The sequence below is a fragment of the Oryctolagus cuniculus genome, chromosome 8, assembly GCF_051225735.1.
Source record: "Oryctolagus cuniculus isolate XC-2025 breed Fujian yellow rabbit chromosome 8, ASM5122573v1, whole genome shotgun sequence".
Classification (NCBI taxonomy): domain Eukaryota; kingdom Metazoa; phylum Chordata; class Mammalia; order Lagomorpha; family Leporidae; genus Oryctolagus; species Oryctolagus cuniculus.
In genome coordinates, this window is record NC_142874.1 from 119,181,814 (window position 1) to 119,253,290 (window position 71,477).

General features: G+C 48.4%; 1 protein-coding gene across 1 annotated transcript; it reads right to left on the reverse strand.

The window, feature by feature from the left end:
* Positions 1–6,068: 6,068 nt before the first annotated feature.
* Positions 6,069–36,135, reverse strand: FAM47E (family with sequence similarity 47 member E). Its single transcript, XM_051819672.3, has 10 exons — positions 36,085–36,135; positions 35,842–35,846; positions 35,078–35,266; positions 32,049–32,334; positions 31,374–31,513; positions 21,528–21,675; positions 18,170–18,370; positions 13,698–13,853; positions 8,680–8,757; positions 6,069–6,460 (listed from the first exon to the last, which is right to left on the reverse strand). The coding sequence occupies exons 1-10, from the start codon at positions 36,133–36,135 to the stop codon at positions 6,386–6,388; spliced, it is 1,329 nt and encodes a 442-aa protein (XP_051675632.3). The 3' UTR covers positions 6,069–6,385.
* Between the last annotated feature and the right edge of the window lie 35,342 nt (positions 36,136–71,477).

Here is a 71,477-nt window from a genome sequence, read left to right on the forward strand (position 1 = left end):
GTTAAGCCTCCACCTGCCATGCTGATTTGTGTCCCAGCTGCTCCTCTTTCAATCCAGCTCTCCGCTAATGGCCTGGGAATGCAGTGAAAGATGGCCCAAGTGCTTGGGACCCTGCACCCATGTGGGAGATGCAAAAGAAGCCCCTGGCTCCTGGCTTTGGATCGGGCCAGCTTCAGCCCTTGTGGCCATTTGGGGAGTGAACCAACATATGGAAGACCTCTCTCTGTCTCCTCCTCTGTCTGTACCTTTGCCTCTCAAATAAATAAATAAATCTTTTTAAAAAAATTACAGAGTGGAATCATTTAAAAAATGTTATTTGTACCTCCATGTTTATTTCAGCTTAATTCACAATAGTTAAGATATGGAATCAACCCAGATGTCCGTCAACTGATGACTAGATAAAGAAATTATGGTCTATGTACACAATGGAATACAACTCAGCCATAAGAAGAATGAAGAATGAAATTCTGTCTTTTGCACAAAATGGATGTAACTGGAAATCATTATGCTTAGTGAAATAAACCAGTCCCAAAAAGACAAATATTGTATGTTTTCTCTATGTGGTAGAATACAAAAAAAAAAAGTATAGGAATGAAACAGACATTTTGTGATTGGATTATTTTTAGCCCTTGTTTATACTCCTATGGAACTGTGATCTTCTGTCTTTGTTACTTGTTGAATATCGTTGTTAGCTGCATTAAGCCTGTGATTATAAATTGGATGGAAATTATGTATTTGTAAAAATTAAAGAAAAAAGGAAAGGAGGGGGACTGAGTGAGGGAGATGAGGAGGGAGGGAATTATGGTTATCTTCCTAGAATTGTACCTATAGGGGCTGGCACTGTGGTTTAGCTGGTAAAGCCATTGCCTACAGTGCTAGCATCACATATGGGTGCCAGTTCAAGTTCCAGTTGCTTTGTTTCCGATCCAGCTCCCTGCTAAGGCACCTGGGAAAGCAGAGGAAGAAGGTCAAAGTCTTTGGCCCCTCCATCCACCTTGGAGGCCCAGAGGAAGATCCTGACTCCCAGCTTTGGATTGGCCCAGCTATGGCCATTGTTGCCACTGGGGAAGTGAACCAGTAGATGGAGGACCTCTCTCTCTCTCTTTGCCTCTCTGTAATCCTGCCTTTCAAATAAATAAATCTTTTTAAAAAAAATTGTACCTATGAATTACATGAAATCTGTTCTCTTTATATTACTAAAAATTAAAACATTAAAAAACACTGTATTGCTTTCTGGGCTGTCAGGTTATTTGCATCTCTTATCTGTAGGTGGTGGAAACAGTGTACAATGGTGTGCCACTTGCACTTCTGGTTGGCTTTTAGGGGACAGATTTACAGTTGATCTTAGCCAACAGACTGAGAAGTGATAAAGAGGCCAGATTTAGACATGCTGTTTCAGCTCATTTCTTTAGCAACCCGAGAGGCTGCCAGGCCAGTGTGCAGCATGAAGCAAGAGAAGGATTTCTGGATGGTCCAGGAAGCTCCACCTGTTGATCCAGTGGATCCAATGTGCCTGGAGCACCTGCGGCAGACAGGGCTGCTGAGTGGCATGTCCAGACAGGAGAATCCTAGCAGCGGCCCCAAGGATTTCGCAGCTGAGCTGTGAATGCCATGGACAGATCTTGGCTTATTGCTGGGCACCAGTAAATACAGCAGCTTGATCATGAGACATTAGGTAACCATGTGACCAGTGCCCAAGTGCCCATATCTGGGAGTTATCTGATCCACCAAGCCACAAAGTCAGCTAACATTTAGCATGTGTGCACAGTGTGCCAGGCTCCGAGCTAAATGCTTTCCTTGTAACATTTAATCCTCACAACATTTCTGATGTTGTACTATTGTTATTTGAATCATCCCCATGCGAGATGAGAAAACTGAAGCAGACACAGGAGAAGTAACTTACCCATGATCACAGCTAATAAGTGGCAGAACTTGGTTAGAACTGGTTCCACAGAACACTTTTACTTACCGAATTATGTATCTTCCTATGTTCAAGTGGCAGTTGTCTGTTAGAACTCGGCTTGAGCAGATACTCAAATTGCACGGTTTTCCCATTCCTACCACACTACCTTCTTCCTCTGCCTACACCTCTGACCTCATGGGATGTTCTCCAAGTCCAAGAGATTGAACAATCAGCACAAGATGATGATGCCAGGGCCAGTGCCGTGGCCTACAGGGCCGGCATCCCATGCAAGTGCCAGTTTGTATCCTGGCTGCTCCACTTCCAATCCAGCTCCCTGCTAATGTGCCTGGGAGAGCAGCAGAAGATGGTGTAAGCCTTGGGCCCAGGTGCCCATGTGCAAGCTCCTGGCTCCCGGCTTCAGCCTGGCCCAGCCCTGGCAGTTGTGGCCATTTGGAGAATGAACCAGCAGATGGAAGATCTCTGTCTCTCTCTTTCTCACTTTCTCTCTCTCTCTCTCTCCCTCTCTCCCTCTCTCCCTCTCTACCTCTCTCTCTACCTCCCTCCCACCCTCCCTCCATCCCTCTGTAACTCTGCTTTTCAAATAAATAAATAAATAAATCTTTAAAGATATATATGATGGTACCAGGCACAAGTGTGCTTATGTTCCAGAAGACAGAAGTTTAAGGATTTCATCCTATTGACCACTTTGTGTGAAAGAAGAAATGGCCTGAGGTGCAGATAGCACCAACTGATGGTGAGCAGCTGATGGTTCAGCTCAGCAGGTAGAGACATAGGAGGATTAAGAAGGCAGGGCTGGTTGGAGCCAGTGCTGTGGTGTAGAAGGTTGCGCCTCTGCCTGCAGTGCCTGCATCCCATATGGGCACCGGTTCGAGTCCCGGTTGCTCCACTACTGATCCAGCTCTGTGCTAATGCAACTGGGAAAGCAGCAGAAGATGGCTCAAGTCCTTGGGCCCCTGCACCCATGCGGGAGACCTGGATGAAGCTCCTGGCTTCAGCCTGGTCCAGTACTGGCCTTGCAGCCTTTTGGGGGAGTAAGTCAGCAAATAGAAGATCTCTCTCTCTCTCTTTTTCTCTTCCTTCCCCCCACCCCACCCTTAACTCTGCCTTTCAAATAAATAAGTAATTCTTTTAAAAAAATGCACAAAACAAATTCAAGTCCCTGGTATTAGTTAGACCTGAGTGTAACAGCTGGGAACAATGTGGCCTGGGAAAGTAAGGGATTCTCTGCATGCCATCACTGCCACCATCACCTCAAAGCCAGAGTCCTGGCCCTGCTGGCCTGAGAACTGGACGCCTCCCACACTGGCAGGCAGAGAGGGTCAGCTCCCCCTCTGGTCTTCCCCTGGGCTCCACACTTGTGGAGCACTTTAATGACTTGAAACATGAAGGTGGTCTGAGCAGCGTGGCCTTGAGCTTTCCAGCCCCCACGGTAGGCAAGCAAAGCTAGACGGGAGTGGTTATGGTTGTTGAGGGAGTTATTTATAGACTGCTATGGATCTCTTCCACCATCACGAACTAGTAATTTATCTTTACTAGAATAGCAACTTCTTCTGGATTTGCTGACCTTGCTTAACAAACCTCTTCCCACACCAACATTCATAGAGTTACTGAAGGCTTATTCACCACCAACCAGGGTATTACACCCAACATTGGTTCTCACCAAGAAGCTACTTTTACAGCCCAAGTGGTAACACAACAAGCTGACACCATGGGGTACTCTAGCCTTACAGAGGAAGCAGAAAAGATTCATCTACAGCACCGCTTGGGAGATGCTGTAGTTTGAACATGATCGGATCCCCCTAGTTCTAAGTTAAGGGTACGGGGAGGCTAGATACTTGATCCAAGTATGGAGTTGAAGATTTGGGCTTCATGGAAGGTCTTTGGGTCACCAAGGGTGTGATCTGGGAAGGCGGTGTTTGTGAGAGGGCCTGAGATGGGCCCATTTGCTCTTTCTCCTTCCTGGTTCGCCATGCAATCCTTCCTCTATACTGGTGTCACTGTCTGCCACCCTCAGTAGACAACCAAGCAATGTCATTGTAAGGTCTTGGGCTGTGAATCTTCAAAACTGTGAACCAAAATAAAACTTCTTCCTTCCTAAGTGGTTTGTCTCAGGGATTTAGTCATGGTCGTGGAGAGCTGACTGACACAGGGGACGAGACCTGTCAAGATGCATTATTTACTCTCAGCCAGCAACCAGGGCACATCGTTTCCCCCACAGCCAGAACACTCGGGTCTAGGAACCAAGAGGTATCCCTGGAAGGGGCGTGACCTTAAGAGCTACTTGCAAAAGAGTTACTTCTTTGCTCCATGACTGGGCTCTGATGATTTAAAGCTTAGGAGAAGTCTCCTACCAGTACAAAACAATACTGGTCCACTTAATTGGAAGCCAAGACCGTCACGTGGTCACTTGTCATAGCGCCTGAGGAACCAGAAAATGAGAGAGCTATATGGTGTGGGCAGTGATGAATCATGGCTAACAATGGAAGATGGTTTATAATAGAGTCACGGAAACTGAGGGGTCCCTTGGAGTCCCCCTGCTGTTGCTATATCCACTGACAAAAAAATGTCCTGGCTGGTCAGGACCACCACGGCTCAGACACTTCACAATGAAAGATTTAAGTCACTCTATTGAGTAAGTAATTCTTGACAGTTAAGGGACTGGCTGAGAGCAAAAAGCACGTGGGATGGGAAGTGTATGAAGGAAATGTCACCCAGCAGCCGTGGCCTGTGGCCTGCTGACCAGCTGTACAGAACACTGTTGCGTCCACCTGTGCGGTCCTTCCTGCCAAGCTGTGTATCTGCTATCATTTTTGAAAAGTGTCCTCTTCTTTCCTGGTCAGTTTCCCCACTAAATGTGTTACCACGCAGCCAAGTCAGTGCAGGAAGATTGAGATGGGATCAAGAGGAACCCAAAAGGAACACCATCACCTAGAGATTTGGTATTATTTTTTTAAGAATTTATTTATTTTATTTGAAAGAGTTACACAGAGAGAGGAGAGACAGAGAGAGACAGGTCTTCCATCCAATAGTTCACTCCCCAGATGGCCGCAACAGCCAGAGCTGCACCGATCCGAAGCCAGGACTAGGAGCTTCCTCCAGGTCTCCCATGCGGGTGCAGGGGCCCAAGGACTCAGGCCATCCTCCACTGCTTTCCCAGGCCACAGCAGAGATCTGGATCAGAAGAGGAGCAGCTGGGACCAGAACCAGTGCCCATATGGGATGCCAGCACTTTAGGCCAGGGCGTTAACCCGCTGAGCCACAGCGCTGGGCCAGAGATTTGGTATTTGAAGGTAGATGTAAGAATGGACTCCATTACTTTGAACTGAGTCCTTTTGAAATCCATGTGGATAGCAAGGGCCCAGGAACTTGGGTCATCTGCCCCGCTTTCCCAGACACATCAGCAGGGAGGCGGATTGGAAGTGGAGTATCCAGGACTCAAACCAGTGCCCAAATGGGATGCTGGCATTGCAGACAGCAATTTAACCTGTTGTGGCACAATGCCAGACCCAATCATTAATATTTTTAATTTAAAAAATCTTTTAACAGTAACTAGTATATGTGTGTATGTGTGAGAGAGAGAGAGATCTTGAGATTTCACTAAACTTTCTGACTGATAACTCTATGCTATAGATACACATTTATTATAAAGACTAACATGCCGGCCGGCGCCGCGGCTCACTAGGCTAATCCTCCACCTAGCAGCGCCGGCACACCGGGTTCTAGTCCCGGTCGGGGCGCCGGATTCTGTCCTGGTTGCCCCTCTTCCAGGCCAGCTCTCTGCTGTGGCCCGGGAGTGCAGTGGAGGATGGCCCAGGTGCTTGGGCCCTGCACCCCACGGGAGACCAGGAGAAGCACCTGGCTCCTGGCTCCTGCCATCGGATCAGCGCGGTGCGCCGGCCGCAGCGCGCCGGCCGCGGCGGCCATTGGAGGGTGAACCAACAGCAAAGGAAGACCTTTCTCTCTGTCTCTCTCTCTCACTGTCTACTCTGCCTGTCAAAAAAAAAAAAAAAAAAAAAAAGACTAACATGTCCCCCCTAAAAGAGAAAACATTTCAGTAAACTTAATTTAAAATGAAAGAAAATGATATTGTAAAGAAAGAGGAAAGGCAGTATACTCATTCAAAATCAATGAAAATAATAGCTTGGGAAAATGTAATAGAGTTAATCATGCTTTCATTTAAGTTTTATTTATTTTTACAAATAGTTGATACAAAATGCAAGGTTACAAGTGAATATTGATTTCATATTTGCTAAAAATATAAAATATTGGTTGACTGAGACAGAGGCCATGGAGGATTATTTTAAGTAGTAGCTACTACATTTACAGATGTTGCCAAGTCAACATTGTATATCCACAGTGGGATGCTCATTATAAATTCTTTTCAATATTTAATATGAGAGAGAGAGAGAAATAGTCCAGTAAGTAGTCAATAAATTTGCCTAATCATCTCACCAGATGCTTCTAGCCTTGCGTGGGTTTTGTAGGAGTCCTACATGCACATTTACCCTTCTTCCCAGCATATATATTCTCAAGGAACTGAAAAAATAAAAATAAAGAAAGAACCTTCATTAGATCAGCAAGGGAAAATTGTATAGTCCTTCTCACGTCCATTACCATACCCACATTCAAAATCTCACACTCTGATGTACGTCCTTTCACGACACAAAAGTCACCCTGATAACTAGACCATGCTAGATGTTGTCCTCGAGACTGAAATCACACTTGTTTGGTGCCCACGCCCTGTCCAGCACAGCCCTGCCCAGCCCTGCCCAGCCCAGCCCGGCCCATCACTGCTGCAGTCAAAGGCTGGGATCCACCCGTGGAGCAGGGGAAGGAAGCTGCAGGTCAGGCCTCATGGACATAACCCAGCGGAGGGGCTGGAATGAGTGTGACGTCCATACACATGTAGACACAGGCACACACACGTTGTAGGGGTAATGAATGAATGAAGGTTCACATGTACAGCTAAGTACTGAACGTGCATGGGTGTGCGTGTGTACTCTATGGGTGTATGTGTAATGTTCACATGTACATGAAGTACTGAACTGTATGGATGTGTGTACTCTGTGGGTGTACATGTAACATTCACATGTACATCTATCACATGTATATCTAAGTACTGAATGTGCATGGGTGTGCGTGTGTACTCTGTGGGTGTACCTGCAATGTTCACATGTACATGAAGTACTGAACGTGTGTGTATGTGTGTACTCTGTGGTGTACATGTAATGTTCACATGTACATCTAAGTACTGAATGTGTATGTGTGTGTCTGTATTCTCTGGGTCTACATATAATATTCACATGTACATAGTACTGAACATGTGTGTGTGTACTCTGCAGGTGTACGTGTAATGTTCACATGTAAATGTAAGTACTGAACGTACATGTGTGTGTACTCTGAGTGTATGTGTAATATTCACAGGTACATTTAAGTACTGGACTGCATGGGGGTGGGGGTGTACTCTGTGGGTGTACATGTAACGTTCACATGTCATCTAAGTACACGTGTGTGTGTATGCATCTCATTTATACAGCAGGGTCCCTCCCTTCTTTGAGTGGAAATCATTGATAAGATGGAGAATAAAGGACAAAATTCTGCCAGGTCTGGAGCGTCAGCTGTTCTCAGAGGGCTCGGCTGTAGCCACGAGCACTCTCTCCATAGTTAATGCAGCTGAAAACAGGCTAGCCAGTGTGTCAGGCTTGTTTCCCTTGCCTAAAACTCCATGAAATGTTCATGGGCGGATGGATTCAACCAACAGGGAACGATTCCACATGAAAACCAAAAATGTATTGCCACTCAAAACGTTAAGGTACAAATATGGGTCACAATAACTTCAAGTGCAAATAAACCTGTTATCTATGTGTGGAAAAATAGAATTAAAATATAAATTTAATTTGATGCAAAAAAATTTTGAAATCCATGCATCGTGTTGTCATAACATGCATTTCTATCAGCTTTTTGAAGCATTCTAACCTTGAAAGCAGTCTGGCTCTGAGCTCAGTCGATACATTCACTTACTAGTAAGCAGAAGCTATTGTGAATTCTCTCTCTCAAGAGAGGAACCCAGTGTCTCGTTTCTAGGAACTTCTGACGGTCTTGGCTGTCCTGCCCCCTCAGGGCCCCATGGGGATGGGCACACAGAGGACAGTGAGCAAATGCCTCACATCACTGCATACAGCTTTTGCTCCTGACGCCTACCTGGTTCCCTGACGCGCACAACAGGGCTGGTCTGGGCTCACAGCTCCAGGCTGCAGGCCCTCCTACCAAGTGGTCCACTCTGTTGACCTCCCACCCACTGCTTTGTAAATTACAGGACAGGAAGTCACAAAGTGGAAAAGGACAGAAGTCCCTGGCCACCTGAAGTGAACATCGACCCTGGTCTGTTTCCACTTCAGGCAGAACTTACAGTACTGGTGAGAAAATTACAAGTCACTACTGGATTCCTGACCCAAGCCATGGGTCTCTGTGCTTAGACGTGGAGGTAAAGGAGAAGGAGTTCCTAGAGTTCCGAGTGCACATGCCTTTCGCTTCAGAGCCAGGGAAGCCAAGCCCGGGGATGGGAGCGTGAGCAGGCAGGTGAGAGGGCAAAGCCACATCCTCCCCCTGGTACCTGTCTGGGGCAGAGCGGGCCCTTCCTTCCCAGGGCCTGTGCCTGCAGGAGGATTTAGATTTGTCAGGGAACTGGCCCCTCCCCACCCACAACCGGGCTACGGCGGCCCTCAGCGGGGCATCCAAAGCGACCCTTCACTCACACTCGGCATCCTGTGGCCCCGGCTGAGGATGAAGTCCCTGAAGGCAGCTGTGGCGTGGAAGTCTGCCAGCCGCTCCTCCTAGAAGGGCGTCCACAGTTAGAGAACCAGGCAGCCATCGAGAGCCTGGTTTCACACTCACCAACCAACTTAGCTCTCTACACAGCACCCATTTTAAATCATCTCCATCTCATTTTCTAAGATGTTCATAAATACTCTTATGAAGGGGCTGACGCTGTGGCATAGCAGGTTAAGTCACCGCCTGCAGCACCAGCATCCCATTTGGGCATTGATTTGAGTCCCCGCCGCTCCACTTCCAATCCAGCTCCCTGCTAATGCAGGAAAGCAGTGGAAGATGGCCCAAGTGCTGGGGCCCCTGCACGCGTGTGGGGGACACAGAAGAAGCTCGTGGCTCCTGGCTTCGGATCAGCTCAGCTCCAGTCATTGCAGCCATTTGGGGAGTGAACCAGTAGATGGAAGATCTCTCTTTCTCCCTCTCTTTAACTTTGCATTTCAAATAAACCTTAAAAAATAATGCTTATGGAAAAAAATAATGCTAATGAGTTGACGAAGAGGAAGGCTTCCAAAGATGTCCTGCTCTCTCCTCTGTGGTGGAATGAGAAGGCCATGCCAAGATGGCCGCTGGCAAGCAAGCCTCAGTTACTCAGGAATGGCTTTGAAATCCACCTGGCATTGGAGCCTGCCTGGCAACAGGCTGTGATTGGATGGCTTTGGAAACCACATGGCAAATGGAGCCTGCCTGGCAACAGGCTGTGATTGGTTAGGGCATAAACCACCCCTTGACCGGATTGGCTGCCTTGGCTATTTAAGCAGCTGTACCAACTGAAATAAAGGAGTCTGTGGGCTGCTCGCCTCTGGCCTGCTTTCACCCGACTCCTGGGGACTGTGTGGTGATTACACACCTCTTGCCCCCACCACGCTCCTCCTCTCAGAACAAATCCACAGCAACACTCCCCCTTACCCTTTTTTTCACCCTCCTCTTAAGGACAAGCAACACATTTTAGCAATGAGACAGTTGTTGACTTGGACATCTGCAATGTAAGCCATCTGAGGTTAAAACTATATATCCACAACTTACAGATCTTGACTCCAAAGGCATGACCATCAAGAAAGACTTGATCCATTTCTAATATCCTTCTCCTTTTGCATGCATCCTTTTGGTTTTTCTTTACATTTATTTGAATTTTAAAATTGAATGCATAAGATTCAATCATTGAAATTCAATGCTCTAAGACTATTCACTTGGGCCCAGTGTTGTGGCATAGCAGGTACAACAGCGGTGATGCTGGCATCTGATCTGGGCACCAGTTCAAGTGCCAGCTGCTCCACTTCCCATCAGCTCCCTGCTAATGCTCCTGGGAAAAGCAGAAGATGGTCCAAGTCCTAGGACCCCTGCCCCCATGTGGAAGACCCAAGGAAGCTCCTGGCTCCTAGCTTTGGCCTGTGAGCCCCAGACACTGTGGCTATTTGGGGATTGAACCAGCAGATAGAAGATTTCTTTCTCTGTATCTTCCTCTCTCTGTGTAACTCTGACTTTCAAATAAATAAATAAATATTTTTTTAAAAAGACTATTTACCTTCTAAATTAAAATCAGTCAAGAGTCAAAATTCAGGAGATCCAAGCAAGAGAGCTGTGTTGTTGTAGTGACTCTTACTGCCCTGGTGTCTTGCTCATTGATTGGGGTGCCAGAGCCTAGTGGTACCACCTGATGTGCATAGGACAAGTCATTCCCCAAGTGTTACAGCTGCGTGAACATAAAAATCATCGTAGAGTAAACCCACTGTTTCAAATCCTTCCTGTGTCCAAAATTACCTGATAAGTAAACTTTTACTTTAACAGTTATAGCAACCATATTTTTTTCAAGATTTATTTATTTGAAAGGTACAGTTATACACACACACACACACACACACAGAGAGAGAGAGAGAGAGAGAGAGAGAGAGATCTTCCATCTTCTGGTTCACTCCCCAAATAGCTGCAATGGCCAGGGCTGGACCAGACCGAAGCCAGAAGCTAGGAGCTTCATCCCATGAGGGTGGCAGGGGCCCATGTACTTGGGCCATCATCTACTGTGTTCCCAGGCACATTAGCAGGGGGCTGAACAGAAAGTGAAGCAGCCAAGCCTCAAAACAGCAATCATATGGGATGCTGATGCTGCAGGCAGCTGCTTTACCTGCTACGTCACACACTGGCCCCAGCACCATATTTTCAAAATTTAAATGATGCTACTATTTCATTAGCTGACTGTAACCATTTTGGAGAAAAAACTTTACTAGCTTTTGCCATCAAAATGAAATATATGTTCCAAAATTCTTTAAGTCTTTAAGAATATTTTAAAATTTCACTTTATTTTTATTTATTTGAAAGACAAGACAGAGACAGAGATCTCTCATCCATCTGATTCATTCCCCAAATGCTTACAACTGCTGGAGCTGAGCCAGGCGAAAGCCAGGAAACTTGAATCCAGTCTGGGTCTCCCATAGGGGTGACAGGGACCCAAGCACTTGAGACATCACCTGCTGCCTCCCAGGGTACACATCAGCAGGAAGACAGAATGGGAAGCTGAGCTGGGATTAGACCCCAGGTACTCCAGTAGGAAGTGAGCATCCCGAGATTGTATTTTTAAAGCAATAACTTCTAGTAGTGGGCGTTCAGCTTGGTAGGTAAGACCTGGACACCTGTGTCCCATCTTGGAGTACCTGGCTTTGACCCCTGGCTCTGGCTCCTGATTCCACAGCTTCCTGCTAATGCAGATCTTGGGAGGCAGCAGTGATAGGTAATGTAGTCCAGTTCCTGATAGAGTTCCAGGCTGAACTGTCACCACTGGCTAGGTCCAGACCCAGCCATTGGATTCTCTCTCTCTCTCTCTCTCTCTCTCTCTCTCTCTCTCTCTGTGTGTGTGTGTGTGTGAGAGAGAGAGAGAGAGAGAGAGAGAGACTCTGCCTTTCAAGTAAAATTTTTTAAAGATTTATTTATTTGAAAGACAGAGTTACAGAGATGGGAAAGACAGAGAGAGAAAGGTCTGCTATCCATTGGTTCACTCCCCAAACAGCTGCACAGCTGGAGGTAGGCCCATCCAAAGCCAGGAGCCAGGAGCTTCTTCTGGGTCTCCCAAGTGGGTGCAGGGGCCCAAGCACTTAGGCCATCTTCCACTGCTTTCCCAGGCCATAGCAAAGAGCAGGATTGGGAGTGAAGCAGCCAGGACTCGAACTGGCACCCATATGGGATGCTGGCACTGCAGGCGGCAGCTTTACCTGCGATGCCACAGCATTGGCCCCTCAAATTTTTAAAAGGAACTTCTGGATACCTTAAAGTAAATGTAACTATTTTTGTTTCTAAATATTCAGTCCAGGGACAGGCATTTCACACAGTGTTTAAGATGCCACTAGGGGTGCCCACATTCCTATCATAAAGCCTTGGTTCAAGTCTTATCCCCGCTTCCAATTCCAGCTTCCTGCTATTGTGCACCTGGGGAGGCAGCAGGTGATGGCTCAAGTACTTGGGTCCAGCCACCCGTGTGGGAGACCCAGACTGAGCTGTGGGCTCCTAGCTTTGGCTTGGCCCAGCCCCTGCTACCACAAGCACTTGAAGAATGAGCCAGAGAACAGAATCTCTCTCTCTGTTTCTCTCTCTCTGATTTCAAATAAAATGAAAATAAATAAATAGGAATTAAGAAACTCATTGATGTTAACATATACTGAAATGATTAATTCAAAATAAATAAATATTTAACACATTGAGAAAATTTTATTTTTCTAAAAAGATGTATTTATTTGAAAGGCAAAGTTACAGAGAGAGACAGACAGACAAATACCTTTCATCAGCTGGTTTATTCACTAAACAGCTGCCATAGCCAGGTCTGGGCCAGGCCAAAGCCAGGAGCCAGGAGCTTCATACAGGTCTCCCATATGAGTGTCAGGGACCCAAGCACTTAGATCATCCCCTGCTGCTCTTTCAGGCCATTAGCAGGGAGCTGGATCGGAAGTGGAGCATCTGGCACTCGAACTGGTGCCTATATGGGATGCCAGCATCACAGGTGGTGGCTTTACCCGCTATGCCACAATGCCAGCCCCATTTTTTACCTTTTTAAAAGTATAACTAGAGTAGTCTCATGTTATATATTAAATTCCCATAAACATAGGCAGTTATAAAAGTCATACCCTGAGAAATTATGCTGCACATTTACATTATCTTGAGGCATTTTATAAGCATGTGTGCTCATAAATTTGGGCCACACCCCACATCTGAAAACATGAATTTATGCCTAGCACCGGAAAAAAATGAAAATGACCGTTCCTCCTGTCTTAGCTTTCTAATCAAGCAATCCATGATTGATTACTGGCAAATGATAAGTTGAATTTGTACAATATTTTACTTTTTCAAGGTGTCTTCACATCTGTCATCTGAGAGAATTTCAGGGTCTGTTGAAAATAAAAAGTTCACAAAGACCTCCCCTCAGGGTCCCTAAGTGTTGCACTGACATTGCCAAGTTTCTGGGACTATGATGAGTATCTGCTTTCCACGGGATGTTTGCACACAAGACGTGGGCGGACTCAGAGTTTAACCATGGTACAACTAAAGTACATCCCTATCGTGTGTGGGTGTCTGTTGCTTTACGAAATCCACAGGCTTAACCTTTGGCCCTTTCCTCCAACAGATCCTGAAACCCTGATGAACTGCATAAAGGAAATTTCCTGATTGCAATTTTGAATAATTGACATTCATCCATCGCTGATAGGCAACGTCAAGGAGGCCCCAGGACATCAGATCTGACCACCCTGGTCTTTGAACAAACGCCCATGGGATCCATGGTTCCAGGAATGGTAGGAGTACCGTCGCCCCATGTAGAGACTCGAAGCCAAGAGATTTCCTATGACTTGGCTTTCCCGTCGCTGGCCTCAAGGAGCCTCTGTACTACCTGAGGGGCTGTGGCTTCAGTGTGCGCTGGAAGTGGCACAGGGGTCACCCGAACTCACATGATCTCAGCACATGCACATACCTGTGCCCGCAGCTTCCTTCTGGAACTCTCATCTTGAGCTTGACGTAAGACCTTGGGGTCAACCAAAGGTTCATCTGCTCTTTGCTTTCTCCACAGCTTGGTGTTCAGATACCATGCCCCATACCTCATCTTCACCCACTTCGGTCTATGAGGATTCTATAGACAGTAACACAGTTCCCAACATCATTGGTTTTGTTTGTGATTTCAGTAAATCTAAGGTTTAGCTTTTGAGAGAAAGCAGTATCATTACTGTAAGTTCATGATTGGTTCTCGCCAAAATATTTTATGATGTTTCATCATACTTCAGTTTTACAAAGGAAAGATGTTCATGGTTGACAAGATAACATAGTGGTTAGGAACATGGCCTTTGGATTCAGACAGACCTGGATTCATATCCAGCCTTTCCCAACTTCCTTCATAGTTGTGAGCCTGCAGACAGGCTGCTTAAATTCTTCATTTGTGCAATGGACATAACAATAGTAACTCTCTTCCTAGTGCTGTTAAGAAGACTGAAGGAGAAGATCATGGAAAGTACCTAGAATTGATGTAAAAACCACATATGTGACCCAAGGGTAATGGCCATGAACAATAAACCAAAATAGTAAGTCATTTGACTTAGTAATGGCCCAGTACCATGCCCAGCCTCATAGATGCTGCACCATTTTTTATTACACTGCTATCTACTATCAACCTCTGTCTCTTTCATTGGAAGTTAGAATGAGGAGGGAAAATAGACCCCATTCCTTTCCTTCTCCCGTTCCTCAGTAGTGAATCAAAGACGTAAAGAGAACCTTTTGTTGGTTCAGAGCCGGATGCACCATCCAAGCAGGAGATCTAACCCCTGAGTGAGACAAAGAAACATGAAACTGCAAAGATTCTGCCCCTTTCTCCTCTCGCTCGCACTTAAACTAGGTAGTGGAATGTGTGGGGCATTCAGAGTCAAGCCACATATGCCTGACTACCACAGAGAAAATGGGACAGAGCGGTCAGGGAGAACTTCCTCCCAGACCTGAATTTAGCACTGTATTCTCGCCATTCCGAGCACACTGACCTACTTGCCATTTCTAGAGCACACCTGTCACACATCGGCCCCAGTGCCTTTGCACTCACTGTTCCCTCTACTGTAATGCTCTTCCCCCGGACACCCACAGGGCTCAATCCCTTACCTATTTCATGTCATCTTTTCAGTGGTATCTTCCCTGACCATCCGGTGTAAAAGACAGTACTCCTTATCCTCCTGCCCTACCTCACTTTCTCAACATCACTTATCACCATTTGACATGCTGTATTTTTTCTTTCTTTTCATTCTTTAAACGGTTAGCTTTAGAGATTTTTTTTCCTGGCCACATCTCCCTGCATCTAGAACAATTCTTAGCACATAATAGGCACTCAACAATTATTTCCTAAGTTAAAGTCAAGTTTCTTAACTTTGGCACCATAGATATTTGGGACTAGTAATGCCTTGTTGGGGCAGGGAGGCAGCTTTCCCATGCATTGCAGAACGTCTGGCAGCATTCCTGGCCTCTTGTCCCTGGATGTGTTCGCATCCTCGAGACGTGACCCCCAAGCATGTGATCACCTGACATTGCCCAATATCCCTCGGGTGTGAGAGAGGGAGAAAAACCACTCTCGGTGGAGAGTCACTGTATTCAAGGAAGCAAGGAGAGAGAGCAGAAGGCAGCAGGGAAGAGGAACAGAATCTACACCACCACACCGAGAAAGTCGAGTTCTGGAATAAGTCATTTCCTGGAGTAACTAGTAATCTTTTAAGACTCAGTACAAACATAACTTCTTCTGTGATGGCTATACTGAACTGCTCCCACCTATGCTTCGTAGAAGTGATTCTTTCTTGCTAGGTTCTCTACATGTGACATCATCTTATTATGGTTAACTATTCACTTGTTGGCTCCACTAGGCTATAAGCTCCTTAAACGTGAAGGAGTCTTCCATTTGTGTTGATTTGCTCCCTAAGTGCCCCCAGCTCATTGCCCTGAGTTTCCAGGTCACACTCGGGGAGGAGGAGCCCACAGACTCTGAGCTCAGAGGACAGAACTAAGAGTCCAGGGAGACCAAGGCAGCTGAGTTTGCAGCACATAGTAACAGAGGGGAGACAACTGCTCAGGGAGGACTCCCGAGGGTTACAGAGGGTTGGCTCTGTGTGGGGAGGAAAGGAAACTGTTCAAGGTCAGAGAAAAAGCAAGCCAAAGGATTAGAGGGAAAAATTCCCGGGACACACAGGGGACCAGGAACAGTGTCTTCTTCCTCCTGGAAAACCTAAATATGCACAAGACAATGAGAAGAATACACAGAACATCTTACTACAATGTCAGGGAATAATTGGTCCTAGGCTGAACATTGCTGTAGTCCTTCCCAACATGTCTTAAGAGAAAGACCCAAAAGGATCAAACTTTTCCAAATAACTTGATTTCATCATATAATTAATTTCAAGAAAAGTTACAAGAATATGAAAATACACAACACTGAGGAAGGTAAAATTCACAATGCCTAACATCTACTCAAAGATCATCACACATATGTGCAGGCAATGATCTATAACAACAAGAAAAATCAATTAATAGACACTCACAAAGATCAGATACAGGTGTTAGCATTATCAGACAAGGCATCAGAGCAGTTATAATAAGTATGTTCCATATGTTCAACAGATTAAGTAGAGACATGGAACACAGACTTATATCAAACTTCCAGAGATGAAAATTATGATGTATGAGATTAAAGCATAAACTGGAGGGGTTAACAGCAAACAAAACAGTACAGAAAAAAAGATTTGAGAAGTGAAAGACAGAAATAGAAGAGAATAAAAATTAAACAGCAGCTATGAATTTTAATATAGTTTCAAGCAGCCTCATTACATTGCAATTTGAGTCCTGGGAAGGAGTTGAAAGACAAAATACATTTTTGAAGAAATTATGGTCAAAATGTTCCCAAGTGTGGTGAAAACTATAAGCCTACAGATTGAGCTGGCTCAACAAACCCCAAGCATAAGAAATGAAGAAATATACACAAAAGTGTATCACAATCAAGCTGCTCAAAATCAATGGCAAAGAGAAAATCTTAAATTAGCAGAAAAGCAGATCCATAAAAACAAAGTTAGTAATGACCTAAGATACCTCATCAAAAGCATGCAACCAAGAAGACTGTGGAGGACAACCTTAAAGTACAGAAAAAAAAAAAAAAGGCAAAAGAGGAACTCAGAATTCAAAATCCCCAAATACCTGTTCACAATGAAGACAGAATAAGGAGAGTCCAGACATACAGAGGCTGGAAGACCACCTCCCTAGCAAATCCACACTGGAAGAATGCTCAGGAAGAACAACCTGAAGAGCTACGGTTTGACCTTTTGCGTGGTGACTCTCCATCGTTTGCCAACCAAAAGCTCACCAGGTTTGGCAATAACCACCATGGTTCACAAAGCAGCATTTGTGCAATGATTTCTAAGTCCAGAGAATTGAGCAGTGTCATTCGGCTGAGAGTCAGGACGAGCAGGGGTGCAGGCCTTAGGGACCATGGACGTAATTTGTCTATCTAGTATCATCTTGTATTTCACTTTTTAAGAATTTGAGAGGAAAACGGATATTAGTGATGGGAGGCACAGTTTCACAAACCTCATACAAGAGAGTTGGGAATGAAAGCACAATGCATATCAACCCAGATCAATCAACTGGGTTTAGTTGTAGAGGACAAAAGTCACTATGTCTAAAATATCAGAAATACAATCTCAAAGTCGGTGTGTAAATGGCAGAAGGTGATTAGAGACCATGTATTGTTTTTGACTCTCAGGGAAAGGAATTCCCCTCTCTGCCCCTGACTTAGGTGCTAAAGTCTGATATTGATTGGCACAATTTGACTGTGTGTGTGCAAGTATGTATTTACAGAGGCACAGCAGGCAGAATGATTAGAAAGTACTCTGGGGACCCACGCTACTTCCCTCTGGGACATAGCACGCTATTTCTCCTCTCTGTCCCCTTGTTGTGCCATTGCCACAGCAACCTGGTGCTGAGGAAACAGCAATTTCTTAACAGTCAGGCAAGCATGTGGTCAACAACGGTGGCTTATGGTCAAAAAGACCAGTAAAATCTCAAGAATTCTTTGGACGTAAAATCAGCAGCATTTACAATCATGAACTGTACCAAATCATTAATTTTCCTCTTGTTCATGAATAATAAACATTCACGTATATTTCCACTAGTGGTTAGAATTTCAACATAAGAAAAACACACAAAGATGGTATCTGAAAAGTGACTATTCTGATACTAATAATAATTCTGAATGACATGACTTGATGGATAAGTGACTTTGGTATATGTATTAAATATTCATTTAATAAATGAAAAAAACTCGAGAATTATACTTTAAAAAGCCAGGACTCCCTGACACCAGAATTCAAGGACATTGAAGACTTTACTGCAATTTAATTTTCTTTGACAATCTAATTCCCCTTCTATAATCACCTGGGCCTTATGGGGTTTCCTCTTCTGGTCTAGTTCCTGGAAAAATCCTGGCTCCTGTAGCTTACTGAGCCCCACCCTACAGCGCAGCTCCAGGGGGACCTGGTTGGGCCTCATCACACGCAGCACGTCACGGCTCAGCCTGTTCCGAATGTCAACGTCGAACTGTTTCAGGATGAACTCTTCATCGATGTTCAGATGTCCCTGGAAGAACGCCAAGCCCATCAACCAAGGACAACCGGTGAAATGCTCCCTGGTTGCCTCTTTAATCAATGGGAGGTTCTGACTGGTGTTGGGGGAGGTAGTTTGGAGGAAAGGTAGAAAATGCTTGGTCAGCATCCTTGGGGGCAAGAAGGATTTGGGGTCCACCGGGATTTGTTCATACATTGAAAGACGGGTTAGGACTTGCAAAAGTGAGTCCCTGTGGGAAATAGAGGGGCTGAGGAAATTCAGTCTGTTGGCTCAAAAACAAACTCCCCCAGCACTTCATAGCAACAGCATCCCTAGAGGTGATTCCTGACATGTCTGGACGTGTCCGCCATCGTTCTGCCCACAGCCCTGTAAGGGAAGCTGCCCTGGTCATGACAGAGACCGTGTTTGGCAACTCCACTTCCTCCCCCAGCCACAGAGGGTGGGAGTAGAGATGGACACGTCAACAGCAGCCACTCCGTAGGCTGGCAGTTGGCCTGTGATCCAGCTTAACAGCAAAAGATAAATTAGACTCAACAGATGCCTAGTTTGGAAAACAGAAACTGGAAAACACAAAGAGAATGAGCATTTGCAGCTGGGGCTGAAGCCAGAGTGAGACTTACAGAGAGGAGTCATGAAGGAGAGTCAAGGCATAAGGGGCCATGGAGAGGCAAACCCAAGCTGAACTCATAATGAAGCAGAAACGGAGCCAGCAGAATGAATGAGGTAAAGAAACAAATCGATAGCACAGGAGGAAAAGTATAAGCTAGTGCTGCGAAGAAATATCACAGGGTGGAGTGATAGGGACCTAGGCTGTAGAATTGAGATGGAGACGAGACCTGGGTCATGGGGGACTGAAAATAAGGCCACTTACAGGGCAGCTAAGTTAGTGACCCACTTCCTTACAGTTCCTGCCTAGATGGAGGAGGAGGCTCCCACATGGGCATGGGAGAAATGGAAGGGAATCAGGAAGCAACCAATGCGCCAGAAGATAAATGAGCAGTGGCTTGGACACCAGGTATAGTGGGCCCCGCCTGCCCAGTCCAGCAGACGCCTCCTTCCTCCCTCTCCATCAGTCCGTTCCTGCACACCCCCACCTCTGGGCTGTAAGGTTCCACAGGTGACCTGGCCTGGCCAGTGAGCATACTCCGTCTCCTTAATCAAGGTCGTTATTCAGGCATAGACATGGGACCCACATTAGTTCAATGAGAGTAAGCCCTGGACTTTTCCCTTTGGAAAAGAGTTGCACTCTTCCCACTAAGTTTCATGCTGGAAGGATACAAGATTGGAAATTTAGTGTTTATTTTTGGCATCTCTTGGAGCAGAATTGCCAAAAAATGAAGAGAGAAAAGTGTAGGCAAAAAGACAGGGACAACACCCAAAAAGCTTCTAGCACCTGGATCCGGCTGTGCCTGAAGCTCCTCGGATTTCTGGATGACTCTCTCTTCCCTCTTAAACCAGTCTGGATTATACTCCAGTCTCTTGCAAACTAAACAGTACTAAATAACATATTGACTAAAACATTAAAAAATGGGGTTCCGGGAATGCAAACCCTAGAGAGAGAGTCTTAAATCCAGGGCGACTATCAGGAATCTAGACATCCACAAAGCCTCTGGAACAGGGACAGGTAACAAAGCAGACTTCCGGAAGGAGAGCAACCTTGACAGTTGGGTCAAAAGTCCCTTCAAGTCAGAACAACTTTGTGAAGGTTATGGTCAGGGATAGCTCCCTGAGTCCTTCTAGAAGAATATGACTGAGAAAAAGCAATTTGAAGAAGGAGGAAAGGACAGAGAGACAAGAAACACTGACAAGGAAAATAAAAATATGAAATAACAGCAATGATAAGAGACATAAATTCAAATTAACTGCAAGCTTGAAGACTGTCCCAAAATTTCATCTACCAAGAGACATTTCTGTAGAAATGTCTTAGATGTATGTCTTAGATGATTTGACTTGGCTTTCATTCAAATACTACTTTTTAAACTTTTTAACCTTTTCTGTTTTTATTTATTTGAAAGGCAGAGACAAGAGACACAGACAGAGAATTTGCATGCATGGCTCACTCCCCAGATGACCCAATAGTGAAGATTGGGCTAGGCCAAAGCCAGGAGCCCAGAACTCAGTCTGGGTCTCCCACATGGGTGGCAGAAACCCAAAGCACACGAGCCATCACCTGCTGCCTCCCGGGGTACTTATTAGCAGGGAGCTGGAAGTGGAAGTGGAGCTGGGACTTGAAGACAGCATTTCAGTAGAGGGCACAGGTGTCCCAGGTAGCGGCTTAACCACCTGGCCAAATGTCCATCCCAACACCAGTTTTATTTGTTTTGTTTCTCTTTTCTTGTTTTTTTGTTTGTTTGTTTTTGATAGGCAGAATGGACAGTGAGAGAGAGAGAGACAGAGAGAAAGGTCTTCCTTTTTTCTGTTGGTTCACCCCTCAATGGCCGCTCTGGTTGGCGCACCGCGCTGATCCGAAGCCAGGAACCAGGTGCTTCTCCTGGTCTCCCACGTGGGTGCAGGGCCCAAGGACTTGGGCCATCCTCCACTGCACTCCTAGGCCACAGCAGAGAGCTGGACTGGAAGAGGAGCAACCGGGACAGAATCCGGCGCCCCAACTGGGACTAGAACCTGGTGTGCCAGCGCCGCAGGTGGAGGATTAGCCTAGTGAGCCGCGGCACCGACCAACACCACTTTTAATAAAAGCAACCCTGAGCGTGACTTTTAAAAGTAGTTCAAGGGGCTGGCATTTTGGTTCAGGAGGTTAGGCTGCCATCTGCAGTGCCAGCATCCCATATGAGGGTTGGTTTCAGTTCTGGCTGCTCCACTTCCAATCCAGCTCCCTGCTAATGTGCCTGGGAGGCAGCAGAAGATGGCCTGAGTGCTTGGACCTCTGAGACCCCATGGGAGATCCAGATGGTGTCCCAGGCTCCTGGCTTTGGCCTGGCCCAGGTCCATTGGATTGGATCATGTGGGGAGTCAACCACTGCATGGAAGATTCTCTTTCTCTCTTTCTCTTTCTTTCTCTTTCTTTCTCTTTCTCTCTCTCTCTCTCTCTCTCTCTCTCTCTCTCCCTCCCTCCCTCCCTCCCTCCCTCCCTTCCTCTCTGTCACTCTGCCATTCAAATAAATAAATGAGTCTTAAAAAAATGTAGGGTCAGGTATTGCAGCTAACTTACCACAGCAGCAAGCCAGCTGCAGAAGTCACTGACCCCTTTGCGGGCATTGTCCTGAAGAAGAGGACCATTGTCGCGGAGCAAATCCATTTCACTAGCTTTTTCTTCACAGGGCCACTGGCCTGAATGTGACACAGGCGTCTCCTTGGGACTAGAGATAACGAGATTATCCGTGCATGACCATACGAGGTACAGTGAATCCAAGGGGATTTCAAACAGCATTGTCGGGGAAAAGAGATCATCAAGTAAAAGATTCTGGGCCGGCATTGTGGCATAGAGGATTAAGCCACTGCCTGCAGTGCCAGCATCCTGTAAGAGGGCAGTTCAAGTCCCAGCTGCTCCACTTCCAATCCAGCTCCCTGCTAATGCACCTGGGAGGCAGTAGAAAATGCCCAAAGTTGGGGCCAGCACCATGGCACAGTAGGTTAATCCCCTGCTTGTGGCACTGACATCCCTTATGGGTGCCAGTTCTAGTCCCAGCTGCTCCTCTTCCAATCCAGCTCTCTGCTAATGGCCTGGGAAAGGAGTAGACGATGGCCCAAGTGCTTAGGCCCCTGCACCCATGTGGGAGACTGGGAAGAAGCTCCAGGTTCCTGGCTTTGGATCAGCACAGCTCTAGCCGTTGTGGCCATTTGGGGAGTGAACCAACAGAAGGAAGACCTTTCTCTCCATCTCTCCCTCTCACTGTCTATAGCTCTACCTCTCAAGTAAACAAGGGAAGGGAAGGGAAGGGAAGGGAAGGGAAGGGAAGGGAAGGGAAGGGAAGGGAAGGGAAGGGAAGGGAAGGGAAGGGAAGGGAAAGAAATGGCCAAAGTCCTTGGGCCCCTGCATGCATGTGGGAGATCCAGAAGAAGCTCCTGGCTCCTGGCTCAGATCGACCCCACTGTCAGGCCATTGTAACCATCTGGGGAGTGAACCAGTGGATGGAAGATCTCTCTCTCTCTCTCTCTCTCTCTCTCTCTCTCTCTAATGCTGCCTTTCAAATGAGTAAATTCTTATTTAAAAAAGAAGGAATTTCTAATAGTTTCTTGGAAGCTCAGAGGAATTGCATTTTGATTTTTCAAAGGTCACATTCCTATTATCAATCTCAACACCACAAGATAATGTATTATGATTAATTATAACAAATTTAGATAGCATTTAACCATTATAAGTTGCTATTTAAAATTCCAAGTATCACTTATTAAAATTATACCAGATAAAAACCCAAATTACTGTGTTTAAAGTTTACCAAAACATCACTTCTTAGCCTTTTGGCTAGGATCAAGTGTAAAGTTTACCAAAGCATCACACAATTTTTTAAAATTAAAATACTTTTTAAAAAAATATTTACTTATTTGAAAGTCAGAGTCATAGTGAGACAGGCAAAGACAGAGAGAGGAGAGAGATCTTCCATCTGCTAATTAATTCCCCAGTTGGCCACTGTCGCTCCCCCTCTTCGCGGAGGAACGACACAGGACCCTGCGTTGTTCTTTCGTCTGCTCGGCCCTCCCCGGGTTTGCTGCTGGTTCTTCCCGGGTTGGCTACCAACCCTTCCACCTCTGTGGAAGGGCGGTTCCCCCTAGCCACTTTCCCCACTTCCTCGGGGCAGCGGCACACCGCCGGCCGGCTCTCTCGGGGGCTGCTCAGGTGTTCCTTCAGATAGATGTTCCTGGTGCATGCCGTCTCTCTTCTCCTTTATAGTCCTCCTCCGCCAATCCTAACTCGGCTGCCCACACGCCGAGTACGCTGCTCTCCTCCAATCAGGAGCAGGTCCTGCAGCTTGTCAAGTTGGTGAGAGGCAGCTGGGTAGAAGCTGTTGCCTCCTCTCCCAGCGCCATATTGTGGGAGAGCAGATGCATAGAATAAGTCTTAATTCCAGTAACTCAGTCCAGTCCGGGTTGCTCCCAACAGATCCCCCTTTCTTTTTATTTTATTGGCGTTGATACGCGCCTGTCTTCGGTGTCCCGCGGCACACACTCTGCTCTACTTGCTAGAGTTGCCCACAGGTGCTTACAAGTCCTATCAATCAGGCAAACCGAATCTGGGTCCTCTCTTCGCCATGTTGTGAGGAGGTTTTTAGGCGCTGATGCGTGCCTGTGTTCGGTGCCCTGCAGCGCATGCTCTGTTCTGCTAGAACTGCCTGCAGGCGCTTACAAAACCTAGCAATCAGGCAAACCAAATCCAAGCCTTCTCATTGCCGTATTGTGGGGAGACTTATCGATGTTAATTCGTGCCTATCTTCAGTGACCTGTGGCGCATAAGCTGCTAGCCGCCCGCAGGTGCTCATCGCCTCACTAATCAGGCAGACCGAATCCAAGCTTTCTCATTGCCATGTTGTGGGGAGGCCTTTCTATTTCTCTATTTCTCTATCTCCGGGCATTCCTATTTCTCCCATTTTACTTCTGTCTGCCAACATTCCTATTTCTCTCATTTTACTTCTAAACTTCTGTTTCTCTTATCCTTGCGGCTTCCCGGCGCCTGCCCCGAGGCTGCTTCTCAGCGGCTTCCCGGCTCTGAGCCGCTTCAGCCCGCGCTTCTCCGATCTGCGCGGCTTCCCGGCTTTGCGCGGCTTGGCTTCGCGCGCGCACTCCGCGGTCTCACACTAGCCCAGCGTTCCCTATCTACTTGTGCCCCGCACGCTCTCTCTGCGCGCGGCAGCCTCCGCGAGTCACACAGCGTAGCTTACGTCTCCGCCACTAGCATTCAATCCAAGTTCCCCGGACTAACCTGGTGAATTCCAACCTGGCGACCCACGTCTCTGCGTCTGGTTCCAGATCTTCGCCTCTTGCTCCCCGGGGTGACTTGAAGAATTCCAAGGTGGCTTACGTCTCTGCCTCGGCCTGCACTCGCGGCTTCATCCTCCCTAACATTATTCTCTACCCGATATGTTTCCCTAAGTTTTCTTCCAACAATATTCCTCCCTCATTTCTCCTGGCCTCTCCCCACAGTCTGTATCCAAGTCTAAGTTTCTTATAGGTTTCACTTTCACTTTCAACCTGCAGTCCATATCTGAGTCTGTTTCTTCTTGCTTTCACTTTAAATCCTAACTTCTTTCCCACAGTCCATATCCGAGTCTATGCCTAGGCTTTCGATAGCTTCTTCCGGCACCTTTTCTGTCAGGCTTTTCCCTAGGCTCTTCGCTAGTCTCTCTCTCCGGTATTTTCCTGCTTCTTCCCTCCTAGGTTTCCTATCCGAGTCACAGCACCATTATGTCGCTCCCCCTCTTCATGGAGGAACGACACAGGACCCTGCGCTGTTCTTTCGTCTGCTCGGCCCTCCCCGGGTTTGCTGCTGGTTCTTCCCGGGTTGGCTACCAACCCTTCCACCTCTGTGGAAGGGCAGTTCCCCCTAGCCACTTTCCCCACTTCCTCGGGGCAGCGGCACACCGCCGGCCGGCTCTCTCGGGGGCTGCTCAGGTGTTCCTTCAGATAGATGTTCCTGGTGCATGCCGTCTCTCTTCTCCTTTATAGTCCTCCTCCGCCAATCCTAACTCGGCTGCCCACACGCCGAGTACGCTGCTCTCCTCCAATCAGGAGCAGGTCCTGCAGCTTGTCAAGTTGGTGAGAGGCAGCTGGGTAGAAGCTGTTGCCTCCTCTCCCAGCGCCATATTGTGGGAGAGCAGATGCATAGAATAAGTCTTAATTCCAGTAACTCAGTCCAGTCCGGGTTGCTCCCAACAGGCCACAATAGTAGGGCTGGGCCGGGCCAAAGCCAGGAGCCAGGAGCTTCTTCCCAGTCTCCCACGTGGGTGCAGGGGCCCAACCACTTAGGCCATTTTCTGCTGCTTTCCCAGGCCACAGCAGAGAGCTGGATTGGAAGTAAAGCAACTGGGACTGAAACCACCACCCATATGGGAAGCCAGCACTGCAGATGGTGGCTTAATCCACTGTACCACAGCACTGGCCTCCACTAAAAAACATTTTAAAAATTTTTGTAAATTTTATTTGAAATGCAGAGACAGACAGACCAGCAGAGAAAGATCTTCCATCTCCTGGTTCACTCCCCAAATGCCCACAATACCCAGGGCTGGGTCTGGCCATAGCCCCGTACCTGGAACTCATCCAGGTCTCCCATGTAGGTGGCAGGGACCAAGTGTTTGGGCCATGATATGCTATCTTCCAGGATGCGTATTACCAGGAAACCGAACTGGAAACAGAGTAGCTAGGACTCAAACCAGAACTGTGCTATAGGATGCGGCAATCTGAAACAGTAGTTAAATTAAGATATAGATCGTGTACTACTACAGTCATAAAATTTAGTATTTCAGGAGCCAGCATTATGGTGTAACAGGATAAGTCTCTGCCTGCATCACCAGCATCCCATGTGGACATAGGTTTGAGAACTGGCTGCTCCACTTCCAATCCATCTCCTTGCTAATGTGCCTGGGAAAGCAGCAGAAGATGGTCCAAGTGCTTGGGCCCCTGCACCCATGTGGGAGACCCAGAAGAAACTCCAGGCTCCTGGCTTTGGATCAGATCAGCTCAGCCCTGGCCATTACTGCCATTTGGGGACTGAACCAGTGGATGGAAGATCTGTGTGTGTGTGTGGGGGGGGGGTGTTTGTCTTGCCTCCTCTCTCTGTAACTCTGCCTTTCAAATGAATTTTTAAAAAATCTTTAAAAAATACCAAAACAACTACTAGTCCAGAAGTGTATGAGTCAGCTTATACATTCACAAAGTTGTGCAACAATGATCACTCTCTAATTCTGAAACATTTTCATTACCTTCTTGCCCTCCCCCTCTCCAAAAAAAAGAAACCCGCAGAAGTATCAGCAGTCATTCTCCATTTCCACTTTGCCCTCCCCTGACAACTACAAATTTACTTCCTGTCACTGTGGGTGGGCTTAGCCTGGACACTTCCTCTGAACGGAACCACGCAGCATGTGGCTTTTGTGCCTGGTCTTTGACTCAGTCCCGTGCTTTCAAGACTCCTTGTGTTGTAGGAGTATCAGTTGCTGATGGTTATCTGAGTCACTGCCACTGTTTTGTCCCTTAGGGATAATGCTGCCATGGGCATTCCTGTATGTGTTTTTGTATTCAGGAGCTTCATGCTGCTACTCCTGCAATAAACACTTGAATGTTAACACAGCCTCCAAGGCTCTTCCTGGCCTGGTCCTTGCCTGCCTGTATGGGTTCTCCTGAGACTACAACCCTCCCTCACTCTGAGTTCCAGCCATAGTGGCCTTCTTTCTGTTTCATGAATTCTTCAGGCTACTCCTGGCCACAGGGCCCTTGCACACACTGTTCCACCTGACTCAAAGTTTTCAACATTTCCTCACCTCCTTCACATCTCAACATCCCCTTCCCCAGGGGAGCATTCCCACCAGCTGCTGCTCCCTGAACTTACCTTTCATGCATAGTACCCATGTATAATTTATCCACCAATTCACTTGACAAATATGTGTTAAGTACCAATAATGTGCCAGGCATCAGGCATTAGGATTCAGCTGTAAATAAAACTAACTCTCTGTCCTCACAGCAAGTGAATAGGAGAAACAGATACAGAAGAGGTAAACAGAGGCCAGCACTGTGGTGCAATGGGTTAAACCACTGCCTGCAGTGCTGGCATCTCATTGGAGTCCCAGCTGCTCCACTTCCAATTCGGCTCCCTGCCAAGGTGCCTGGAAAAGCAGCAGAAGACGGCCAAGTGCTTGGGCCCCTGCACCCACATGGGAGACCCAGAGGAAGCCCCAGGCTCCTGGTTGCAGATCAGCCCAGCTCCAGCCATTGTGGCCACTTGGGGAGTGAACCAGCAAAGGGAAGATTTCTGCCTGTCTCCCTCCCTCTGTCTGTAACAACCTCTCAAATAAACAAATAAATCTTTAAAAAAAAAAAAAAAAGAGTTAAATAAACATAGGGCACGTGATTGATTATAAATGACATTAAAAAAAAAACAGGACAGGAAAGATGAAGAGTGGTGGAAGGGGCCATTTTATTTATATAGAAGAAGGTCTCTATACTACAGTGGTATTTGAGAGAGATGCAAGAAGCAGGGAACCAAGCCATATACGACACCATGCAGCTATCAGGTGGAACAGAACAGCATGTGCAGAGGCCCTGAAATTGGAGCGTGCTGAGCATGCTCAGGGAACAGCTCAGAGGCCAGTGTCTGCAGAGTGACTAAGTGAAAGAGGATGAGGCAAGAGTGGTAACAGGGACCTGAGCGTAGGAGACCTCACAGGCAGTCATAGGGACTTTGGAACTTCCTCTAAGGAAGGAAGCAATCAGAGAATTTCTGGCGTGGGGCTGATTCTGACTTAAGCTTTGTAGAGGGTCATTTTGGCTTCTAGAACATTCTTTGTTTTCTCTTGCTTCGTGAAGCTCTCCTTAGTCTTCTTTCACTGGTCTCTCTTTACCTTCCTTTACCCATGAAGTTCTTCAGACAGGCAGGTTAAGCTGCCACTTGGGACACCCATGTCCCATGTCAGGGTGCCTGGTTTGAGTCCTGGGTACTCTGCATTTCCAATCCAGCATTCCTGCTAATGCGCCTGGGAGGAAGCAGATGATGGCCCAAATGCCCGAGTCTCTGCCACCCACACAGGAGACCTGAATGGAGCTCCTGGCTCCTGGCTTCAGCCTGGCCCAGCCCTGGCTGCCATGGACATTTGGGGACAACCAGTAGATGGGAGCTCTCTCTCTCTCTCTCTCAATAATGGGAGGAAGGAAGGAAGGGAGGGAGGGAGGGAGGGAGGGAGGGGAAAAAGAAGGAAGGACAGGTAATTTTATCTCCTATGTGACAAATGGATGTGGAGGTAGGGGGTGGGGCATCACAGCTGGAGGCCGTGAGACCAGTTAGGCAGCTATTGCAATAACCCAGGAAAGAGATAATTGTATCTTGGAATAGCTGACAGTGGTGGAGAAGGTAAGATTCTGGATGTGTTTCAAAAGTAAACTCATTACAATTTGTGGACAGAGCGTAACTTGCTCTAGAAGCAACTGGAAGAATGGGGTTGTTATTTACTGAGCCAGGAAAGCCAGAAGAAGGAAGAGGCTTGGGAGAGAAATCAAGAGTTCAGTTTCAGACTTGCCTAGCCTGAGATGCCAATTACACAGCCAAGGGCAAAACTGGGCTGCCCACCTACAAGTGGACTGGATGAGGTCACTCGGCTGTGAGCACACATACGGAAAAGAAGCTGCCAGAGACCAAAGCACTTCACGGGTAAAGGAAAGTGAAGAGGGACCAGTCAGAGGGGACTAAGCGAGGGCCATGAGGAGAACCAAGAAGGAAGAATGTTCTAGAAGACAAAAGGAGAAAATGTTACAAGAAAGAGGACACCATCAGTTGTGCCGCTTGCTACTGACACATCAAGGGTGGTGGTCCCAGAACACAGAGGGCGGAGGCAACCTGGGCCCAGGACAGGTTCAGTGCAATGCAGGAGAGGAAAGCCCACTGCTGGGAGTTGCAGAGACGACAGGAGGCGGCAGTGAGTGTGGGCGCCTCCTCCAAGGAAGCAGAGGCTGTCTAGGCAAAGGGCGCTGTTTCCAAGGCAGGAGACGCTACCTCGTGCTGTGGTCCTCGGACAACGGCCCCGAGCAGGTCAGGTGCCAGTGCCCGAGACCAGAGTCTCTGCAGATGTGACAAAGTCACGGAACTCAGATTCGGGGGGCACCCTGGATTGTCTGGGTGGGCCTTGAAAGCCATCACACGTGTCCTTAGAAGAGAGGAAGAGGAAGATTGGCTCACAGAAAGAAGGCAAAGCAGAGGCGTGTGGACTCTGGCCTGCAAGACCGGGTTAGGTGGCCACCCGTCAGTGATGTCCGGAGCTCCCAGCGGCTGGAAACAGCCAGGAATAGCTCCTGCCATGGCCCGTGGAGAGAGCAAGGCCCTGCCCACTGTGGTCCCAGCACAGGGACACTGGTCACACACTCTTGGCCTCTAAAATTTGGGGAGCATAGATTTCTGGTGTTTTCCGCCACCAAGTCTGTGTTAGAATGTCACAGAAGCCATGAATGTGCTCCCACGTGTGCTGGCAGAAAAACTCACCACTGCAAAAACACACCCTTATCTGGTGAAGTGATAATTTATTAACATACTAATATTGTGAATTCCATCTGTATTTTTACCTTCTCCCCCTTTTAAAAAAATATATGTATTTGTTTATTCAAAAGAGACAGAGACACATCTTTCATGTCCTGGTTCATTGCCCAAATGCCCACAACAGCCAGGGCTAGGCCAGGCTTAAGTCAAGAGCAGGGAACTCCATCTGGGTCTCCCACGTGGGTGGAGGGGCCCAAGGACTTGGGCCATCTTCCACTGCCTTCCCAGGCATATGAGCCGTGAGCTGGATTGGAGGTGGAGCAGTCAGGACTCAAACCAGTGCCCATATATAATGCCAGCATCACAGGCGGCGGCTTTACCCACTACGCCACAGTGCCAGCCTCAAAACACCCAGGGTCTGAGCAACTTAATAAATAACCCAAGTGGCAAAGCCCAGGGCCAGGGTAGATGCCCTCCCTAGCATGGAGGAGCAAGGAGAATGTAGGCTTCCCATTGGGCCTTCTTGCTTGCTCTCCAGGGGAAGAAGGCCAGAAGCGACGTGAGTGTGCCCAGTTACTGTGCCCACACTTCCCAGGGAGTAGACTAAAGGGCTGGAGGCATCACAATGAGAGACTGCTTGTGTCTCACCCCAGTGAACACAGGATTTTTTTTTTTTTAATTTTTTTTTTTGACAGGCAGAGTGGACAGTGAGAGAGAGAGACAGAGAGAAAGGTCTTCCTTTTGCCGTTGGTTCACCCTCCAATGGCCGCCGCGGCTGGCGCGCTGCGGCCGGCGCACCGCGCTGATCCGATGGCAGGATCCAGGAGCCAGGTGCTTTTCCTGGTCTCCCATGGGGTGCAGGGCCCAAGCACCTGGGCCATCCTCCGCTGCACTCCCTGGCCACAGCAGAGAGCTGGCCTGGAAGAGGGGCAACCGGGACAGAATCCGGCGCCCCGACCGGGACTAGAACCCGGTGTGCCGGCGCCGCTAGGCGGAGGATTAGCCTAGTGAGCCGCGGCGCCAGCCGAACACAGGATTTAATACAGTGGAGTCTCCCCTAACCCACCTCCTTGTAGGTAACCCATGTGACCAGCAAAGCTCTCCACAGCCCCTGCCAAGCACCCAATCACAGGGCACACTCCTGCTTGCACCCTGGGTGCCGTGGATGGATGGGTTGCTGTCTAGTGTATTCTACTCTTCAGCACCCCCAGGGAGGTCACTGGATTTTCAGAGTCGAATGTGCACCTCAAAGCTAGTCAGGTGTACTTGTCATTGCACCAACGTGAGATACTTAGGTATGATGTCTGTTGGGGGAACTAGAGTGTGACTGAAAGACAGATGTTCCATTCAGCTCAGTGCTTTGGGAAGCGCGATCAGTGCTGCGATTTAGGCCAGAGGACTGGGAACTTCAAGCAGTGGACTCATTCTCACAAAAAGGCTTTGCATTCAGAGACTAGCAAGTGAATATACAGTGAGGCTTCAGGATAAAGCCCAAGGTTTCCACTAGTCAGTGTCACCTGTCAGAATCCCCCAGGCCCCTGTATTAACCTTCCAGTTTTCCTTTCCTTTTTTTTAAAAAATCCAACCAAGCAGTAGTCTCAACCACTTTGAATCAAAAAGCTTCCGCAATAGGTAATTCAAAGAGCCACTGTAGGCCAGGTCTTGGCAAATCTCACCTTGTCAAAGAGTCCCATGGCACCTGCATGTGCACCACTGCTACATGCATCACATCCAGTTCAGAGGTCAGCGCCCAACCCAGGACTCCGCCCACTCCTCCTCGGGAACTTAGTCATGTTTGACTCTTTAGAATGATTCTAAACCCGGGAAACTTCCAGAACGTGAGGCTGGAGTGTTTCAGCCCGCGTGAGGGGGTAAGAGAAGGATACTCACCGCCCTGGCGGGACTCCGGTGGAATGTTTTGTGAAAAGCTTCCTGGGTTCCTCCGCCCTCTTGCCAGGGTCCTCACAATAAGCCCATGTGTCTTCCAGCTTCCGGTCCGGATCCAGCACGTGCAGCACCTTTAATAGGAGCTACAGACAGCAAGCCACTCTCCGAGGGTGCTATGGTTTGGATGTGGCTTGTGCCCCCAAGGGTCTGTGTGTTGGACGTCTGGCACCCAGTGGGGTGGCGGTGTGGAGGGGGTGGAGTTCTGAGAAACCAGAGCGTAACAAGTGACAGGGAAGGAGACGGCTGAGCACAGAGCTCCGGGAAGAAGCGGAGGGAGCCCAGGCATGCGGGTGCAGGTGCTCAGGCACAAGAACAGAGACCCGGATTAGACAGGCTTGTCAGGCCCTCGGAAGAGCAGAAGGTCACAGTGGCTGGAGCAAAGTGGGAGAGGGGGTGACTGGAGTCTCAAGTGCGGGGTGTGGGCCAGACCACGCCACTGGAGGAAACACAGGGGTGCCAGTCTCTTGGGGCAGACAGAGGAAGGCTGCTCTGAGCCCCCGTGAGGCCCTCGCCCCGGGGAGCCCCGCTCTGCCCTCCTTGCTCTCTCCTAGGCAGCCAGAGAGAATGATTTTTTGGGGTCTCAGGGGAGGCATGCCCACAAGCCCTGGGACAGATCACCTCTGCAGGCATGGCGCCTCCGAGATTCGCGTAGAGAGCCAACGGGTGTGGGGCCCGGCGGGCTTCCACCACCCTGGGCAGCCCAGGCTGTCTCTCTGGTCGGACTGGCCTGGGAACCGTGCGATGAATCCGGGGCAGACAGCTCCCCGAGGGGCCGCGGGCGAGCCGACCTCCGGCCTGTGGGCAGCCTTGTCCCACGTCATCCAACCCGCTTCTTACAAAGACCCAGCTCCGGCTGTTCAGGGAGTCTGGGGGCCCCCGCTGGGCCCTGGGCTTTGCTGAGCACCTGGAAGGAAGACAAGGTGCCGGGTCATGCACACCGCAGGCCTGGCGGGGCCCCATCCCTGTAGGGCTGTCAGGGGGACTGGCAGGGGGAGAACTGAGTCCTCCTCACTCCCAGTTCACACCACAGCATCCCATTGGGCCAGGCCCCACGGCTGTTGTCTTTCTTGTATATTATGCCCACAGGCTGCTCTCATTTCCCTCCCTTACACAGGCAAAGTCATGGTGATGGATTGGAAATGTAGCCTTTGTTTGCATCCAGCCCAGACACTTCTGGGTTGTCATTTTGTGTGCATGCATTCCTAATTTACTTCAAGGAGACTCTCTCTCTCTTGTTTGCCAAGCACTGTTTTAAGGCCTTACCCATGCATCCTCATGAAAATGGAAGCCATCACTGTGCCTGCCTGACTCAGATAATTCGAGTGTTGGTCTCTTTCCCTGAACCTCTTCTTCCTTTGCACCAAATTTAATCCTTGTTGCACCCAGAAGCAAAACCATTTTGAAGAGACTCCAGCCTGATCTCTAGTGGGTCCCAAAAACGTCTTGCTTGCCGTGTGTACCTGTATGTGTGTGTCTTTAGGGCTTAACACAGCTAAATTACGAAAATCTCCATGAAAGGACGTAAAAGCATTAACTAAAAATTGTTCTCACTGCTAAACAGCTAACTGGCAGAAAGGTGTTGAAACCTAATCTGGAAACAGATGACCCACTCAGCACGACCTATGAGCAAGTAACTGCCCAGATAATTGGATATCTTCCCCAAATCGCTTTTCTGCACATTTGCAACTCAAACATCAAGCACTTGAGAAAATTAAATCTTAGCGCCCGCAGTTTTGTTTAAGTGCAGTCAAAACAACTCACGAAGGGGAACATGTGACAGAAGCGAGTGCAGGGCCGGCGCCACGGCTCACTAGGCTAATCCTCCACCTTGTGGCGCCGGCACAACGGGTTCTAGTCCCGGTCGGGGCGCCGGATTCTGTCCCGGTTGCCCCTCTTCCAGGCCAGCTCTCTGCTGTGGCCAGGGAATGCAGTGGAGGATGGCCCAGGTGCTTGGGCCCTGCACCCCATGGGAGACCAGGAAAAGCACCTGGCTCCTGGCTCCTGCCATCGGATCAGCGTGGTGCGCCGGCCGCAGCGCGCTGGCCTCGGCGGCCATTGGAGGGTGAACCAACGGCAAAGGAAGACCTTTCTCTCTGTCTCCCTCTCTCACTGTCCACTCTGCCTGTCAAAAAATAATAATAATAATAATAATAAAAAGAAGCGAGTGCAAGCCTCATGGGACGTCAGAACTAGCAGCAACCCTGGACGACACCCAGAGGACATCTGGTCCCCCTCCTCACCTTGAAGCCGTGTTCCAGGGGGTAAGGGAGGCAGCCAGCGGAAGGGGAGAGCTGTCCTCTGCTCCACATCCCCGCTCAGCGACTCTGCTTACCTCTCACACGTCACCACGCCCATGAAAAACCTTGCTTGACCCACAAAATACAACTGATACACTTTTCTGAATGTTCACTGTTTTCACAGATACTTCCTTCTTTAACCACGCAAGAGAGTACTGCCGGACATGTATCCTAAAGAAAACTCACATCTGACAAAGACCTGGCCACCAAGGGTCACAGCAGCTTTATATGTGTAGCAGGCAGAAGCCCCTGAACCACTCCAGCCTGTTCCGCGGGCCACCCAGGCCCCCACCACCACTCAGTAATGGAAACAAACGAAACAGACCGCTGAGACCCCGCAGCTTGGATGGAGCTCACCTACTTTACACTGAGTGAAAAACAGCCCGTCTCAGGATGTTATGTATTGAACCATTCTAATTAGCATCCTCCCGAGAACGGTAGAAACGGGAACAGATGTGTTGTAGCCGAGGGTTGGGGAGTAGGAACAGGAGTGGTTCGTTCGTGGTGACGGAACAGTTTTGTATCTTGATGTATACACATCTCGACATCCAAAATACACACACACACACACACACACGCAAGAACTAACGAAATCCAAGTAAGGTCTGCGTTCAAGGGACTTCGCAAGCTCCCTAAGTAAGGAGCCCTGGTGATGTAACAGGGTACAACCCCAGGCAGCTGCGGGAAGCCCATCTGGGACCTGTGTGGTAATTTTACAACTTCTCCCGCGACTACAATCATTGCCAAACAAGGTTTTCACGTGAGGGTAAGAAGGTTCGGGAAGAGTGTGCACTGCTGACACGTCTGCAGCGCCCACTCCCTGCCCGGGACAGGTGTGCCTGCGCTATCCCCTGCGTGCTCACCAGGGTCCTATAAAAGGCATGCCTCTCACCGACCCCGTGGGGACGGAAGCGCGCCCCGGAGCAGCCACTCGGTGCCCCCGGCTGCCTTATCTCAGGAGAGCGGCGGCCGTCGGCACCCGCCGCCCTGCCCCGGGGGTCCCACAGCCCACACAGGGACCCAGGTGGCCAGGGCACCTGGCGGGGGACTCGGCTCCCAGGCCGAGCAGGCACCCACCCACCCGAGCGGCCTGCGTGGCCGTCAGTGTCCCCTCTGGACACGGCGCCTTCATAGCTGCACCCCCGAGGGCTGTGAGGCGAGGGACGGAAGCGTCCTTTGCCGCGAGGGGCGCCGAGCGCCGGCGGTTTCACATCACAACGACGCAGGTGCAGGTGACACAGGCCCTCCGGCCCGGCTCCCCGCGGCCGTCCCGGGCCATTTCCCCCCAGCCCCCACCCCGCTTCCAGCCCCCGCAAAGCGCCGGTCCCGGGCGCCCCCGCGCGGGCTCACCCCGGCCAGCGGCTCATGCCGGCGGGCAGCACGGACGCCAGCGAGGCCGTCTGCCGCCCGGCTCGGCTCGACTGCCGGGCCCGGGGCGTGTGTGTTCTCGGCCTCCCGCTCCCGTCGCTGGGAGACGGATCCGCCGCGCCTTCGCCCCGGTGCGGCCGGCCTCCCGCACGCCAGGGGGCGTGGGCCCGCCTGGGAAGGGCGAAGGCTCAGGCTTCGCTTGCCCCGCGTCAGTGTCGCCGAAGCAAAGAAAGGGCTGTTTTCTGGCAGCGGCTCCGTAACTCGAGGACTGCGCGCTGTATGGTCGCCGGCCCATTTCCAGCCCCTTCCAGCTCACACGCTCCAGCAGGAACTTGGCCCCGGGCGGACAGGTGCACGCGGAAGTAGGGGACTGTAGGAGGATATATTCTGCTCTGGCTAAATCCTCTCGAGCTAAATCTAAGTGTTGCTCCCAGAGGAAATAGCAGAAACCCATTCTCCTGACTCTTGCGATAATTAAATTTTGCCTGTTGCGGTGGGGTGATTTGTCTAGCCCTTTCTCTGGAGTCGTCTTCAAACTCGCTGGGCATCAGTTAGCTTCACCTCTGGGGATTTATTGAGTATGTGGATTGGATCAAAGGAGCCCTGGCCAGAACGGTCCCAGAATCTCCCCTTCCTGCGTGTATTCAGCCGCCTCTCCGTGCACCTGAGATGGATCTTGGCTCTGTCACTTAGTTCACGCACCTCTGGGCACGTGACACGAACTGTTTATAACTTCCATTAATTACCTCGCCTGAGAATGAGGAAATAATAGCTGCCTATAGGGTTATTGGGAGGATTCCAGGAGATCAGGATCTACTCAACACAAGCACAGCCAATTAAGAAGCCCTCAAGAACTGCTGCGAAATGAGGAAGTGGTATTTGTCAGTTAATGAGGAAAGTTGCATGGGGAATCACTGTAAGTAGCCCAATTATGTAGTTACTTTTATCATATTGGTGTCAGTGTGATTGCAGATTTAAGCTTTTATTACTCTGAGGTGGTGGGATTCCTCCATGAAACAGATGGTGAGGGTCACGCCCATCTTGCCCTGGTACTTGCTGGTCCTCATTCAGCAAATATTGATGGTGTGCACCGTGCAGGGCCCTGAAGATGTAGTGCAGAATGAAACATGCTGGCACCGCGGCTCACTTGGCTAATCCTCCGCCTGCGGCGCCCGCACACCGGGTTCTAGTCCCGGTTGCTCCTCTTCCAGTCCAGCTCTCTGCTGTGGCCCAGGAAAGCAGTGGAGGATGGCCCAAGTGCTTGGGCCCTGCACCCGCATGGGAAGTCAGGAGGAAGCACCTGGCTCCTGGCTTCAGGTCGGCGCAGTTCTGGCCTTAGCAGCCACTTGGGGGGTGAACCAACGGAAGACCTTTCTCTCTCTCTCTTTCACCGTCTAACTCTGCCTGTCAAAATAAATAAATAAATAAATAGAAAGAATGAAACAGACTTGGTCCTTGTCACCTTGGTACTTAGTTTCAAGGGTTTGTTAAATTAATAAGAAACCATATATTGTCATATCCTCATTAGTTGACATGTGCTCCCTGTAGTAAATCCGACTCCATATTTGATTGGAAACAATTAACACTTTTTGATTTCACCACACATTCCATACTTAAATGTATTCATTATTTAGGGAATGGTAGAAGCCAAGCACAATAAAATAATCAGGCTTTGAGTGAAAACAGTTATTGTTTTACACTGTATACTTAGCAAAGCTATCTTTCAATAACAGAAAACATCTTCAAAAAAGTTAAAACTGCAGCATTTATTGTCAGTAGATCATAACTAAAGAAAATTCTAAAGGTTATGCTTCAGATAAAGGAGAAATAATCACAAAGTGAATACCAAGAAGGAAAATGGAATGTTGACCAAAGAAAATAAGTGAGTAGATACTGTTAAAAAGTGCATTGTATAAAATAGTAATAGTAAAATATATAATAAGTAGAAGTTGACAAAAGAGATTTATGTGAATATCCTTTAATTGGGAAGAGGATAAATATATTGATTAAGGAAGTATAAAGAGCCGGCGCCGCGGCTCACTAGGCTAATCCTCCGCCTAGTGGTGCCTGCACACCAGGTTCTAGTCCCGCTCGGGGCGCTGGTTTCTGTCCCAGTTGCCCCTCTTCCAGGCCAGCTCTCTGCTGTGGCCAGGGAGTGCAGCGGAGGATGGCCCAAGTGCTTGGGCCCTGCACCCCATGGGAGACCAGGAGAAGCACCTGGCTCCTGCCATCGGATCAGCGCAGAGCGCCCGCCGCGGCGTCCACTGGGGGGATGAACCAACGGCAAAGGAAGACCTTTCTCTCTGTCTCTCTCTCTCTCACAGTCCACTCTGCCTGTCAAAAAAAAAAAAAAAAAAAAAAGGAAGTATAAAGAAAGATACACTAGGCAGATAACCAAAAGAAACTTCGGGTAACTATATTAATATGAGACAGAAAGGCCTTAAGGTAAAAAGATCATTACAGAGATAAAACTATCACAGATGTTGTTATATGTAAAGATAAAAGGTTAGATTGACAGACACACACTAAGGTACACAGCAGTATGTAATTCTCGATTGTTTGCACCTAATAACAGATTAAAAACATGAGTGAGTCAAACTGTAAAAAGAAATTGATATATACTAATCTACATGATTTGAATAAAACTCCAAGTAATAAGTTAAAGAGACCAAAACAAAAATGTCAGCAAGATGAACTTAAAGCTTGATCACATTCATCTGTTGAGGGACACTTGGGTTGTTTCCACGTTTTGGCTTTTGTGAAGCGTGCTCACAGACATCTGAGCGCGCATTCCCTGCCCCTCCCCCCAGTACTTAGGAACTTAGCATCTCCTTTCCACCTCAGTGAAGAGCCTGTTCTAGACGTCCATACAAGTGGAGGTGTATAGTATTTGCCCTTCCATGTTTGACTTATTTCACTTCACATGGTGCTTTCAAGGTTCATCTACATTGTAATGTTTGTCAGGACTGTTTTCAGTCCTTTGGCATGTATACCCAAGAGTGGAATTGCTGGCTCATGTGGTGAATCTATGTTTACTTTAATGAGAACTACCAAGTTGCTTTCCACATTTGCTCCAACGGTGCCTGAGAATCCTAATCTCTCCTCATCCTCACCAACACTTGTCATTGTCTGGGTTTTGTTTATTTGTATTACTATCGGCATCCTAGTTGAAGTGAAGCAGTAGCTTATTGTGGCATCGATTTGCATTCCCCTAGTGACTAAAGATGTTGGGCATCTTTTAATGTGCTTGCTGGCCATTTGTGTGTCTTCTTAGAAAAATACTATTCAAGTGTTTTTTTTTTAATTTTTTTTTTTTTTTTGACAGGCAGAGTGGACAGTGAGAGAGAGAGACAGAGAGAAAGGTCTTCCTTTGCCGTTGGTTCACCCTCCAATGGCTGCCGCGGCCGGCGCGCTGCAGCCGGCGCACCGCGCTGATCCGATGGCAGGAGCCAGGAGCCAGGTGCTTCTCCTGGTCTCCCATGGGGTGCAGGGCCCAAGCACCTGGGCCATCCTCCACTGCACTCCCTGGCCACAGCAGAGAGCTGGCCTGGAAGAGGGGCAACCGGGACAGAATCCGGCGCCCTGACCAGGACTAGAACCCGGTGTGCCGGCGCCACAAGGCGGAGGATTAGCCTAGTGAGCTGCGGCGCCGGCCAATAAAGCTTTAATTCACTATATGCTACAAATACTACAATGGTTAGGATATCAAAGCTGTAGAATAGAGCTAAGTGAACCTTTAAATAAGTGCAATAAAGAAATTAAAGAATTACAGAAAGAACTGCAAAGAGGGGATACATTTTTAAAAGGGTCTGCTTTGACCTTGAGGCTTCTAGTAAAGATTAGATTAGGTCTTCCTTTGCCGTTGGTTCACCCTCCAATGGCCGCTGCGGCCGGTGTGCTGCGGCCGGTGCACCGCGCTGATCCGAAGCCAGGAGCCAGGTGCTTCTCCTGGTCTCCCATGCAGTTGCAGGGCCCAAGGACCTGGGCCATCCTCCACTGCCCTCCTGGGCCACAGCAGAGAGCTGGACTGGAAGAGGAGCAACCAGGACAGATTCCGGCGCCCCGACCGGGACTAGAACCCGGTGTGCTGGTGCTGCAGGCAGAGGATTAGCCTAGTGAGCCGCAGTGCTAAATTGATCTTCTGGGGCCGGCGCCGCGGCTCACTAGGCTAATCCTCCGCCTAGCGGCGCCGGCACACCGGGTTCTAGTCCCGGTTGGGGCGCCGGATTCTGTCCCTGTTGCCTCTCTTCCAGGCCAGCTCTCTGCTGTGGCCAGGGAGTGCAGTGGAGGATGGCCCAGGTGCTTGGGCCCTGCACCCCATGGGAGACCAGGAGAAGTACCTGGCTCCTGCCATCGGATCAGCGCGGTGCTCTGGCTGCAGCGCGTCAGCTGCGGCGGCCATTGGAGGGTGAACCAACGGCAAAGGAAGACCTTTCTCTCTGTCTCTCTCTCTCACTGTCCACTCTGCCTGTCAAAAAAATAAATAAAAAAAAAATTAAATTGATCTTCTGTATATAAAGATAATTGAAAACTAATCGTGATGTGAAGGGGAAGGGGAGAGGGAGTGGGAGAGGGGGGCGTTGTGGGTGGGAGGGAAGTTATGGGGGGGAGAAAGCTATTGTAATCCATAAGCTGTACTTTGGAAATTTATGCTCATTAAATAAAAAAATAAATAAATAAATAAATAAATAAATAAATAAAAGAAAAAAAAAAGAAAAAAGATTAGATTAGGAAGGTACTGTTCTAGCCTATGTAGCCAATCTCTGCATAGTTCAGCAGCACTCGAGGCCTTGGCTTGTGTGGGCAGCCTGTTATCTCGCACCTGTCTGTGATTGTTACCCAGGCTCTGAATATGCCCTTGAAAATCAAAGAAATTGTAATTAGAAAAAAATGGACAACAGGCTTTTCATTGTAAGAAGAAAGAATCATTATGTGGCTTATGATATAAAAATAAAGTCTGGTGCTCGAGAGCCAGAGCCGTGCCGTCAGCCTCGCTTGTGAGTGTCTCTCATTTCTTCCAGCGCCGACACCTCTCACAGCTTGGGGCCCCTCGACTGGCTGGAGCTGGTCTCCAGCAGATTACTCTTTCCTTATTGGATGATATTGACACCCATGTTGAAAATTGATTGACTGTAGACTTGATTGTTTATTTCTGGAGTCTCAATTGTACTCCATTGGTCAATATAGACTGTCTTCATTTTTGAAATTCTGTTAGATTTTTAAGATGGGTTTTCCATTTCTGCACATATCAAAAAAAAAAAAAAAGTCATTGGGATTTTGGTAACAATTGCATTGAATCAGTGTACAAGGGATCTTCAAGGGGCTGATGCTGTGGCATAGTAGGTAAAGCTGCTGCCTGTAGTGCCAGCATCCCATATGGGCGCCGGTTCAAGTCCTGGCTGCTCCACTTCTGATCCAGCTCGCTGCTATGATCTGGGAAAGCAATAGAAGATGGCCCAAGTCCTTGGGTCCCTGCACCCATGTAGGAGACCCAGAAGAAGCTCCTGGCTCCTGGCTTTGGATCGGCACAGCTCCGGTCGTTGCAGCCAATTGGGGAGTGAACCAACAGATGGAACACCTCTCTCTTCTCTGCCTCTCCTACTCTCTCTGTGTAACTCTGACTTTCAAATAAATAAATAAATCTTTTAAAAAAGGGGGGATTTTCAAAAAGTCCATGGAAAATGCATATTATGAAAAAAGCTATGTGTGGCTTTCAAAAATGCTTTTGTGCCAAAATAAATTTATCTTTAAATTCTATTTCTGGGGCTGGCACCATGGCTCACTTGGTTAATCCTCCGCCTGCAGCACCGGCATCCCATATGGGCACCAGGTTCTAGTCCCAGTTGCCCCTCTTGCAGTCCAGCTCTCTGTTGTGGCCTGGGAAGGCAGTGGAGGATGGCCCAAGTGCTTGGGCCCCTGCACCTGCATCAGAGACCAGGAAGAAGCACCTGGCTCCTGGCTTCGGATGGGCGTAGCTCCAACTGTGGCGTCCATTTGGGGGGTGAACCAACAGAAGGAAGACCTTTCTCTCTCTCTCTCTCTCTCTCTCTCTCTCTCTCTCTCTCACTGTCTAGCTCTGGCAGATAAATAAATAAATAAATAAATAAGAAACTTCAAAAAAATTCTATTTCTTCATGCGCTCTTTGAAGTATTTATGTATGCACATACAATGGAATATTATTCAGCCATAAAAGGAGTGAAAATCTGACACACATTACAATAAGATGAACCTTGAAAGCACCATGTGAAGTGAAATAAGTCAAACATGGAAGGGCAAATACTATACACCTCCACTTGTATGGACGTCTAGAACAGGCTCGTCACTGAGGTGGAAAGGAGATGCTAAGTTCCTAAGTACTGGGGGGCAGGGGAAATGGGAAGTTATTGCCTGAAGGACACAAGGTTTCCATTGGACTGATAAAGAAATTTGGAAATAGTGTGGATGGTTGTACAACACTGGGAACATAAAGCCATTGAATTTTACACTTAAAAATGGTTAAAATTGCAAATTTTGTGATACATATTTTGATATGATTTTTAATTGTAAAAACATGCTGAAAGAAAAGAGGAAAAAGAACATTTGAGGATAAATGAATAATCCAACTTAAGAAGTTAGAGAATTAGTCAAACTTCAAAAGCAGAATTTTTTTTTAAATATTCCAAGGCTTCAAAAAGTTTATGGAAAATAGAAATAAAAGATAATATATGTTTTCCATGAAGTCCCTTCATATTCTGTGCATCTATTTTCATGATGTTTTAAAATAGGAAAATTGATGAATACTAACAGATGTCAGAGTTGTGCTACCTTGGGATAAAGCACAGAGAGAAGGCACAGGCGGGCCTACCAAGCAGATGAGTGTCCTGCCTCTGTCTGGGTGGAGGGTACCTGTGTGGATGTACGTGGGAATTCAATGAGCTGTACACGTCAGGTATATGCACTGACTGTGAAAGTCATCAATACTAGCAAAGCAAAAGGAAATACGTTCCATATTCCATCAGGAAGTAATTCTAGAGAATGCTCTTCCCATTACCACTCAAAGAAACAAGGTTCCTGGGAGCCATGGATGCCCCAAAGTCTGCAGACTTTCCTCTGTACCTCTTTTGTGACACCCAGAGTTTTTTTTTTTTTTTTTTAATTTATTTGACAGAGTTAGACAATGAGAGAGAGAGAGAGGTCTTCCCTCTGTTGGTTCACCTCCCAAATGGCCACTACGGCCGGAGCTACACCGATCCGAAGCCAGGAGCCAGGTGCTTCCTCCTGGTCTCCCATGCGGGTGCAGGCACCCAAGCATTCGGTCCATCTTCCACTGCCTTCTCAGGCCTCAGCAGAGAGCTGGACTAGAAGAGGAGCAACCGGGACTAGAACCCGGTTCCCACTTGGGATGCCGGTGCTGCAGGTGGAGGATTAACCAAGTGAGCCACGGCGCCGGCCCCAGCCAAGGAGTTTTCAAACACTTAACAACCAGGGGGTCACATGTGCCAGCCTTCCAGGGAAATGGCCATCCAGATGGCAGCAGCAGCGACCTGGAGCGGCTGGGCTCCTTTCACTGCCTATCCTGGGGCATGCAGAGGTTCACAGAGAGGCGCTAAGGCACTCGGGCAGGACAGTCACTCAGACTGCCCTGAGCAGCGGCGGGTGAGCAGCTAGCACAACGTTTTCACGGCCACTATGTCCCTAAGCCTTGCTTCTAAGCTGATGATCAGTTCTCTCTCACCCGCAGGAGTTTATTCCTCCACAAGGCAGGAGGCTTCCTGAAGCCTGCCACAGTGTAGACCACAAGCTAAAATAGCCACAGCAGGGTGAGTGTGACACCAAGAGTGCTGTTTGTCGCTCCCCGTCTTCATGGAGGAACGACACAGGATTCTGCGTTGTTCTTTCGTCTGCTCGGCCCTCCCCGGGTTTGCTGCTGGTTCTTCCCAGGTTGGCTACCGATCCTTCCACCTCCGTGGAAGGGCGGTTCCCCCTGCCACATTCCCCACTTCCGCGGGGGAGCGGCACACCGCCGGCCGGCTCTCTCGGGGGCTGCACAGGTGTTCCCTCAGATGTTCCCCTTAGATGTTCCTCGTGCATGTTGTCTCTCTCCTCCTTTATAGTCCTCTTCCACCAATCCCAACTCTGCTACCCACACGCCGAGTACGCTGCTCTCCTCCAATCAGGAGCAGGATCAGCTCCTGGAGGTCATCACTCAAGTTGGCAAGAGGCAGCTGCGTAGAAGCTGTTTTCTCCTCTCCCAGCGCCATATTGTGGGAGAGCAGATGCATAGAATAAGTCTTAATTCCAGTAACAGTCTAGTCCGAGTTGCTCCCCACAGCTGTTAGTTGGTAGCATTCCGCAGGCTGTCAGGTAGAGGATTAAAATAAACCAGGAGGCCCCTGGGGTGGGCATTGCAGCCCAGTCGGAGGACACTAGTCCACTGCTGTAAGTGATCCCAAAAAATCCATCCTGCTTTGTGCTTTCAAGGGTCATCTGTGGCCCCAAGGAGGGTCTGTTTTTTTCAAGTGCAGCTCAGATTATGGTCAACTGGGTGCACTGAAAGAATTCAAAACAGGGAATGTTTGGAGTGTCTTAGGAAAGGCCTGAATGCGCACCGGTGTGATTAAATTAAAACATTGCTACAGGAGCTCTGAGCCAGTTCCCTGTCTCACGGAAACGAAGAATTGACACTGACATTGAGTAAGGGGCTGAGCAAAGCAAGTGAAAGTAGATTTTATTGAGAAACAGAGATCCCTGCTTGTCAGGAGGGGCCCCAAGGGAGGGTCTGTCCAGGTCTGGGTCTTGGGAGCTTGATTGGGGTTGCCTATCAATCGATCAGTTCTACACAGTTTCAATACCTCAGGGATCTGCTTTGTTCTTTCTATGTCTCTTGTGTAGTGGCCATGGGTCCCGACCACGTCGCCCACATGGGAGATGTGACAGTTCAGAAATGTTGTTGACTTGAGCGATTAAGGCAGGTTATGCCTTCCTGATCAGTTGTTAGCACTTGAGACCTGCTGCTTTGTGCTGTGGTCCGGTATGAGGCCAGAGCCTAGTTATCATAGGGTTATTCCGGTGGATGTGGGCCCATTGTGTTCCCTATCTATCAATCTCTTCATTTTCTTGGGGCAACCTCTTTTGTCTAATCAGCGATGGCAGATTTCATACAAATACGATGGCAGATTTCATACAAATAACTGATTCCTTATTCCCCCTGGGGCCCTTCCTAACTGCCTATTAACCCTTCTAATGCCTCACAATATGACAATAATTGAAAAGAAATATTTAACAAAGGCACCAGGTGTTTTACTTTCTTGGATTTTATTTCTAGAATTAGTATAATTTTCTTGATACAAAATAATTCAGCTTCTGGAAGAGAGTGTAAGAGGTTATAAAAGTTCTTCATAAAAATACTTAAGAAATAATTGTATATATATAATCCTTACATTAATAAATATCAATTTAAAACTATGACAATGATTATTCATTAGGCTTAAAGTGAATGTTGCTATTTTCATTTTATAAATAGAGACTTTTTTTTTTTTTTTACAGGCAGAGTGGACAGTGAGAGACAGAGACAGAGAGAAAGGTCTTCCTTTTTGCCATTGGTTCACCCTCCAATGGCCGCCGCGGCCAGCGCGCTGCTGCCGGCGCACCACGCTGATCCGAAGGCAGGAGCCAGGCGCCTCGCCTGGTCTCCCATGCGGGTGCAGGGCCCAAGCACTTGGGCCATCCTCCACTGCACTCCCGGGCCACAGCAGAGAGCTGGACTGGAAGAGGGGCAACCGGGACAGAATCCGGCGCCCTGAGCAGGACTAGAACCTGGGGTGCCGGCGCCGCTAGGCGGAGGATTAGTCTAGTGAGCCGCTGCACCAGCTATAAATAGAGATTTAACATGTGCTTTGTTCGTTAATTCTGGTGTTCATACAAACAAAATTAACTCTGCCTCAGGAATTAACATATTTGATGGTGTTTGGGACTTTTTGACAGTAGTAATGCTAAAGAAATATTTAAGTTGAACTGAGTCTTTGTTTCCATAGGTCATGAAGCCAAAGAAGTGATTCAAGTAAAATAATAATGTATCATCAACTTATTAGGCTCATGTATAACAATTACGAGATTAAGATAATTACACAAGCTCATGAAAACAGTTAGTGGAGTAATCACATCTTTATGGGAAATTCACACTGGATTCACCCAGAAAAGTGTTGAATCATAATCCAAGCTGAAGAGGCGAAGTAATAAAATTGCTAAGACTCACCAGGGTTTAAATCACAGCTCATTATTTAATAATGCTGGGCAAGTCACCTAGTTTACCCCTCAGTGGCTTCCTTTTCAATAAAATAGACGCAGTAGTAAGTAGTCTATGTTATAAAGTGGCTATTGATGTAGCCAAGGGGTATTAATTCTTTACTCCACACTCCTGTTATACACAAAGACAAACATTCTAAGTGCCGACACATAGGTGTGGGGAGCAACTGGGAGCAACTCGGACTAGACTAAGTTACTGGAATTAAGACTTATTCTATGCATCTGCTCTCCCACAATATGGTGCTGAGAAGGGAGAAGCAGCTTCTACGCAGCTGCCTCCAGTTCAACCAATAAACTGTAGGACCTGCTCCTGATTGGAGGAGAGCGGCGTACTCGGCGTGTGGGTAGCAGAGTTGGGATTGGCGGAAGAGGACTATAAAGGAGGAGAGAGACAACATGCAACAGGAACATCTAAGGGGAACATCTGTGCAGCCCCCGAGAGAGCCGGCCGGCGGTGTGCCGCTCCCCCGCGGAAGTGGGGAAAGCGGCCAGGGGGAACCGCCCTTCCACGGAGGTGGAAGGGATAGTAGCCAACCTGGGAAGAACCAGCAGCAAACCCGGGGAGGGCCGAGCAGACAAAAGAACAGCGCAGGGTCCTGTGTCGTTCCTCCACGAAGAGGGGGAGCGACATAATGGTGCCGTGACTCGGATATGAAGCCTAGGCAGGGTTCAGTGTCGTTCCTCCACGAAGACGGGGAGCGACAATAGGAAGTGCCCAAAGTGATAAAATTTATTTAAAACGTGAGAAAGTGAACACACACACACACACACACACACACGAGCATGGGTTGCCCCACACAGAAATATACACCATGAATGGGCAAAGGGCCAGCAACTTGCCCCAAAGGAGAAGGGGTGGGGAGGGGGAAGCGGAGAGAGCACCTGACAGCCCTTCGAGTTCTGGTCTCTGATGGAAGAGACAGACAGAGCCAGCTCCCCCCAGTTGGTCTCTTTTATGAGGTGGGGGTTGTGCCTTCAGGCCCGAAGCCACCTGGGAACTACAGGGCACTTCTGCAAGCTCCACGTGGAGCTCAGTGTCCCTGTTTGCCTGGAGTCCTTGGACAAAGCAGATGCGTCCCAGGAAAGGGGGCATTTTATTGACAAGTAGGAGGACAGAATTACATGGAGGCTGTGACTTCCAGCTCAGCAGCTCTAGCTAGGTGTCTGCCTATCCTGTATCACAGTGGGGATCCTGTATGGAAAAAATCTAAAAGCTGCACGCTCCGATGAAAATATAATGCAAGGCCCAAGTGTGACCACCTGTGTAACTGCAGATTTCCTAATGTTTGTTTTAAAAAGTAAAAAGAGATAAAATTAACTTTAATAACATATCTTATTGCACCCCAAAATATTATGATTTTAATATAATCAACAAAATTATTATGGTATTTTACATTCTATTTTAAATGCTGTCTTTGACACTTGGTGTGTGTTTTACTTTCAGCCCATTTCCATTTGGCCTAGTCACATTTCAAGTGTACATTAGCCATATGTGGCAAGTAGCTACCATATTGGACAACACAAATATTAAATATTTAACGAGTGCTTATCATTTCAAGGAATATGGGCTTAAAAACATTTCTTGGCTTTACAGGTTTGTTGTAGTCCTTGCTCCGTGTAAGCATGGAAAATATGTGTTAGGGTTCACTTACTCTTTGGTGATTCTTGTCCTGAATACACTGTTGCCCTTTTTTTTTCTGGCGTGAGTAGAGGGTTGTTCACTCTCACACTGTCCAGATGGAGGACTTTTTCCAAAAACAAATATGAAGAGTGTAACCTCCATAGGGACTCCACAGGGTGAACAAATTGTGTTTGGCTGGGTAACACACTCTTGTCAGCAGTGAACAACAGCTGGAGTCAAAACTGTATGAGGACACTTTAAAACATTTGCAGAAAAATGGAATTAAGAGATGTGTTTATTTGGGAGCATTTTTTTAAAAATCCAAGAATAGACTTTTCAAGTAATATACATTTCCCATGAACTTGCTGCATATCCTTCATCTAAATCGGGAAGATGGCAGAGTGGAGAGCATCAGGAGTCCACCTCCGTACTTGACAGTGGCACTGGCGGAATCTATCAACCTGTATCGAGGGCCTGAAGCTATCAGGGTGTTATAGACAAGAGACCAAAGAAATCAAGCGGCTGAGAGACCTTCAGGAGGAAAGGCACACAGTGTATTCACATGTGCGGGCTCAACTGGACTCAGTTAAGAGTCAAGCCCCGATCCTTTGTCTTTCTCTCCTTTTGTACCCTACATCAGCAAGGCAGTAAAAAGCAGTTTGGCCAGGGCGGGAGGAAGGGGTGCGGAAGCTGCTATCTCAGGCACTCAGGGTCTAATCAATCACAACCATGAGGGAAGGCAGCTTTACGACACAGGGAGGAAGAAATGACAACTACAAGGGGGTTTTAGGAGGCACTCGCTATCTCATCCTAGGTAGGCAGGTGGGAAAGGGAACTCTGAAGCCAGCAGCGGACGGAACTGCCCCTTTGATGGCAAGGGGAGGCGGTCTGTAACAAGGGCAATGTTTGGATGGCAAATTGTGGTTAACTTCAGCCAGTTCCAGCTCTTTCCACGACAGCAGCTACCCACCGCCTCCTCAGCCCTGGGGCAGGCAGCCATAGAGCAGGTTTGCCTGTGTTCCCAGGAGCAGTTTGCACACAGCTTGCTGGAACCCCTGGATGCAGAAAGAACCCTGTCCTCCAGGCATTGGGAACCTGTTCTGACTGCCACCTGCTGCTCCTGATCACAAAGGCACAAATGAGGAGGTGGCAGCCACTGCTTTGACATAACCCCTTCTGTAGCAGACCCCTCCCCCTCTGGCCACAGGTGCTTCCAGCAGACTTAAAGGACAAGAGTCTTTTTTTCTCCCTTAGTTTTTCTCCTTTGTTGGGAGCCAAACATTGAAGACTGGAACATTCAACAGCAACCATCTGAAAGGGAGAAAAAAAAAAAAAAAACAACTTGTTTTGCTTGGGATCCCAAGAGGCTTTGCTGCCGCTCCAGAGCGGAAGAGGAAGAAGTGGACTGGGAGCCCCTGGCCAAATTCCGAGCCGCCTGCGGGCCGGAGCTGGCAGACCTGGTGGCCGAGGAGCTGGCTTTTGCCAGGCAGCACGGGACCAGGGATTTCCACTGGACAGGAGCTGGCTTTGCCCTAAAGGACGGCAACTCAGACTTCTTCCTGGACGGGGCCCTGACTCGCTGTAGCTGCTCCATCCACGCGGCCCGCCACCTGCCTTGCAGACACGTCTTCGCCGCGCGCCTCCTCACCGGGGCAGCCTTGTTCCACGTGGACCTGCTCAGGGACTGCTAGTCAGAGCCCCGGAGCCCCTGCCCGCCACCATCCACTGTGAAGGGGGCGAGGCATTCTTCGATCCCAAAGATAAAAGAAAAACCGGGCTAAGGCCACGCCCCTCTGGCCACCCCCCTGGGATCACCCAGGGACCTCACTGTGGTCCGAGGGGAAACCGACAGTGTTTATTAGGTCTTGGATAAGGCGCTGCTGGCCAGGGTGGGCTTGGGGGCTTCCCTCGGCAGAGGAAATGTGGAGTGAGAGGTGCACAGAGGCAAGGAAGGCACAGAGCAGGGGGGTGGGGCAGGGGGGGACAGCAGGATATGGAGGGAGTCTGGCGGGAGTGGCCTGCTCAGTCCGGGAGGGCTGGGGGCCGGGGAGGGGGGAGAAAGCCAGGGAGAGCAGATTGTGCAAGAAGAGGGGGTGGAGACAGGGATGCAGGAGAGAGCAGGCAGGGGCTGGGGGATGCGAGAAGAAACGAGGGCGGGGGCTGGGGGGCTTCTCCCCAGACCCAGAGACTTGGCCCCTTTGGCAGGCGGGTTGGTGGTGCCCGGAGGAGTAGGAGCGGGCACTGCCGTGTGGTGGGCTGGGCTGGAGACTTGGGCTTGGACTGCTGAACTTCCAGGTTGGAATAAAACAGTGTTATTTTGGGAAAAAAAAAAAAAGCAAAACAACTCAGTGCACCCTGGGCTAAGGGCAGCATTAGACTGACATGTCTAGCTTCCAGCAACAACAATGTCACAGACATCCCCAAGACACGGAGAACATGGCCCACTCAGAAACAGATAAACCCAGAGGAGACTGTCGCTAAGAAAGGCCTGACAGAGGATCCACTAGACAAAGACTTTAAAACAAATGTCTTAAATATGCGCAGAGAAGGAAAGGAAGATATGGGCGGAGTCAAGAAAATGGTGCAGGGTTCAGCATTGTGCAACAGTGGGTTAAGCCACCACCGGCAATGCTGGCATCCCATATGGATCTCACTTCCAATCCTGGCTGCTCCACTTCTGCTCCAGCTCCCTGTTAATGCACCTGGGAAAAGCAGTGGAAGATGGCCCAAATGCTTGGGTCCCTGACACCCATGTGGAAGACCCTGATGAAGCTCCTGGCTCCTGGGTTTGGCTTGGCCCAGCCCTGTCCGTTCTGGCCATTTGAGGAGTGAACCAGCAGATGGAAGACCTCTCCCTTTGTCTCTCCCTCTCTCTATAAATCTGCCTTTCAATAAATAAATAAATACATTTTTTGAAAAAATAAAGGAAATGGTGTAAGAACAAAATATAAGTATCTATAAGGAAAGAAAAAAAATGAAAAAGAAACCCCAAAAAAATGATATCCAGAAACTTTCTGGGACTGAGAGGTAGAGGGGTTCAAAGACAGATTTAAGCAGGCAGCAGAAAGAATCGGCAAATATGAAAATGGCCAAGTGCGAGAAGCAGAAATAGATCCAAGTGAACAGAGACCAAGGGACCCGCAGGACTTCATCCAGCAGACGAACTTGTATGTTGTGGGAGCTCTTAAAGGGGAAGGGAGCAAGAAAGGAGCAGAAAAGTTACTCAAAAAAGAAGTTCCGAAACTTGCTAAGTTTTAGGAAGGATGTCGTCAAAGAATCTCAGCGAACTCCAAACAGGAGCAGAAATAAATGAAATAGAGAAGAATAAAAGAAATTTTTAAAAACTACTACAAATAGATCCTTCAAAAAGGTCGACAAAAGTAACAAACCTTTCGTTGGATGGACAGCAAAAGAAAAAAGAGAGGATTCCAATTACTAACATCAGATATGAAACATGACTACTGTGTTGGTCAGATTTTCATCCCCACAACAAGATATTTGAAAAAACTAAGCTGGTGAAGAGAAAGGTTTGTTTAGCTCAGAGCCTGAGGTCGGGTGGCCCCGTTGGTTGCCCTCTGATGGAGATGGCACTGGAGGAGCGTGGGACGTGTGTGCGGAGGACCACGTGGTGAGCCGGGACGTAGAGAGGCTGGCCCAGCACATGCTTTTGTGTCAGCCTGCCTGCAAGAGCTGTCTCCTGAGATCGCACCCCCAGGAACTTAAGAACCTCCCACTGGGCCCAACTGCGAACCATCATACTCTGATGAAGTTTCTACCCTCAGTTCCATTAACTTTGACTTTGGGGTTTAAACATTTTCATGAGTTCAGGAGCTGAATGATGCTCAAACCATAGCAAGTATCAATTCTACTGGAACAAAATGGACTATAAGAGTATGAGGGGCTGGTGCTGTGGCATTGTAGTGGGTAACACTGCTGCCTCCAGTGCCAGCATCCCACATGGGCACCGGTTCATGTCCTTGCTGCTCCACTTCCAATCCAGCTCTCTGCTATGGCCTGGGAAAGCAGTAGAAGATGGCCCAAGTCCTTGGGCCTCTGCACACACGTGGGAGACCCGGAAGAAGCTCCTGGCTCCTTGGCTTCAGATCGGCACAGCTCTGGCCACTGTGACCAATTAGGGAGTGAAACAATTAGGGAGTGAACCTCTCTCTCTCTCTCTCTCTCTGCCTCTCCTTCTTTCTCTGTGTAACTCTGACTTTCAAATAAATAAATAAATCTTTAAAAAAAAAAAGTACTATGAGCAAGTTTATGCCAACAAATTCAATAAACTTAGATGAAGTAGACAAACATAACCAAAAAACCTACCAAGACCAAACCATGAAGAAATAGAAAATCTGAATAGAGCTGTAACTCATTAGGAGATGAAATAAGTAATCAAGAACTTCTGACAAAAACCCTGGACCTGATGGCTTCATTGATGAATTCTACCAAATATTTAAAGAACAACCATCCTAAAAGTTTTTCAAAAAAAAATTGAAGAGGAGGAGTTAGGACAATATTTATTATCTTGATATCAAGCCAGAAATAGACACTACAAGAAAAGAAGCCTACAGATCGATATGCATTATAAACAGTGATGCAGAGACCCTCAGCAGGATCTTAGAGAACTGAGTTCAGCAGCATCATAAAGGGATTATGCACCACGCTCAAGAGGTGTTTAGTCCTGGAATGCGAGGATGAGGCCACATGAAAATCCCTCAATGTGGTGCAATACATTAATAGAAGGAAGGGAGGAAGCCCACAGGATCATCTCAGTTGATGCACAAAAAACAATTCACAAAGCTTGTGATGAGCTTCTGGCTGGCAGAGTTCTGAGGTGGTGCAAGACATCACATGATAAGAGGGCAGGAGCACACATGTGTGTGCGTGGGTGTATGCATGTGTATGTATGCACATGTGTGTGCACAGGTGTATGCCTGCGTGCATGTATATGTATGTACGTGTGTGTGTGTGTGTGTGTATTTTCTGATCTCTGTCTACCCTGATCACTTCCCAAAGGCCCTGCCTGCACACACCACAGCTGTTGCTCCCCTATTCGCGGAGGAACGACACTGGACCCTGCGCTGTTCTTTGCCCTGCCCTTCCCGGGGTTTGCTGCCGGGCCCCCCCACCTCCGCGGAGGGGCGGCACCCCCGCCGCTTTCCCCACTTCCGCGGAGGAGCGGCACACCACCACCGGCCGGCTCTCTCGGGGGCTGCTCAGGGGTTGCTCAGATGTTCCTGGTGCATGTTGTCTCTCTCCTCCTTTATAGTCCTCTTCCACCAATCCCAACTCTGCTGCCCACGCGCTGAGCATGCTGCTCTCCTCCAATCAGGGGCAGGATCAGCTCCTGCAGCTTATCAGTCGAATTGGTGAGGCAGCTGTGTAGAAGTTGTTGCAGTTCCAGTAATTTAGTCTAGTCTAGTCTCGGTTGCTCCCCACACACAGCTAGTTTAGGTTTCCACCTTCTGAACACCTCAGTGGTACCACATTTCAGTGTGGGTCTTGGGAGAGGACAAACCATATCAGCATCCAAATAGGAAAGAATGAAGTGAAATTGTCTGACAACAGCTCTTACGTAGAGAAAATCCCAAAACACTGCTAAAACTGACAGATGGACTCAGTCTCAGGGCCACTGCAGTAGGTAATCTCTTCATCATGACACCAAAGGCTCAGGCAAGAAGAGGAAAAAAAAAGGCAAAATGATTTAATGAACATTTTAAAAAATTTGGTTTAAAGAAACATTGTCTTTTTTAAAACTTTTATTTAATAAATATAAATTTCCAAACTACAGTTTATGGATTACAATGGCTTCCCTCCCCCACAACCTCCCCCCCCACCTGCACCCTTCCCATCTCCCGCTCCCTCTCCCATTCCATTCACATCAAGATTCATTTTCAATTCTTTTTATATACAGAAGATCAATTTAGTATAGATTAAGTAAATATTTCAACAGTTTGCACCCACACCGAAACACAAAGTGTAAAGTATTGTTTGAGTACTAGTTATAGCGTTAATTCACATTGTACAACACATTAAGGACAGAGATCCTACATGAGGAGTAAGTACACAGTGACTCCTGTTGTTGACTTAGCAAATTGACACTCTTGTTTATGGCGTCAGTAATCTCCCTAGGCTCTAGTCATGAGTTGCCAAGGCTATGGAAGCCTTTTGAGTTCACCGACTTCGATCTTATTCCGACAGGGTCATAGTCAAAGTGGAAGTTCTCTCCTCCCTTCAGAGAAAGGTACCTCTTTATTTGATGGCCTGTTCTTTCTACTGGGATCTCATTCGCAGAGATCTTTCATTTAGGTCACTTTTTTTTTTTTTTTTTTGCCAGAGTGTCTTGGCTTTCCATGCCTAAAATATTCTCATGGGTTCTTCAGCCAGATCCGAATGTCTTAATTAAGGGCTAATTCTGAGGCCAGAGTGCTGTTTAGGGCATCTGCCATTCTAAGAAACATTGTCTTTAGAGTAAAAAGGCAATCCACAGAATGGAGTAAAATACTTTGAAAACAAAAATATTTGTCCACCCATGTTCATAGCAGCATTAGTCATGGTAGTTAAACTGTGGCAGCAACTCCATTGCCCGTCAACAGATGAATGCATAAGTAAAATGTGGTATATACACACAGTGGAATATTACTCAGCCATAAATGGAAAATCCCAACACATGCTACAACGTGGATGAAACTTGAGGACATTTTGCTAAGGGAAATTTGCCCATCAAGACAAATAATTGGGGGGCAGTGTTGTGGTGTAGCAGGTAAAGCTGCTGTCTGCTGCCAGCATCCCACATAGGCACTGGTTCGTGTCTCGGCTGCTCCACTTCTGATCCAGCTCCCTGCTAATAGCCTGAGAAAGCAGTGGAGGATGGCCCAAGTGTTAGGGCCCCTGTACCCACATGGAAGACTTGGAAGAAGCTTCTGGCTCCTGGCTTCAGCCTGGCCCAGCGCTAGCTATTGCAATCATCTGGGGAGTAAATCAGCAGATGGAAGAGTGAGCTCTCTCTATTTCTCTCCCCCCCGATCCTGTCTCTCTCCTTCTCTCTCTCTGTAACTCTTACATTCAAATGTGTGTGTGCGTGTCTATTTTAAAAGGACAAATATTGTATGAATCCACTTACATAAGATACTCAGAGTAATCAGTGATAGAAAATACAAGTGTGGTTGCCAGGGGCTCAGTGGAGGGGAGAATGTGGAGTTAGTGTTTACTGGGTAGGGTTTCAGTTTGGCAAGGTGAAAAGAGTTATAGAGATGAACAGTGGTGAGGATCTCACAACAACATACATCTGAACGAGCTGAATGCTCTTGAACTCTGCACTTAAAGACCATTAAGATAATAGATTTTACATTATGTGAATTTTACCACAATAAAACTTGGCAAAAGGTAATAAACAATAAATCTTTAAAAAATGCTGTGACTCAGCAGACTCATAGAATGACAAACACCCTAAACAGCACTCTGGCCTCAGAATCAGCCCTCAAGGCATTTGGATCTGGCTAAAAAGCCCATGAGAGCATTTCAGGCATGGAAAGCCAAGACGCTGTGGCAAAAAATGACCTACGTAAAAGATCTCTGTGAGATCCCAGTGGAAAGAAGGGGCCATCAAAAAAGGAGGTACCTTGCTCTGAAAGGAGGAGAGAACTTCCACTTTGATTATGGCTTTGTCTAAATAATGTCAGAGTTTGTGGACTCAAGAGGCTTCCTTAGCCTTGGCAGCTCATGACAAGAGCCTCAGGTGATCACTGACATCATAAATAAGAGTGTCAATTGTTAAATCAACAAAAAGGAGTCACTGCGCACTTGCTCCCCATGTAGGATCTCTATCCTTAATGTGTTGTACTATGAGAATTAACGGTAAAACTAGTCTTCAAACAGTACTTTATACTTTGTGTGTCTGTGGGGTGCAAACTGTTGAAATCTTTACTTAGTATAGAGTTGGTCTTCTGCATATAAAGAAAATTACAAATGAATCTTAATGAAGAATGGGATGGGAGAGGATCTAGGAGGTGGGATGGTTTGGAAGTGGGAGGGTGGGTATGGGGGAAGAACTGCCGTAATCCAAAAGTTGTACTTATGAAATTTATATTTATTAAGTAAAAGATTTCTATTAATTAATAAATAAAAATGCTGTGATTCTGTACGTATCACAAATAAGCACCCTCCTTATCTCCCTCCCATGCATCGCTCGTAGGCTTCCTTGGGAACCTGGGCCTAAGAGAATTGCCCTTTTAACTCTGCTCCTTGCTGGCCTCCTGGTTGCCTTCATCTCCCTCCTTCTTGGTTAATGGCTGCGCTGAGCCAGGGGCCCCGCCTACGACTGCTGGCTGTGCTGAAAGGGAGTGTGGGATGAAGGGCAGGTGTTGGCAACCCCACATGCATATGTGAGGGTGGTGGAAACAGGTTCAGTGAACTGGATCAAAACCTGACCAGGAGCTGGCGCCGCGGCTCACTAGGCTAATCCTCCGCCTAGCGGCGCCGGCACACCGGGTTCTAGTCCCGGTTGGGGCGCCGGATTCTGTCCCTGTTGCCCCTCTTCCAGGCCAGCTCTCTGCTGTGGCCAGGGAGTGCAGTGGAGGATGGCCCAGGTGCTTGGGCCCTGCACCCCATGGGAGACCAGGAGAAGGACCTGGCTCCTGGCTCCTGCCATCGGATCAGCGCGGTGCGCCGGCCGCGGCGGCCATTGGAGGGTGAACCAACAGCAAAGGAAGACCTTTCTCTCTGTCTCTCTCTCTTACTGTCCACTCTGCCTGTCAAAAAAAAAAAAAAAAAAAAAAAAAAAAAAACACCTGACCAGGAGGTGGAGATAAAGGAATTCTGGACCCTAGTCCCTGATGACTGAATCAGCCAGAAACACAGGCTTCACCCAAGGTACCTGGAGACATTCAGGCTGACCTGGGTCAACTCTGATACGGAAGAATATTGAGAGTCTTGCCAAGTAGATTTTGTGTCTGATTGGGGCCTGCCCCAGTGTTTCCATGGCTTCCTAAGAACCTTCCATGGCTTCCCCTGTTACACAGAATAAACCCAGACTCTCCAGACTGGCATTCGAAGCCCCCAAGCCTGGTCTGCTCACCCATCTTCCCTTATATCCCACCCCTTCTCCTCTCTTGTTATATTATTCTACTTTCTATTCTTCCTTTCAATATGCTTTCCTTCTTAATTTTATTCATGCCTAAAAATTCTTTGGTTGTGAGTCTCCACTGCTGTCTTTGGAGTTCCAACTCTAATTTCCCATCTTCCCTGGTTAGAAGGAATATTCATGCTTTTACTGCAAATATAGCTCCTTCATAGTCTGCCTTCTATTAAGTGTCAAGCATTTAGCATTTTTAGTGAGCATTAGAGAGATGAATGACTCTCCAGTAATTATATTACCCCCCCCCAACCCCGGATAGCAGTCACTCATTTTGAGACAAGGGCTGCACCCAGCTCTAAGGATTTTGAATCTGGTGAGTAGAAACCAGCTACTCTGACTACATTCCCCCAGGGACCTGCTCAGGCATGGACAGTCACACAGCCCTAGTCATTCAGTGCATGGGTGCTTGGTATCCCCCAGGTGTCTGGTTCAGATGGGTCCAGTGTTCAGTGAAATTCAGCGGCTTGGAGTAAAGTACAAGTTCAGTGGTACTGGGCAAGGGGACAGGGAGGAGCAGCTTTCTCATATTCTCCATAGTGTCTGTCAGCACAGTGTATAATGCATCTTTTTAATTACCAAACATATTTGAGGTGACCCTTGAATGCAAGGCATTGGAAAGCTAGACATTATCTACCACTTTTTCCAGTTCCTATCATGCTTAGTGTCTCTGGGCTACTAGGACAAAACATCACAAATGGGGGAATCTTATAAACAACAGAAATTTCTCACTATCTGGAAGTCTGGAAAGCCCAAGGTCAGGGTAGATTTTGTGTCTGATCGGGGCCTGCCTTCTGACTCATAGAGGGTGAGGCTGAGGGGTCTCTCTCAGGCCTCCTTTGCAAGGACACTAACGACCTAATCACCTCCTAAAGGCCCCACTTCCTAATACCATCACCTCTGAGATCAGGATTACAGCACATGGATTTGGGGGTAGTGGGTGGGACACAAGCACTCAGACTACCACGCACTTACTTACAAGTGGCTTTACAGATTGGTTGAATTTATGTTAGGTTTCTGTGGACTTGGAAGATACACACCAAATTGATCATGGGCACAAACTCCCGGGTTTGCCCCTAGAGCAAGAGGCCTTTACATTCTGAGATACTGCCAATAGATGGACCAGGACTGGGGCAGACAAAATGAACCCTGAGTCATATATACCTTCATTGTTGTTCATACCATCTGCAGCCAACTTTTACCCAAGCGTGGGCTCAAGCAAGCTACAGCAGTTTGTAATCTGTGTTTTTCACACACCGCCTTCATCTCAGTAAATGAAACAAATATGATATGAGAAAGTTCCAGACTTGCTCAAAGTCAAGGGACGTTTTGATTACTAAGAACGAGGAAACCTCAATCGTTGTGCCAGTACTACAGTGAATCATTTGATATCTATTTTCATTATTTGCCTTCAAAATCTTGTCATAATTATTAAGTGACTTAGAGCTGAGCAGCCAACCTAACAGGTTTCTGTTGCTTGGGGCCAAGTAATTAAATTGCTCTTTCATCTCCCCAAACCACTTGAGTTATGCACAGATTTCAAAGTGGTTTTTCAAAACGTGGTAAGAGCAGGGGCACTGACACCAAATTGCCTGTACGTGAATCCTGACTGTGCCATAAACTAGCTGTACAACCTGGGGAAAGTTATCTAGCCTCTCTGTGCATTAGGGTCCTCATCTGTGAAAATAAGATTAATAGGGGCTGGTGTGTGGAACAACAGTTCAGATACCACTTGGGACTCCTGTATCCCATATCAGAGTACCTGGGTTCAAGTCCTGTCTCTGCTACTGACTTCAGCTTTCTTTCTCTCTCTCTCTCTTTAAAATATTTACTTATTTGCTTGAAAGTCAGAGTTACATAGAGAGAGAAGGAGAGGCAGAGAGAGAGGAAGAGAGAGAGAAAGGTCTTCTATCCCCTGGTTCACTCCCCAGATGGCTGCAACGGCTGGAGCTGCGCCAATCTGAAGCCAGGAGCCAAGAGCTTCTACTGGGTCTCCCATGTGGGTACAGGGGCCCAAGCACTTGGGCCATCTTCTACTGCTTTCTCAGGCTGTAGCTCAGAGCTGGATTGGAAGCAGAAGAGCTGGGACCCAAACCGGTGCCTATGTGGGATGCTGGCATTGCAGGCGGCAGCTTTATCTGCTACGCCCCCTTCAGCTTTCTCTTTATGTGCAACCTGGAAGGCAGTGGCAATGGTTCAAGTAGCTGAGTCCCTCCCACCCACATGAGAGATCCAGACTGAGTTCCTGGCTCCTGCTTTTAACCTGGCCCAGCCTTGGTATTGTAGGCACTTGGGGAGTAAACCGGTAGATGAGAGATCTCTATTTCCCATCTCTCTCTTTCTCTGTGTGTGTGTGTATGTGTGTGTGTATGTGTGTTTCAAATACATGAAAATATAACTTTTTACAGATTTTTAATGATAATGATAGTAGCACTTAACTCAGGAGACTTTGTGAAGATAAAATCAGTTCTCACGGTTAAAGTGCTTAGAACAATGCCTAGCATTGTTAATTCAAGCAAGTATGAGAGCTATAATGCAGACCATTTCTGAAGCGGGCACTCTAGGTGAGCTGCTCAATGAATTTCAGTGACCTGTGGATGCGGAAATGCCCTGGCCAGCTTGGTAAAAGAGCAGGACGAGGCACACAGACATGAAAACAAAAACCAGCGTCTTTTCCTGGATGGGCTGATCTGTTGAGCCCTTAACCGCAAATCCACACCTGTGCCTCGTCACCAGCTCCATGGTTGTGAAAGCTGTCAGAATCACAAGAGACTCACCTTTGTGAAGTCCTAACAAAAAATGAAATAAAATCAAAATAAAGCTGGGAGGTCAGCAAGGAGGGGATCCTTGTACAAGGTCACGGCAACCTTGCCCGGAAGACACCTCCGCCGGGACGTCTGCCCCACAGCGGCTGTTGACTCTTGTACTGGTGTCACTCTGTTATGGGTGCTTCGAACCTGGGATGATTGTTTCAGAGTCATCTGTGGAATCTCTCATTTTTTTCCTTTAAAAACTTCCGGGCTGGCGCCGCGGCTCACTAGGCTAATCCTCCGCCTTGCAGCGCCGGCACACCGGGTTCTAGTCCCAGTCAGGGCGCCGGATTCTGTCCCGGTTGCTCCTCTGCCAGGCCAGCTCTCTGCTGTGGCCAGGGAGTGCAGTGGAGGATGGCCCAAGTCCTTGGGCCCTGCACCCCATGGGAGACCAGGAGAAGCACCTGGCTCCTGCCATCAGATCAGCGCAGTGCGCCGGCCGCAGCACGCCAGCCGTGGCGGCCATTGGAGGGTGAACCAACGGCAAAAGGAAGACCTTTCTCTCTGTCTCTCTCTCTCACTGTCCATTCTGCCTGTCAAAAATAAATAAATAAAAAAAACTTCCTTTTGCCTCAGCCTCCTTGAATGCACACATGGGTTCCTATGGCAGGTGTATTTCCATGGCAATGCCACTTGAATAAATTGACTCATTTTAGAGAACCTCTCTCTGCGTGTTGGGGAGGTTGACGTGATCTTGAGCAAGTTATTTAATCTCTGCTATTTCCCTAGTTTTTAAAAAATGTATAAGGGATAATAATCACAATTCCAGAGCTGTCGTAAAATAAGTCGGATATAGAGTGCCTGCCACTGGCCCTGGCCTGCAGTATAAGCTTCTCCTATCCTCTCCTAACTCCCACCTTAATTTTAGCAAGGACAGATAGCTGGAAATGGCATTTAAAAATATTGCCTGGGGCTGGCATTGTGGCATAGTGGGTAAGCCTCTGCCTATGACACCAGCATCCCATATGGGCTCTAGTTTGTGTCCTGGCCATTCATTTCTGATCCAGCTCCCTGTCCAGCTAATGGCCTGGGGAAAAGCAGCAGAAGATGGCCCCAGTACTTGGGCCCCTGTCACCCAAGTGGGAGACCCGGATGGAGTTCCTGGCCCCCAGCTTCAGCCTGGCTCACCCTGACCATTGCAGCCACTTGGGGAGTAAACCTATGGATGGAAGATCTCTTTCTCTCTCTTTCTCTGTATCTTTGGCTTTCAAATAAATAAATACATATTTTTAAAAAAATTTCTTAAAATAGAATCCATTTCATTTTACTATTTAAATCAGACACAAGATAATTTTTAGAAAAACAAAAATTTTCCAGAATGAAGTCATGATAGAGTATCACTTTAAGCCATGCATTTATTTTTTTTTTAACTTGGGCTGCATTATGTCCTTGGATTTTGTTTATTTTGTTTGTAGCAGGTTTATCTTTGTTTATTTATTTATTAAAGATTTATTTATTAATTTGAGAGGTAGAGTTATAGAGAGAGTTATAGAGTTATAGTTATAGAGTTATAGAGAGAAAGGTCTTCCATCTGTTGGTTCACTCCCCAAATAGCCACAACAGCTGGAGCTGAGCCAATCTGAAGCCAGGAGCCAGGAGCTTTTTCCAGGTCTCCCACACAGCCATAGAAGTCCAAGGACTTGAACCATCTTCCACTGCTTTCCCAGGCCTTAGCAGAGAGCTGGCTCAGAAGTAGAGCAGCTGGGATTGGAACTGGCACCCATATGGGATGCTGGTGCTGCAGGCAGAAGCTTAGCCTGCTACACCACAGCACCAGACCCAAACCATGCATTTAAATAAATTCCAGTGGTGCATTGTATGTAAGTGAAAATCACTTACACATACACACGCAGAGAGATTTTAGGCATTGTGTAAGAGACCTTATAATTCAGCACTGTAGGAGAAAGTTGCTAAGTCATTTCATTTTGTACATGGTCAGCATTTCTTCTTGTCAACTTTTTAGTGAAGCATGAAAATAACTCGTCTTATCTGGGGAAGGTCATTGTCTTTGGTCGAGTTGGACAGAATGCTAGCAAGTTCTGCCCCTCCTCATAGGCTTCATTTCTGTCTGTGTATTCTGTTTTGGCGATTACAATAAAATGCTATTAACTGGATAATGTATAAACAACAAGAATTTGCAACGGGCATTTGGTGCTGTGGTTAAGATGCTGCCTGGGATGCCCACTCCCCATGTCAGAGTGCATGGGTTTGGATCCCCCCTCCACTCCTGATCCCAGCTTCCTGCTGATATGCACCTGGGAGGCAGCAGGTGGTGGCTCTAGTGCTTGCGTCCCTGCCGCCCATGTCGGAAACCCCGATGAAGCTCCTGGCTCCTGGCTCCTGGCTTCAGCCTGGCCCAGCCCGATATTGTGGCCACTGTGGAATGAACCAGTGGATGAAAGATTTCTCTCTCTCTCCCCTCTCCCTCCCCACCCCCATAACTCTGAGTTTCAAACAAAGAAATCTTAAAAAAAAAAAAAAAAAAAAAAAAAAAAAGACCAAATGTGCTTACTTTAAAACCCAGAAATGGGTTTCTCCTGGTTCCGGAGCAGAGAAGTTCAAGGCCAAGCTGTCAGCAGAGGCAGCATCAGGTAAGGGCCACTCTCTGGTTCACAGACGGCACCGTCTAACTGGGTCCTCACACATGCGGGAGGTGAGGGGGCTCTGAGGTCTCCTTCAGAACAGGGCACTCATCCCTGAGCCAGTCACCCCCCAGGACCTCCCTCTCCTCACCCAGCACCGCTGAGGTGGGGATTTCAGCACGTGACAAACATTCCAATCGCAGCACTGTCCTATGCTGAATACTTCGGAATCACATTTCCTGAGAGCTTGCGTAGCGCCAGACACTGTGTGAGCCCCAGCTTATTTAACCATGTTTATTTCCGTTTTATAGATGGGGACACCGAGATACAGGTTAAGTAATTTGCTTACGGACGGGACTAGACCCCCACGTCTGCCCACAACACTAAACTTTGCCAAAACCCCATGCTGCCTGCGGTTTTATGTTCCTGCGAGACAAGGACCTCCCTGCCGTGGAGACTGGAGGAGACTGGAGACCAGCCCTGTCTCCACCCTTCCTGAGGGCTCTCCCGCTCACCTTTCTCTGTGAACACCTGCCCGCCCCCTCCCCTCCCGGCTCCTCCTTGTCAGTACCCTGAGGGGCATGATCTCCGGGTGGTGACCTGGTGCGCTGGGTCTTCCCGTCACAAACCACCCACCGAGAGCAAGGCCTCCAGGACCTCAGCACGTGAGAGGGCCCTCCACTTCTGTCAGGCAGAGGGGGCCACACACATCCCATCCACCCTCTCACCGTCTCTCAGAAACGGTTACTCAGGCACAGAGAGCAGACCCGGGAGAAGACGCAGGGAAGACCCCGGGATACCCTCGCCCCCTCCACGGCTCACTCAGCCAGTGCAAGGGCACTTCGTGGAAACCTGTGGTGAGATGTGCAGTCTGCTGTAGGAGCATGTGTCGTGACCACTGCACTGCTTTCTAGGGTAAACCCACCCCTTGCTCTCACAGGGTTCACACAGAGGCACTCTGGTAGGATTTCACCCTACAGTAGCTTCTGCACATATGGTTGCTTGTTTTCTTTCTTGTTTGAGAGACACAGACAGCTCCCCTCCATTGATTCACTTCCCAAATGTCTGCTAAAGCCAGCACTGAGCCAGGTCAAAGCCAGGAGCCAGGAATTCTAGCCAAGCCTCCCCCGTGGGTGGCAGGGACCCAAGTACTTGAGCCATCATTTGCTGCCTCCTACAGTGTGCACTAGCCTGAAGCAGGAATTGGAAGCAGAGCCAGGACGCAAACTCAAGCACTTGATCCAGGATGTGGGCATCCCAAGCAGTATCTTTTTTTTTTTTTTTTTTTTTTTTTTTTGACAGGCAGAGTTAGACAGTGAGAAAGAGAGACAGAGAGAAAGGTCTTTCTTCCATTGGTTCACGCCCCAAATGGCTGTTACGGCCAGCGCTGCGCTGATCCGAAGCCAGGAGCCAGGTGCTTCCTCCTGGTCTCCCATTCGGGTGCAGGGCCCAAGGACTTGGGCCATCCTCCACTGCCTTCCCGGGGCCACAGCAGAGAGCTGGACTGGAAGAGGGACAACCGGGACTAGAACCCAGGGTGCTGGCGCCGCAGGCAGAGGATTAGCCTAGTGAGCCACAGCGCCAGCCCCAAGCAGTATCTTAACCACTACTATGAATGCTGTCCCTGGGAAATCACTTTTACAATGTCCTTTGGGGGATTTTAATAAACGTCTTTACCAAAATAAATATGGAGGAAAAAATGGACTAAATATTGGCAAGTCCATTAGTTGTCATTGCCTATCTAAATCTTTTTTGTTATTGCTGTCTTCCCTTGACTGCAAAAATGATGGCTTGCTTCTAGACACATGTAACTCGTGAGCAAGGGCCTTACTCTGTGTAGTGTCTTCATTGTCATGGTAGTTGTACCCATCCTTTAAGTCTTATTTAAATTCACAACTCATCTTTATGAGAGGCTGTCTGCTTCATGTAAGAGGCAGTTATTAATAGGAGACAGCTGAGCTTTGTCAAAGCACCATCTGCAAGGCAGGTTGGGGAGCTACGGGCTCTCACCGTGGCTGCCCTGCCCAGACCTGTTTGTATCTGTTTCCTGCTTTCTCCCAGGCTCACCTGCCGGTCCTTGCTTTGGATTCGTTCCAGCCTCTAACACTGCTTCGTGCCCGTAGCCCAGGGTGGGCAGTGAGCTACCACGGACTACACAGCCCTGTGGCATGCTGTGCTGTGGTAGGCAGGGCAAACCAGAAGACAAGGCCAGAGGGGAGGCAAGAATATGGTCACTGACCGTTAAGTGCAAATGCAGAAACAGCAACAACAGCTCATGTTCCCTGGCGTGATGAGGGAGACTCCCCACCTCTGCCCGGCCTTAGAGGATGTACTTCAGAAAACTCCCCATTGTAAAACCCTTCCCTGCCCTCTTAAGATATCTGTCAATCTTAACAGCCTGCGAAAAGCCTCTCGCCCCCTTTGCAACGCAGGACTCTTTCTCCAGGCCCTGGGAGCCAGTTCTCGAAGATGAGGTCATCCACAGGGACAGTATGCTCACCTCCTGGTCCCAGGGGGCGGGATAGGAACCTGGCTTGGCAGGCACCTGCCCCCAGATTGCAAAACCACCGCCAGCCCTGAAGATAAAGAGTTTTATTTTCCCTTTGGGTACAGACAATTAGCTAACAGAAAGCCAGCCCCATCACCGAGAGAATATAGGATAAACTTTGTGTGACACACAGTGCTGTCGCATCCTCTTCCTTGAGAACACAATTGCAATGGTTTATGTGTCTGCCTGGATGTATAAAACGCTGACATTTCTTTCTGTGTCTGGTCTCTTTAGCAGGTTTTCTTTTCTTTCTTTCTTTCTTTCTTTCTTTCTTTCTTTCTTTCTTTCTTTCTTTCTTTCTTTCTTTCTTTTTTTCAGGCAAAGTGGATAGTGAGAGAGACAGAGAGAAAGGTCTTCCTTTGCCGTTGGTTCACCTCCCAATGGCCTCTGTGGCTGGCGTGCTGCGGCCAGTGCACCACACTGATCCGAAGCCAGGAGCCAGGTGCTTCTCCTGGTCTCCCATGTGGGTGCAGGGCCCAAGCACTTGGGCCATCCTCCATTGCACTCCCTGGCCACAGCAGAGAGCTGGCCTGGAAGAGGGGCAACCGGGACAGAATTCGGCAACAGATTTTCTGAGATGTGCAGAGCATTCTGGTTTAGGTTATTTTAGTAGCTGATCGTAGAATTGGTTCTTTCTCTTCCCCTCTTGTGCTGAGGTTTCCTGGGTTGGTAGGTAGCTTTGATTTAGTTACATTTCACTGACACTCTTCAAGACAGAGCTTGGGCCGGTGCCGCGGCTCACTAGACTAATCCTCCACCTTGCGGCGCCGGCACACCGGGTTCTAGTCCCGGTCGGGGCGCCGGATTCTGTCCTGGTTGCCCCTCTTCCAGGCCAGCTCTCTGCTGTGGCCCAGGAGTGCAGTGGAGGATGGCCCAAGTGCTTGGGCCCTGCACCCCATGGAGACCAGGATAAGTACCTGGCTCCTGCCATCGGATCAGCGCAGTGCGCCAGCCACAGCGCGCTGGCCATGGCGGCCATTGGAGGGTGAACCAACGGCAAAGGAAGACCTTTCTCTCTGTCTATCTCTTTCACTGTCCACTCTGCCTGTCAAAAAAAAAAAAAAAAAAAAAAAAGACAGCTTGGCTGAATCCCTCACCCCACAGGGGCAGAGCCAGCCACCCAAAGACCCAGCCTGAATGTTCCAGGGCCTGTGACTCATCAGGGATCCAGAGCGACACCAGGAGCAGAGAGCAGGCCTCAGGCCCTGAACTTGTGGGTAGCAGGCTGGGGCCCCAACTTTGAAAGAGCAAGTGCAGTGGGGGACAGGGGTCATCTGCAGGTGCAGAAGCCCAGTGTTCGTCCACTGAAGGGGCAGGAATGTGACCCAGCAGCAGGGGTCTGTGGGCTGGCCTGCTCTGCTTCCCCTGTGTTACCATGGATGTGAGTCATACGTTGTCCTTGGTCAGCTGTCAATTTTGGCTCAGTTCCTCCAGGCTGGGGCCTGAGCCTCTCTATTTTTAACAAGCTCCCAGATGGTTCTGATGCTCCATGTCCAGGGAACACAGTTTGAGTAGCAAGGAATGAGAGGAAGAGAGTGGGGGACTTGGCATGGAAGAAATGAAGCAGGAAACAGGCCCACCCTGAAAATATGGGGGAGCCAGCTAGAAGCCACAGCAGTAAATCCCATGATCCTAGGGCAAGAGGAAGTCTCCCCACCACGCCCTGTGGTCCCAGGGGACCCTGCGGCTGTTGGCATACTCCCTGCTCAGACCATGCACAGATGACACAAATTCTAGGCTATATAGGATTTTTGTCTCTTTTAACAGTACCCAGCCTATTTTTAACTAACTCTCCTCAAAGTTGGACTTCGTGCTAAGTAGGACCAGTTAAGGGGCAGGCTACAGAGCTAGTCCCCAGTGTGCAAATTACTCAGAACTCACTGGAGATGCAGTCACAGGAGACAGTTTTGTCCATCCAAGGCTTCCTGAGACCAAGCACACTGCACCTGTTCGGAGAACACTTGGCTCATCCACTTGTAGGCTGCAGGTGAGACCCCCCCCCCCCAAACATACCCAGGTTAAGGTACGATGTTTCCAAGGAAGGCAGTTTGCATTAAGAACTGTAGTTCTTCTGCTTTGTGGAGTGGGTATGCAAATACAGGCCCAGAGCCAGCCTGGACAAGAGAAGAGGCAGGAGCCACTGGGTCCCAGCTGTCCATTCTTGGGCAACCCTGTTTCTTATGTGACAGAAAACGCACCCGTGACTGGTTATCCCTTTTCTATCTCCCTGGGAAAAGGATACCAGAAACTTCTGGAATTCCCTTCTCATAACTACATTTTCAGATGTATTCTAAGAGAGACCATCCCTCAAATCAGAAATACATGAGAAAGAAAAAATTTCTCCAGAGCCTTTGATATCTACATCTATTAATGTTTTTTTGACAGGCAGAGTGGACAGTGAGAAAGAGAGACAGACAGAAAGGTCTTCCTTTGCTGTTGGTTCACCCTCCAATGGCTGCCGTGGCCAGCGCGCTGCAGCCAGCGCGCTGCGGCCAGCACAGCACCACGCTGATCCGATGGCAGGAGCCAGGTACTTATCCTGGTTTCCCATGGGGTGCAGGGCCCAAGCACTTGGGCCATCCTCCACTGCACTCCCAGGCCACAGCAGAGAGCTGGCCTGGAAGGGGGGCAACCAGGACAGAATCCGATGCCCCGACCGAGACTAGAACCTGGTGTGCCAGCGCCGCTAGGCGGAGGATTAGCCTAGTGAGCCGCGGCACCGGCCACATCGTCTTAATTTTTTAAAATATGTTTATTTGAAAGGTAGAGTGATAGAGAAGCACACACAGAGAGAAGGGAGAAAGAGAGAGAGAGAGAGAGAGAGAGAGAGAGAAAGAGAAATATCTTCTATCCACTGGAGCCTAGAACTCCCATCTATGTCTCCCTTGTTGGCAGCAGGAACCCAAGCACTCAAGCCATCCTCTGCTGCCTTCCCAGTTGCATTAGCAGGGAGCTGGATTGAAAGTGGAGCAGCTAGAACTTGAACTAGCACTCTATTATAAGATGCTGGCATTGCAGGCAGTGGCTTAACCTGCTGTGCCAGACACCAATCTTCATACATCTCCTTCTTATAGTCTCATGTCTTCTTCCAAAATTCCTCTGTGATTTTTATCTAAGGGCTCACTTTGGTAGCATCCAGGAGATTCACAATGTGGTGCGATCACCATCTCTATCTCTTTCTAAAACATGTTCATCACCCCCCACACACACACACAGAAAACCCCATTTAAAAAGTCACTTCTGTTTCCTTCTTCCTCCCAGGCCTGACAACCATCAGTGGGTTTTCTGCCTCTAAGGATTTACTTATTCTGGGTTTTTCCAAGCCATGACTTTCGTGTCTGGCTTCTCTGAGTTAGCATCCTCTTTCCAAGTTCCCTCCACATCACAGCAGGTGTCAGTACCTCATTTCTTTTTATGGATGAATAGTATTCCATTGTATGCATGAAGGATCTTCAATAATATTCAGGGAAAATGCCTGTTGTGGAAAAGACTATACATGGATTCAAAAAAAATTTAAGATCAATTTATTCATTTGAGAGGTAGAGTTATATAGACAGACAGAGAGAGAGAGACAGAGACAGAGAAAAGTCTTCTACCTTCTGGTTCACTCCCCAAATGGCTGCAACAGCTGGAGATAGGCCAATCCAAAGCCAGGAGCCAGAAGCTTCTTCTAGGTCTCCTATGCAATTGCAGGGGCTCAAGCACTTGGGCTATCTTCTGCTGCTTTCTCAGGCTATTAGCAGAGAGCTGAATCAGAAGAGGCGCAGCCAGGACACGAACTGGCACTCATACGGGATGTTGGCAACACTGGTGAAGGCTTAATCTACCATGCCACAGGGCCAGCCCTCAAAATTTTTGTAGCAAAATGAACTTTTCTTTTAGCTCCGTTTCCCAAGACCTTTTTGAAGTCCTCTTGTATAGGGTGTGCTTTGTTCCTCTGATTGGCTTAAGGATATCAGTGTTTCATCCATCCTCTGGCTATTGAGAGTAGTGCTGCTATGAGCATCCAGGTGCTAGCCTTGGCTTGAGTGCCTGCTGTCAATTCTTTGGGGACACATAGCTGGGAATGACAATGCAGGGTCCTGTGGTGATTCCGTGTGTAACTTCCTGAAGAACCATACTTAGTGCTTTTAACTCCTCGGGTCTGATGCAAAGTGGAGGAAAAGCACATCTCCCAGCAGAGTTTACCACGCAGCTGAAGCGGTCCCTGGTCACAGGCATGCAGAAAAATCCACTGACATGGTTAATCAGAAAATTGCAAATGTTTGTAAACACACAGCTTTGGCTGCTTTTGTTTTGTTTTGTGTGTGTGTTTACAGTGTATTTGAAAGTCAGAGATAGGGAGAGGGAGAGGGAGAGGGAGAGGGAGAGGGAGAGGGAGAGGGAGAGGGAGAGGGAGAGAGAGAATCTCCCATCCACTGGTTCACACTCCAAATGTCTGCAGCCTAGAAGCCTAGGACTCAGTCTGTGTCTCCCATGGGGGTGGCATGGACCCAACTCCTACTGCCTCCCAGGGTGTGCATTAGCAGGAAGCTGGAATCAGAAGCAGAGCCAAGACTCGAGCCCAGGCACTGTGATTCCGGGCGTGGGCATCCCTGGCAGTGTCTTGATCACTGGGCCGTATGTCTGCCCCCGGAAACACACAGCTGCAGAGTTGACGGGGGAGCTTTCTTCCCTGAAGTTGGCTCAGTCCAGGAGGCTTCTGTGACAAGTCCCAAGAGGCTCAAGGAATGTGATGAGTGTGATGTCCACAGCCATCCAGGGTCTAGGTTGGGGTGAAGGCGGGTCTTATTTTCAGTGTTTCCACAGTCCAGTATCTTCACCATCCTTCCCCCTCCTCCAGCCCCTGCACAACTGCCTCCAAGGCCACTCCTTTCCCCCTGCCGCGCTGGGATGACAAGGCCTGCCTCCACCCTCAGACAGTCCTCTCTTCTCTCTCTGCCTCTCCTCTAACTCCCCAGAGAGAGAACATGGTTTTCTACCCGTGGAAAGAATCATGAAAGGAGAACTGTGAACTCTCGTGCTGTTTATTTGGCTCTGATTTCACATTGTGCAAGAACCCGAGCAGCCCTGATATTTCATAATATACTGGGTTTGCCACGTTGACTTGAAGAACTATCTCAACACCCAACCCAAACTTTATTTGCTTCTAGAAAGTACCATCCAATTATTTTAAATGAGAACAATTTAGAGTACACTGTATGTCAGAACATACACAGGAAATTTCATTTTTAGTTGCCAAATTGGCAACTCCATCCTGAATCAACTTTTTAGGCCAACGTCAAGTTCAGGCAGGCAGAGGTATTCCCTGTCTCTCTTACCCAATTCTAACCCTGGCCCTCCCAGGTGCCCCCGCTGCTGTGGATGCTTTAATGCCACAATTTTCAACTTCACTGCTTCCCATTTGCTCTCATTATACACAAGGCCAGAAGTCCCAAGCACTAGTTAAAGGGTTAAGAGCCCACTTAAGCCTCTGACTGACTTGGGTTTTAGTACTAATTTTGCTTTGCACTGGCCATGTGCACTACTTAGTCAACCTCGCTTGAGTGCTGGCTGCTCAGCTTCTGCTCTAGCTCCCTGCTAATGCACCTGGGAAAGCAGTGGAGGATGGCTCAGGTACTTTGGCCCCTGCCACCCACACGGGAGACCTGGATGGAGTTTTGGGCTCCTGACTTCAGCCCGGCCCTGCCCTGGCCATTGTAGCCATGTGGGAAGTGAACCCGCAGATGGAGAATCTTTTCTCTGTGTCTCTCCCTCTCTCTCTCTCACTCTGACTTTTAAACAAGTAAAGTCAGGCCGACATCATGGCACAGTGGATTAATCTTCCGCCTGTGGCACCGGCATCCCAGATGGGCACTGGTTCTAGTCCCGGCTGCTCCTCTTCCAATCCAGCTCTCTGCTATGGCCTGGGAAAGCAGTAGAAGCTGGCCCAAGTGCTTGGGCCCCTGCACCCACATGGGAAACCTGGAAGAAGCTCCTGGCTCCTGGCTTCGGATTGGCACAGCTCCAGCCATTTGGGGAGTGAACCAATGGATGGAAGACCTTTCTCTCTGTCTCTCCCTCTCACTGTCTATAATTCTACCGCTCAAAAAAAAAATAAATAAATAAAATCTTTAAAAAAAGTAAAATAAATTTTTTAAAAGGAGATAGTCATATGGTATTATGCGGGTTAAATTATATAACAGAAGTCCAGTGTGTAGCACAGTGCTTGGCCCTTGCCCAGTGTGAGAAGTCAGAAGCATTGATAGGCAGATAGGAAAAGTCTCTGTGGGAATAAGGAAACAGGTGTTTGTACAAACCTGCCATCCGCTGACTAAACAAAAAGACGTTGCCTCCCAAAAATGAAGAGAGTGATAGATAGGGAACACAATGGGCCCACCTCCACAGGAGTAACCCTATGGTAACTAGGCTCTGGCCTCATACCAGACCACACCACAAAGCAGCACGTCTCAAGTGCTAACAACTGATCAGGTAGGCATAACCTGCCTTAATTGCTCAGGTCAACAACTTTCAACTGTCACTCCTCCCACGTGGGCGATGTGGTAAGATTTGTTAACTGGTCAGGAACCATGACCGCTACCCAAGAGACAGAAGAAACAACAGACCCGTGACGTAGTGAAACTGTAGAACTGATCAACTAGGATGAGCTTTCTGTACAAGCTCCCAACATCCAGACCCTGATGGACCCCTCCCTTGGGGAGCCCTCCTGGTAAGCAGGAGTCAAAATAATCTACTTTCACTTGCTTTGCCCCCCCCCCACCTTATTGTCTGCACTGTAATTCTTCATCTCCCTGAGACAGAGCCGACTGAATTCCTGTAACACAAGCGGTGGATGCTGTTATTGTGACAGTCACCGTTTCTGCCCACTGCTTCTTTTCTGCATGCTTCTAGCCTGCCTCCCCCCCCACCCCCCCCACCCCCACCCCCACCCCCAGCCGCGCATTTATCTCCTCGGGGAGACCAAGCTCTGCCTTCAAGGAGGGAAGGGAAAGAGGCAAACATTCTCTTCCTGGTTTTTGAGTATTCGAAAGTCTGCACCCTTAAAGGAACAGAAAAGAGACAAGGATGTGAAGAAGGGGGCTCTCACTTCCCCACACCACAGAACCCCCTGTAACAAACTAGGAAAAGACCCCCAAGCTTGAGGTGCGATGATGACAGTGGGGAAGCCATGAGGGTTGCCCGGCTGCAGGAGGCTGATGGGGCCATGGACAACGTCACAGGGATCCCCTCTGCCCTTGCCTGGAGAGAGAGAGAGAGAGAGGGAGGGAGGGAGGGAGAGAGAATACACGGTAGGTCAGCTCTGATGCAGGGAACTGCAAAGTCTGATAGGGAAGTTTTGGAAGGTAAAGACTCGGGGAGGAAAGAAGGAGACAGTAATTCTTTTAACACAGATCCTACGTTGC

Coding starts and splice junctions, on each gene's coding strand:
- FAM47E (XM_051819672.3), bottom strand. CDS start 36,135: ATGGGCGTGACCCTCACCATCTGTTTCATGGAGGAATCCCACCACCTC. Junction 31,514..32,048: donor GAGGCGCCATGCCTGCAGAG/GTGATCTGTCCC, acceptor TGCTGTCTGTAG/CTCCTATTAAAGGTGCTGCA. Junction 18,371..21,527: donor GCAGCTGGCTTGCTGCTGTG/GTAAGTTAGCTG, acceptor GCGTTCTTCCAG/GGACATCTGAACATCGATGA.